This window comes from Jaculus jaculus, chromosome 1 (genome assembly GCF_020740685.1).
Source record: "Jaculus jaculus isolate mJacJac1 chromosome 1, mJacJac1.mat.Y.cur, whole genome shotgun sequence".
NCBI lineage: Eukaryota > Metazoa > Chordata > Mammalia > Rodentia > Dipodidae > Jaculus > Jaculus jaculus.
Window position 1 is genome coordinate 307,673,313 of NC_059102.1, and position 72,089 is coordinate 307,745,401.

Sequence of the window (72,089 nt, forward strand, 5' to 3'; positions counted from 1 at the left end):
GGTACGTAGAACAACTTGGACGAACCTTGGAAACATACCAGGTGAAAGAAGTCCATGATGAACAATCACATTTTGAATAATCCCACTTACCTAAAATTTCCAGAATACAGGTACAAATTTATAGAAACAGGAAGTAATGGAGTTAGAAAATTTCAGGAATTCAGCATACTACTGCTAAATGCCAAAGAAGTCTGACTAGAGACTGGCCCTGCTATCTAAATAAATCCAAGGGAGCCTGGTTCCTGGCTGGCTATCTTGGAAAAAGGGAATTCAAAGAAGTTCGCTAATCATCCTTCTCCCTCTGTCTGCAAACACAACTCCCAACTTTCTGCTATAACCCCCCTTGACAAATGGTACAGGGGCACCTTGCACTTTCTGCATTTTCCAGAGTTCCGATTGCTGAGATGTGAAGTGTCCCGTGTCCCTCCACAACTATCCTCCAATAGTCTGATTTCTTTGTTGCAGATATTTTTACTTGTCTCTGACTTTTTCTAACAAGTAGATTAGTTGTTGCTTTGGGCTGAAGAATTGAGGATAAGTGACTGATAATGAGCTTAGAATTTCTTGATAGGTGAATAAAATGTCCTAAAACTAATTATGGAGACAGTTATACAACTCTTTGATTATACTAAAAGCCATGGAATTATGTACCTTAATTGGCGAACTATGTGGTATGTGAATTTGTGGTAGTTTGAATGTATGTTCCCCAATGCATTCCGGTGTCTTATTAAAGCTTGTAACTTAGAGTTTCAGCTAAAAGAGGTGTCACTGTGGGCAGATCTTGGGGTCCAGCCCTAACGTGTTTTTGGAAATGGGTATGATTTCCATCATAAAGGTGTTCAAAGACATTTGATCTGTGCTTCTGGGTCTATGACTGTGCTTGCTTGTGGTGCTGGCTTTTTTGTAGCATCTCTGCTTGAATTTATGAATGGAAGCCAAATCCTTGCACCATTTGATGGACCTTCTCCTGCATCTATAAGCAGAAATAAATCCTTCCTTCTATAAACTGGGTCTGATTTGGATATTCATCCTAGTAACATGAAGCTGATGGCCATAGAATTATAGCTCAATGGAACTGTTGACTATGAAAAAGAAAAAAGGAGAAGGAAGAGAAAAAGAACATAAAAATTGTGCACATTTTTGAATGATGTCAGCATTCAAAGTATCTCAAGTCATCAGGAATCCAGGGAAAGGAACCCTAACTTCTACCCCAATCTTAGTTCTTACTTGAGAATTTTAGTTCAATCTAGAAATCAAATCAACATCAGGGAGATTAACAAGAGGCGGGAATCACATGAGTTTTATGAATTTTACATTCACATGGAAATTTTCCTACAGACAGTGAAGTCTGAGGAAATGTCCAAACAAGATGCTTTTATACTTAAAAAAATTTTTTTGGTTCATTTTTATTTATTTATTTGAGAGAGAGAGAAAGAGAAAGAGGCAGATAGAGAGAGAGAGAATAGGAATGCCAGGGCCTCCAGCCACTGCAAACGAACTCCAGACGCATGCGCCCCCTTGTGCATCCGGCTAACGTGGATCCTGGAGAATCGAGCCTCGAACCGGGGTCCTTAGGCTTCACAGGCAAGTGCTTAACCACTAAGCCATCTCTCCAGCCTGCTTTTATACTTTTAAGACAAAGAGTACTAAATCTTAGGGCAGTGATAAGACATAGAAGAGCAGCTTAGTGCAGGAAAAGTGTAGAAGGCAAATACATGGGGGATTTTAATGGATCAAGGTTTGTCTGAAGCTCTCACACAACACCTTGCTCTGAGCTGATAAAGCAATCTTCATAAAGAATGATTCATGCCCTGTCTTTTGGCAGAAAGCAGAAATTTCCCCTGTGTTTTAACTATCTTCAGGCCAATAGCTTCAGTCTCCTAAGGAGTAATACTTTCATTTCCTTTGACTTCTAAGAGAAGTGGTAGCATGGGCTTTGAAGTCACAGGGACTAAGTAAGGTCAGATGGGCTTCTGGACCTCTGTCTTACTCCTTCCACATGGCTTCTGGTATTTGGACAGTGTCCATAGGTATCTTCTACATTGAGGTTCTTACTCCAAGAAGCATCAGACTTCCTAGAGGGCTTCTTACAACACACTTTCATGAGTGCCATGCCTAGAGTGTCTGATTCAGTAGGACTAAGTGGGGCCAGAGAATTGTCATTTATAACAACCTCCCAAATGATGTCCACACTGCTGGTCCTAGAACCATAGTCTTAAAAGTATTGGTTCAATACCTGGTCTCAGGGGCCTGAGAACCTACTCTGTAAATCACAGCAGAGACCCATAGTGCAAATTAGTTATGTGTGTATGTAAAGTGACCTTATCATAAATATTTTCTTTGGTAATTTCTAATGTTGATTTAAAACAAGTAACTTCAGAGTCAGGCATGGTGGTGCATGCTTTTAATTCCGGCACAGGGGAGGCAGAAGTAAGAGGATCACTGTGGGTTAGAGACCACCCTGATACTACATAGTGAATTCCAGGTCAGTCTGGACTAGAGTGAGACCCTACCTTGAAAAAACCAAAACCAAAATATACTTCAAGGGGGTGAAAAGATCACAAGAGCCAATGGTGAGGAGTTAATGGAAGGCTGTCTTCTGGATATGACATGGCCATTATGCTCATGAACTCCCAGAAGCTGTGGTGTCCTGGGCAATATTGAACCAGTCATTATGGATGGAAGAAGGTTCACAAGACCCTAATCCTTCCAGAGGAGCTACTGGAAATTAATGCTTGGTAAGGAAGGGGGAACCAAGTTCTTCAGAAGTAGAGCCACTGGAGAGTTGCCCATTCACCATAAATAACTGCCCACCCATGCTCACACAAGCAAATGTAATTTAACTCAGTGGGTCACAAAAAAAGAAAATAGGAAAAGCTTTTGTTGGCATTTGTTGGGAAGAAGAAGTAGTTTAGTGGAAAAGGTAGGGAGTAATACAGGGGAAATATGATCAAAATACATTATAAGCATGTACGAAGTTAGCAGGAAAAATAAAAACAAAAATTTCAAAAATTAGTAACTTATGTTTTGATAAAATGATGAGAAGGATGGCAGGAGAAGAATTAGAAGACCTGGCCTAGAGAGATTGCTCTGTGGTTAAGGCTCTTGAGTGCAAAACCTAATTACCAAGGTTCAAATCCCTACTACCCACATAAAACCAGATGCACAAAGTGGTGTGTGCATCTGGGGTTTGTTTGCAGTGGCTGGAGGCTCTGGCATACCCATTCTCTCTCTCTCTCTTTCTCTTTCTCTGCAAATAAATAAATAAAGTATTTTGGAAAATAATTATAAGACCTAATAATATCCTCCAGCTCAAAGAATTTGGGTCAAAACATTCTCTAATCACAATTTCTTCATTTGTGAAAAAGAAATCTCGGTGGTGACTGATTAATACATATAATAATTTAATAATTATCCTTCTAAGATTTTTTATTGATAATTTTAATATATGGACATATTATAAATTGGGTTATATTCTTATTATTAGTTATGTACACAGTGTGTATACAACCATGTTGGTAGCATCATTAGCCTCCTTCCTGTCCTCCCCCTTCCAAGGGGACCCCCCTCATTGGGGAATGTGGGTCGTGCATTGTGGGGTTAGCCATCAGTTATGGGTAAGAGGCAATGTCTCTGTGAAAAATGTCCCAACATGTGGCTCTAACCATCTTTCCACCCCTTCTTCTGCAATTTTCCCTGAGCCATGTTGGGTTTGTTTCAGGTCTATTTCAGTGATGAGGTTTTGGGACCCTCTGTGTCTCTGGGTATCTGGTTTGGTAGAGTTGAGTGTTCTCTGTGTCTATATCTTTCACCCTTGTGCTGGTACCAGATTCACCAAGAAAGAGCACTCTTGCTCATTTCCCCAGTCACTTTTGGTTTCAGCTGGGGCCCTGTTGAGGTGCCAGGGGCTGATTCTCTCCTCAGGATCTGTGTCCTGAAAAAGAGAGGCAAATTCTCCAATGAAGGGTGAAGTCAGCAACAAATAAATGGGATGACCTTTATTATTTTAGAGAAAATGTAATTAATAAGTGTAGGCCCTCTTGTAGCCCACGATTGGTAGGAGCTTGGTAATGGAAAGTGGGCTTATTTTGGATATGGTTCTGACTTGTTTTCCAGAACCAGCTACGGGTTCCATTCCACTGAGCAGATCAGTCAGCCAAATCAAGAGCAGTTGGTTACCCACCATGGCTGTGTGCCACTATTGCACTTGTGTGAGCATCACAACAGGTGTTGCTGCTGAGTAGCTTGGGCCATGAGTTGCTTGGACAGATGTTGGTCATTTTCTCCCAGCTGCTCATGTAGCACCTTCTGGCACTAGATGAGCTAACTGTCTGGGACTGACTCTCTTCCAGATTCCAGCCAGGTCACTCCATGTTCTGTATCAGTGGCACATGGTTGCTTCCACAATAGGGTCTTACCACTAACTTTTGGTGGGTCATCAACCCTGTCTTCTTTTGGGAAACCTTGCAGATCTCTCGGATCAACAGTTCATTATGGATGTTAACCACATGCTGGTACCAGGAGTTATAGGCTGGTACCAAGGGAAAGAAGGAAGAAAAAGATAGGTAATATAAAAGAGACAGAAAGAAGAGAGAGAGAACGAGAGAGACAAGCAGAAGAAGGTTAAGGTTAGTATACATCATACCTTCTCCAGGGCCCTGTGATTCAGATATTCTCTCTAAGGACCTGATGAAGGTTCAACCATTTAGTCTGTCTTTTAGAATGTAGAATTTTATGGGACAATTGCCATTTGGGTCCAGTTTGGGGAGTTATTTTGGCGGGGCGACTTTTTCCATTTTTATTTATTTATTTATTTTTAAGATTTATTTAAGACACAGAGAGAGAGAGTGATAATGGGCATGCCAGGGTGTCTAGCCACCACAAATGAACTCAAGATGCATGCACCAACATGTGCATCTGGCTTATGTGTGGCCTGGGGAATCAAACCAGGGTCCTTAGGCTTCACAGGAATGTGCCTTAACAGCAAAGCCATCTCTCTAGCCCTGGGTCCAGTTTTGTGACCCCCACACCCACCTTTGCCCTCCCCTCCCACCTCACCCTGACTTTTTAATTTAATTCTTTGATTAAAAGTTGACACATACCTGGGGTTTAGGCTCAAGGACTTTCCTAAACCCCTAGCACCCCATTACATATATATAAGCAATATAAGGTACATCCATACTCAGCAATGAAAGGGAGTAAACTGCTCACACACAGCACAGACAAATTCCACAGCCAATGTTAAGTCAAAGAAAGACACTCAGGCTCCATTTGTTTGCCATTGTGGTATGGTTCCATTGGGTTGACATTCTGGAACAGGCAAAACTAGAGGGACAGAAATAGACGGATAGGTACCAGAGACTTAGGTATTGGGGAAGATTTTACTTCAAAGAAATTTAGGGAGGGATTTTGAATTATTTTAACTACTCTGTACCTTGATTTTAGTGCTAATTACTAGACTTTATGATGGACGTTTTAGAAGGTGGAATTTATTATACAAAATGTACCTTGGTAAAAAGAACTTTTAAGGTGAAGGAAAAAAATACTACCAAAAGATAAAAACTTAGTATTGGGGTGGAGAGATGGCTTAGTGGTTAAGCTCTTGCCTGTGAAGCCTAAGGACTCTGGTTCAAGGCTCAATTCCCCAGGACCCACGTTAGCTAGATGCACAAGGAGGCACATGCGTCTGGAGTTTGTTTGCAGTGACTGGAAGCCCTGGCGCACCCATTCTCTCTCTCTCTCTCTCTCTCTCTCTCTCTCTCTTGCTCTCAAATAAATAAATTAAATAAATAAATTTAAAAATTTTTTTAAATGTAGCATTATTCAGATTTAACCCACTATATATATAAGAGTAGAGCACAGAGTCTTCATGTGGGTGTGTCCAATTTCCACAGCTCATGTTTAGATATAACTAACACCCATTTCTCTCTACATGAGCCAACAGTACTTCCATATGAAACTTAGGTACTAAAACTGACATATCCATGCTTATAGCTTATAAGGTTAAAAGATGTTGGACTGAGGACTTAAAAGAAACCAAGCATCCAGGTTGTAAGAATATAAATGGCTATGTGCCTTTAAACTATTTTTGTATTTTGAAATCACCGTTCAGATCCTAGAAGGCGAAGTGAGAGTACAGATACAGGGGTTTGCTGGTGAGGGCTGGAGTGAGACAGAAAGGTGGAATGGTGAGAGAGGAGAGGCAGGTATGTCACTGAGGGTAGTTCTCAGTAAATGTTTCCAGGGGCAGAGAAGCTGCTAGCTTTTGGAGAGTGTCACTTTGATTTTTCATGTTCTTTGCATATTCCTAGAATTCCACCTTAAGACAAACTGAAAATACTTGCAGCCAATTTCTCAGCGTGGAAAAGTTTTGCTTGAACAATGACACACTGCATTTGGATCCTGTTCCCCACATCTGGAAGCCACATGTCAGCAGCAACTGTATAAAAGTCAGCCCAGAAAACCTAGCATGACATTTTTTTTTTTGCCAAAAGCCAGGCAGCATGGACCTCATTCTCCTGTGGGTGCTTCTACCACTGGTCACTGTGACCTGGGGCCAGTATGGTGATTACGGGTACCCGTACCAGCAGTACCACGACTACAGTGATGATGGCTGGGTGAATCTGAACCGCCAGGGCTTCAGCTACCAGTGTCCCCATGGGCAGGTGGTGGTGGCCATAAGGAGCATCTTCAACAAGAAGGAAGGCTCTGATAGACAGTGGAACTACGCCTGCATGCCCACACCTCCGAGCCTTGGACAGCCCACGGAGTGCTGGTGGGATGAGATCAACAGGGCTGGCATGGAATGGTAAGGAGCAGCCAGTGCACTGGGGTCGGAAACATTGCTGCATGTATTCCCCCTCTTGGGGGATGCTTGATTTTTCAGGGAATAGCCATGTCCATAGCCTTGAAAAAATGCTGCCACCAAACTTGCTATTGTATGCTATGGAGGGGCCAGGCTGCCACAGGGCGGAAGACATCACAGCACCAAAATCCAAGTCAGGGAGTGTCCGTGGCAGATGGACCACTTTGTGGTTCTGTTTCTTCCAGGGATATTCCTAGGCTGTTTGGTTCACAGGCTGGTTGTCGATCTGTAGAATGTTTATCAGAATACGGATTGTGAAGTACTTAAGTTGAAATGACTTGAGGAACTACATAGTAATTGAATGTGACTATGACAGTGGGATGAGATTTCCACCTTGTAATGATTTCACTTTACTGTTTTCCAGAAGTATTGATCCATAATAGTTTGGGGAAAATAAACAATTGCGTCCTCAGCACATAGTATGAGAGATATTGATTTAGAGAAAGTGAATGGGTAGAACAGACAAAGAAATAAATAGAAGCAAAGGGAAGTGAAAGTAAAATGATTCTCTGCTGTTCTGATTAAATGGGTTCTGTCCATTTTGAGTGCTTAGATTCTTCGCTCTGCTAGGATTAAAGTGGATTATGTGGCAGGAATGTGGTTTCTAAAGGCCTTCAGATAGGTGCTGTTCTCCCAACTGTGCTCTGTCCTAGGCAATGGAAGAGAAATGATCATAGTTTTGTGCTTCTCTGTGCAGTGGACTGACTGTCCAGGCCAAGCACGGGTATTTTATCAGAAGCCCATCCCAGAAGACCAGTAATTCCCAGCTTCCTAGATGGTGCCTGGACTGCAGGGCTGGGGTAAAAGGTGGAAGCTGACACTGAAGAAGACAAACCCAAAGGGAAGGAAGCCCAACCCATAGGCTGCCACATATACTGTCCCTACAGCAAGTCAGAAAACTGCATGCAGGTTTCCAGCCCAGTCTTGTTGCAGTGAGGGACTGGGAATGATCAACCAAAAACCTTAGGGGTTGGCTGGAGAGAAGGCTTAGCAGTTAAGCGCTTGCCTGTGAAGCCTAAGGACCCCGGTTCGAGGCTCGGTTCCCCAGGTCCCACGTTAGCCAGATGCACAAGGGGGTGCACGCGTCTGGAGTTCGTTTGCAGAGGCTGGAAGCCCTGGCGTGCCCATTCTCTCTCTCTCCCTCTATCTGTCTTTCTCTCTATGTCTGCTGCTCTCAAATAAATAAATAAAAAATGAACAAAAAAAAAAAACCTTAGGGGTTATGCCACTGGCAATGTGCAAGGAAATGACACAGGTTAGTGGAGGAGGCTAAGCAAGAAGGTGACATCTGAGCAGGCAGTAAACAAAATACTTTATATAGATTACCTCATTGAATCCTCAAAACAAATCTATAAATCATTTTACAGAGAGACAGACTGTGGCCTACAGATAAGGTGGTTTGCCTCAGCTGTGGATCGGAGGTTTGGATCCAGAAAGTATTAGCTCTGAAGAACATATGGCTCAGCCTAAGGATGAGCTCCTGGGAGCCTGCTGTCCCTACCTAATAGGTACTGTCAGTAGAGACTCGGGCTAGTTCCTCATCCTTGGGGAGAGTGGGATCTGCAAGAACCCAGAAGGAGGCAAGCTCTGTTACTATGACTGAGGAGGTGCCCAGACAGCCTGTGGAAGCAGTAGGGAAAGACAGTCATACAGAAGTCTGTGGATGGAGGAACCAGGGCTATAGAGGCTGTTGCCTAGACAGCCTTTATCAGGCCATCCTCAGTCACCACCACTGCCTCTGGCCAAGCAGATTTAGCCATGTAAAACCCTTCCAGACAGATGGCTGATTCAGAAAAATCAAGCTTGCCTTGAGAATGACCCCAGCAACTGCCTGGTATGGACGGTAGAACCTGACCTGGTTGCAACTGCCTCCCCATTTTTCCCACCTCAGGATCGTGATGGGAATGAGGGGATCTTTGACACCCCTTTGTTAGAGCTAAAGTAAAACAGCATTCAGCAAAGATTTCTACAATCCTGGAGAGCCCTGCGCTGAGTCAAAGCCTGGGGTTTGGATCTGGTGCTGAGGACAACACCGTCAGGGAGACCTTAGCTCAGGGCTTGGCTTTCATGGGCTGTTGGATGAGAAGCCTTCAGACTGCAACCACCCGAGGCTCCACAGAGCCGTGGCTTGCCTGAACGTGCACCTGGCACATTCTCCTGCATTCTGCTGATTTTCTTTCGTCTTTCTTTCTTTCTTTCTTTCTTTCTTTCTTTCTTTCTTTCTTTCTTTCTTTCTTTCTTTCTTTCCTTCCTTCCTTCCTTCCTTCCTTCCTTCCTTCCTTCCTTCCTTCCTTCCTTCTTTCTTTCTTTCTTTCTTTCTTTCTTTCTTTCTTTCTTTCTTTCTTTCTTTCTGTTTTTCTTTCTTTCTTTCTTGTGCTTATCCCACCTAGAGAGAGATGCCAAATGATGCATATGGTGAAAGTTACCAACTAGTAACTAGTTTGTGGTGACTTGGCAAACTATCTGAAGCAAAGCAAAAGAGGAAGTGAAAGAATGTGATGGGGGGAGGTGAGGGGGTGGAAATCTAGTGTAACACCGGCAGGTAAAATGTCTCTTTCCCCTCCTAGTTCTCTGCATTTTTGGTGTGCATAACCTAGGATTTTCCCATTGCTCCTTCCACTCACTGTTGCTTCCTTGAGCTGGAAATTAGTAAACATGAAAAACTGTCTTTAGGACCCAGCTGCCCCAGAACTGATACCATCACTCCCTGGGTTCTTTTCAAATGGCTATGACTTTGAGTTCAGATTCTAATCTCAGTGAAAAATTTGGAAGGAAAGAAAGCTGGGGAGGAATTACATCTTGCCACTGGCAGCAGACTCTTAATCTGTTCTGGGGGAGAAGAGTTAATGGTTTTCTGCAGTTTGGCTAATTTGTATGAGTAAATTAGCTTTCAGGTTTGTTTTTAGAGGGGGAAAGATTTTCTAGCACAAACTTGACAACAATACATAGGATTTGGTTTAAAAAACAAACAGCTTGTTAATAGGGCATCATCTCTGGAGGGTACTGTCATCTTTGCGGAGTGATATAAAACACTGCTGTTCATGATGGTTTTTCTGCTGAAACCACCTTCCACATTCTGGACTGTGAAGCCCACTGCTGGCTGCCACCACCAAACATGCCAGGAAGCTTTACATGGGTCCCCATGAGTGCATTTGCCATTGCACAAAACTCCTGTGTTCTCAAGGCACATATGGGTTCCATGCTGGAATGCCACAGTGAGACTGAGCTGTCCTGGATGGAAGGGGCTTTAACTTAGGAGTGTACACAAGTCCCAACTGAATCATCTCCAACCTCTGTAGCCTTGAGTGTTCAGTTTCTCCTTCCAAAAAAGAGAGAGGCAGTGAGGGAGGGAGCATGAGAGGAGAAATGGGGGGAAAGGATGCAAAAATGTAAGAAAATTCTAATGCAAACTTGAAACAAACACCTGGTGCTTTACATCTTACTGGTGGAAAGTTAGTAAAGATTTAGTGAATGGTTTTCCTTCTTTTTCTTCCTTTTTAAATTTAATATTTTATTTTTATTTATTAGATAGAGAAGCAAGTAGAGAGAAATAGAACACACCAGGGTTACTTTGTGCATCTGGCTTACGTGGGACATGGGAAATCAAACCTGGATCCTTTGGCTTTGTAGGCAAGCACCTTAATTGCTAAGCCATCTCTCCAGCCTGTCTTCCTTTTTTTTTAACGAGAGAGAGAGACAGAAAGAGAACTAGTGTGCCAGGGCTTCCAGCCACTGCAATCAAACTCCATACACATGCACCACCTTGTACACATATGCAGCTTTGAGTCATCTTGTGCATCTGACTTACATGGGATGTGGAGAGTGTAACTTGAGTCCTTAGGCTTTGCAGATAAGTGCTTTAACCATTAAGCAATCTCTCCAGCCTGATGAGGCTTCTTTTGAGCAAATCAGGTTTATAGAAAGTCTGAATTCAGAGGAAGAACATTTTATATGTTGGCACCATTTCCTCTGCATGCTTCAGAGAATCCCTCCTAAATGTTATATATTCAATGCATTTTTATTTTAATTTTTAAATTTTTAATTTTCTATTTTTAAGGAGAGAGAGTGTGTGAATGGGTATACCAGGGCCTCTTGCCACTGCAAACAAACTCCAGACACATGTGCCACTTTGTGCATCTGGCTTTACATGGGTACTGGAGAATTGAACCCAGGTCATTGTGCACTGTAGGTAAGCACCTTTTATCACTCAGCAATCTCTACAGCCCGTCGTTATTTTTTTGTGTATGTGTATAATGCACATGTGCTATACATGTTCGTATGTGTGGAGGCACACATGTGAGTTCCGATGCATGTGTATGTCTGTGCTAGAAGTTGGCAGAGGGGTCTTCTTCAATTGTTTTCCACCCTTCTCTTTGAGACAGGCTTTCTCACTGAACCTGAGGTTCACCTGATTTGGCCAGACTAGCTAGCTAGCAAGCCTTAAGAATTTCTCCTGACTCAACTTTTTTAGCTCTGAAATTACAGGGACACCTAATACTGTACCCAGGTGGATACATTGGCCAGGAATTCAGTTTAGCACAATCTGACTGTAATTAAGACCAAGGTTCGATATAGTAGAGGAAACACCCTAAACCCTGTCCTGAGTATCTCATATGCATGGTGATCAGTTTCTCTAAACCGATGTCTCCCATTCTATACCTTCCTCATACTCTGCTCTCTATAGTATGCACATCAATACCAGATCTATATTTGCATGTTGCCATCCTCTAAAACATAAGCTTCATGAACATAGGGACTTTTGTCATCCACCATTCCCAGTACCTAGAAGAGTGCTGGTATATAGCATGCCTTCAATAAATATGTGGTGAAAAACTATGTCGGTTAAGTATAAATTCTGGGACCCTAGCCCTAATTTGTGTGTTGATTTTTGGTTCATAATATTTTCTTCATTTGTACATTGGTCCATTCAGGGATTATCAGTGATTATTATCATGAACTTTGCCAGACTGAGATGACCCTGAGTTACTTACAGTCTAATCTTATTTCACCTTCATAATGGTCTTAGGAAAGAGGCATGAATTACTAACTTCATTTTACACCTGAGATAGGGAGCATGGTGCCAAAACATTAGAGTTGCCCATTGATGGCTAGCTAATGGTGAAGCATCCAGGTAGCTGGTTTGAAATCCTGATATTATTATTATTATCATCATTGTATTTGTTTATATGAAAAGGCTACTAACTCCATGTAAGAATAACTTCTGAGGGCAATAAGGTTGTGTGTGGGAACATGAGATTGTGGCAATCTAAGAGTCTTGCCAACTTTCCATTTAGGTCATGTTACTAAGGACTGGGAATCAATTGTCTGGAGGAACCTGAGATATGAAAAACTGCTCTTGGCTCTTCATATAAGGATGGCAAACTTCCCTCCTCCCAACCCACGATTTACCTCTGGTTCAATACCTGCTGGATATAAGCTTCTCAATTAATAATAGGCTGCCAGAAAGCTGGAAACCTTCCTACTGTGTTTATGTGCATGCATATGTGTGCATGGGTCCATTTGTGCATGCATGTGTATCTGCATGTGTCTGAAGGTTTATGAACTTCGAGAAGCCAGACAGACTGTCAAAGTGCAGGCCCTCTACACTTACACAAGTCATTCAACTTTCACATCCAAGTTCTCCTCCTACGGAAACAACTCTTTGAAGTTGTTGTGAGAATTATGTTTTCTGGATGATTGAAATAACTAATGCTGGTAGAGTTCTTAGTACAATGCATGCAAACGTAAAGTCCTTGGTTATTTGTGACTACTGTTATGAATACTCGGGGAAACTAAGTCTCACTGGGATAAATCACAAGTAAATTACAAAGCTGAAGTGGCAATGGATATTGATAGTTTACAAAATCCAGAATATGGGCCATTTTGGTTTTTAAATATATAATTCAATTCTAATCCAGAAATATTAAGTGCACATTTATAAACATCTTAACTATTTGTCACAGTATAATAGGTGGGAAGCATTAGATCAGTTTTCTAAGCATTATAATAATTGATGTTCATGTAGCCCCATGGTTGAGCCTACTACCCCCTGTATGCCTGAAATTTTCAGGACATAAATACATTTCAAAAAAAATAATCTGGGTCTCCTCAGAGGCTCTTTGGGTAGTCTGATGTTCATATATTTATAAAATGCATCTTTATACCCAGAATAACTGTTCAACTGGTCTAGCAGACCTAAAACCATGATACAGGCTTGAGCAGGGGAAGAGCAAACTATACAGCTTGGCTTTACTTACAGACAGTATTGATGTCCCCATCACTGATGTGGGATGATGAATAACAAGAGGCATGGTGTTTATCTTCATACAGCTTGCTCTGTCATACTTGGAGGTCACTGGATGAAGAGCATGTTAGATGAAATGGATGATGGTTACTTTAACATGGTACAGGGTTGACATTGAACTGAGTTGGAATGGTCAGGAAAAGAGAACTACTTAGAGGAAGGGAGGCTCTCTAAGGCTCATCTCATTGGCTCCTTGGAGGAGTTCAGCCCTGGCCATTCATAACAGAGGCCCCAGGACTTAAGGTAAATCCAGAAATACAAAAACTCATTTGATATGGCAACATTGCCCCCAACTGGGTTTGTCTCCACTTTATTGGATACCATTCTATTTCATGTTTCCAATATCTTTGCTATCATAAATTTGCTTATCAGCATCAGTTCCCTAGAAAAGATTCCAGACCAAGTATAGCACCATGCATAGATTTTAGTGAATACTTGTTGAAAGATTGAATAAATATTCTACAATTCTATGAACTATGTTGTAAATGCCTGACATTGACTCAAAAAATTATTCCAGAAACAACAGAATTAGTGCAAGCTAAAGCTTGACTCTGAAAGAATAAAACTTTTTATAATGAAGGCCTTGTCCAACTTTGAGAAATGGGGGGAAATTGGGGAGAGTTGAGAAGGTGATGACATACAGCCCCTCCTCCCCCAGTGCATGGATTATGGGCAGAGTCACTCTTAGTCCACCCCTGAAGTGGGGCTGGAGGCAAGCTAATACTAGCTCTTGAGACACATTTCTGTGGAGTAGGAAAAGAGAAACAGCACAACCAGTCCATTCATTTTATAAGATTTTGAGAGCTGCTGATCAAAATGGTACAGCGTCCCTCTACTCTGCTCTATATCAAACTCAACCGCATCCCAAGCACGCTAAGTACTGGGACTTTCAATAAGTCTGAACTGAAGCTAGCAGGTATTAGATTAGAAGAATAACTCTCCATGGAGCAGTTCATAGAAAAAGCTAGCTCTTCACACACTTCCCAGTTCTGGCTTCTGTTGTTCTTCTGGTCTAATAGCCCTAGACTTGATAGTGCACACAGACAACAGGAGAAAACCTGGCAGGAAGGCTGACAGGAGACAGCACAATGCAGTTCTGTGTTTCCCAGGAGCAAGAGCAGAAGATTTGGCCTAACATAAACCTGAACTGTGGCTCTGGTCTCTCGGTTGCTACAGTGGTCAGGGTTTTTCAGGCATGATTTTACTGACTCACCTGGTAGCTCAGGTGAGGCCTTGAAAGCATGCTCAGGTCAGAGCTGGGACTAGAACTCTGGCTTGCTGGTTGCTCAGGTGAGCTCTCTCCTGTTACTTGTTGCTTCTGTTTTACTATATACAGATATAGGGAGAGGGTTTCTGTCTTTGTTGCCAGGGTAATGGCCTTGAGTTAAGCCATTTTAGAAAGGCCATTTTCTTCAGAACATGTCTGCAGATGTCACAGGAAGATTAATCACCTCTTGATTCTCCTTCCAAAAAACCTCTAGTGTCCGGTAGATCAGGACAAACATTACTCCTGTTTGTGAATCTGAAGTTGGTTTTCAGCCTTCAAAATGATGACAAAAAAAGAAGGGGATAAGAGGGTTTAGAAGTTCTCCAGGCCCTCAGAGGCTAAGGGAGTGGTCCCCTGGAGTCTGGGGTTAATAGGCTCTTTTGCAGGCCATTCAAAAACAATAATCACGTTCTTTGAAGTGAATCAGTGCCTAGGCCTGTCTTTGGGCCACTGACTATTGCTTTTTCTTAGTTGGAATATGTTCAACAATTCAAGCTTTTCAAGCTCTCTCGGCCCTGTCAGCTGCCTCTACCTCTTCTTATCTGCCTTGCTCCTGAACCTGCCATTCTGCAGCTATGCCGAAAGTTCACATGAGCCTTGTTATGCAAGAAGCTGTTGAATAAAAAAAAATTTTTTAAGGGCTGGAGAGATAGCTTAGCAGTTAAGGCATTTGCCTGTGAAGCCAAAGGACCCAGGTTTGATTCCCCAGGACCCATGTAAGCCAGATGCACAAGGGGCACATGTGTCTGGAGTTCCTGTGCAGTGGCTAGAGGCCCTGGTGTGGACATTCTCTGTCTGTTTGTCTCCCTTCTCTCTATCTCTCTCTCTGCTTGCAAAACAATAAAAAAAAATTTAATTTTCAAAAAGCTATTTAAAAGGTGATTGAGCATGAGATAAATAGATCAAAGAAGCCTTGAAAAGGATACTCATTTTCCTCCTTCATCCTCTAATACGCTATTGTTGTGGGAGAAGAAAGAAGCAGAAAGATGGTTCACTCTACCAATTTCCATGAAAAAAATTAGAGGGAGTGTCAGTGTCTCTCATGGACTGGAGTAATAAGCTCTTACAAGTTAAGTCTGCCTCTGATTGAGGGAAACAGCTGGTCAGACATTTGTGGACTCATTCTTTTATTAGTCACTTGCTGGATGAGTATCTGATTCCATGAAGAATACAAAATAAAGATTAAATGACCTTTTCCCATAAGGACTATACTATCGGTTTGGGAGTAGTAAGACACAATAAAGCATAAGTGCTATGAAGTATGTGGCTAAGACATCCATTATCAGTGAGCTTGTGCTAGAGGACCAGTAGCTCAGGGAATGGGTATGAATTCACTGATATAAGACAGGGAGCAGCTTTCTCAAAGTAGACTCCTGTTTACTATGTAGACAAAATGAAAATGTGACAGCACTGAACAACTTATTAAACATTAAAACATCACTCTCCTAGGAACTGTATATGCATTGTCTTCATTGGTCTTTAGAAGTACTTCAGTCATGTGATGTGATTATGGCCATTTTAAAATTGTGGAAACCACTCAACAATGTGACACCTGTCCCAGGTGACACGGGAAGCGGTGGAGCCACAGTCCAGCTGCCATAGCACACGTCTGTAGCCACTCTACCATGAGGCTCTTCCCAACGTGAAAAGGCACTCCTGCCAAGATCTGGTTCTTTCACACTACCAAACTCCCAAGCACGTTCATTCTACAAAATATGAAAGCAACCTAAGTGATGCTAGAGAAAAAGATTCATATTCACTCATTTTCACCAAATGTTCTTGGACTTGGAGTCTGAAGGATCCAAATGGTGACATGTGAGAAAGTCACACAGTACATTTCCCACACAAGCCATGGGCTTGCTGCTTGGATGACAGCCAGTGAAGAATTAATGAAAGTTAGATTGCCTTCATAAGTAGGAATTTGGGAGTTGGAGAGATTGCTCAGTGGTTAAAGGCACTTGTTTGCAAAACCTGCAAACGTGGGTTCAATTCACCAGTACCACATAAAGCCAGAAGCACATGACATATTTGTCTGGAGTTTGTTTGCAGTAGAAAGAAGCCCTGGTATGCTCTCTCTTTTCTCTCCTCCTCCTCCTCCTCCTCCTTCTTCTTTCCTTATTCTCAAATAAATAAACTTTAAATAAAAGAACTATGAATCTTAGCAATAAGGCAAGAGACACACATAAAAGGGATATAAATTGGAAAGGAAGAAATCAAGTTATCATTATTTGCAGATGACATGATTCTATACATAAAGGACCCTAAAGACTCTACTAGCAAGCTGTTAGAGCTGATCAAAACCTACAGCAATGTAGCAGGATACAAAATAAATACACAGAAATCAGTAGCCTTCATATATGCTAACAACAAACACACAGAGGATGAAATCAGAGAATCACTCCCATTCACAATTGCATCAAAAAAAAAAATAAAATACCTTGGAATAAACCTAACCAAGGAAGTAAAGAATCTATACAATGAGAACTTTAAAACACTCAAGCTAGAAATTGCAGAAGACACTAGAAAGTGGAGAAACATCCCTTGTTCCTGGATTGGAAGAATCAATATCGTGAAAATGGCAATCTTACCTAAAGCAATCTACACATTTAATGCAATCCCTATCAAAATTCCAAAGGCTTTCTTCATGGAAATAGAAAAAACAATCCAAAAATTCATTTGGAATCACAAAAAACCTCGAATATCTAAAATAATACTGAGCAACAAAAAAGAGGCTGGTGGTATCACCATACCTGATTTTAACCTATACTACAGAGCCATAGTAACAAAAACAGCATGGTACTGGCACAAAAACAGACATGTAGATCAGTGGAACAGAATAGAGGACCCAGATGTAAGCCCAAGTAGCTATAGCCACCTGATATTCGATAAAAATGCCAAAAATACTCATTGGAGAAGAGACAGCCTCTTCAGCAAATGGTGTTTTGAAAACTGGATAAATATCTGCAGAAGGATGAAAATAGATTCTTCTCTCTCGCCATGCACAAGAATTAAGTCCAAATGGATTAAAGACCTTAACATCAGACCGGAAACTTTGAAACTGCTAGAGGAAAAAGTAGGGGAAACCCTTCAACATATTGGTCTTGGCAAAGACTTTCTGAATACAACCCCAATTGCTCAGGCAATAAAACCACAGATTAACCACTGGGACCTAATGAAATTACAAAGATTTTGCACCGCAAAGGACACAGTGAAAAAAGCAAAGAGGCAACCTACAGAATGGGAAAAAATCTTCGCCAGCTATATATCTGATAGAGGATTAATATCTAGGATATACAAAGAACTCAAAAAGTTAAATAATAAGGAATCAAACAAGCCAATCAAAAAATGGGCTATGGAGCTAAATAGAGAGTTCTCAAAGGAAGAAATACGAATGGCATATAAGCATCTAAAAAAATGTTCTACGTCACTAGTCATCAGGGAAATGCAGATTAAAACTACATTGAGATTCCATCTCACTCCTGTCAGATTGGCCACCATCATGAAAACAAATGATCATAAATGTTGGTGGGGATGTGGAAAAACAGGAACCCTTCTGCACTGCTGGTGGGAATGCAATCTGGTCCAGCCATTGTGGAAAACAGTGTGGAGGTTCCTAAAGCAGCTAGAGATTGATCTACCATATGACCCAGCTATAGCGCTCCTAGGCATATATCCAAAGGACTCATCTCATTTCCTTAGAAGTACATGCTCAACCATGTTTATTGCTGCTCAATTTATAATAGCTGGGAAATGGAACCAGCCTAGATGTCCCTCAACAGATGAGTGGATAATGAAGATGTGGTACATTTATACAATGGAGTTCTACTCAGCGGTAAAGAAAAATGAAGTTATGAAATTTGCAGAAAAATGGATGGACCTGGAAAGGATTATACTAAGTCAGGTAACCCAGGCCCAGAAAGCCAAGCGCCACATGTTCTCTCTCATATGTGGATCCTAGCTACAGATGACTGGGCTTCTGCGTGAGAATGAAAATACTTAGTAGCAGAGGCCAGTAAGTTGAAAAGGAGACATAAAGGGTGGAGAAAGGAAGGGAGGAGGATACTTAATAGGTTGATATTGTATATATGTAATTACAATGATTGTAATGGGGAGGTAATATGATGGAGAATGGAATTTCAAACGGGAAAGTGTGGGGGTGGGGAGGGAGGGAATTACCATGGGATATATTTTATAATCATGGAAAATGTTAATAAAAATTAAAAAAAAAATAAGAGAGACTGATTCAGAGGGGGAAGGGATATGATGGAGAGTGGAGTTGTGAAGGGTAATGTGAGAGGAGAGGGAATTACCAAGGTTTATTGTCTATAGTTATAGAAGTTGTCAATAAAAAAATTAAATAAATTAAAAAAAAAAGAACTATGAATCCATGAAATAGGTCAGCTTCTCCCTCTACAATTATTTTATTTAAGGAACTTCCATGGGAACTCTTTCTCCTAGAAGCATCTTGAGTGTACAAGACAAACCAAAACAGTGGAATAAGAGTCCTAGGGAAACTATAGTCCAGCTGGGGTATGAGAGGGATTGGTCATAGAGGAAGGCAGCCTCTTAGTGATGGCAAGACAAAAAGCCACAGTATGCTGTATCTCCTCCCTCCAGATAGAGTAGAGCTTTCTTATGATTTGCCTATGGAAGTTTTTTCTCCCCAGTATTGCTAGGAATTGAGATGAAATAGATTAACCTGTAAGATCCCTTTCCACCATACTGAAACAGTAGTAGTCCATTCCAATTGTGTGGCTTCCTGAAATATGTCAGGCAAAAGTGGACTCTTAATGAGATGCAATCAATCTGCATTATTGATCTGCTTTTACCAAGCGCTCGAGTCTTCCTATTCTTCTTGTAAGTCCTGAGAGCAAAGTTGATCAAGTATGAAGCCCTCAATTCTTCTCTTAACATAGTGCCAGCAATAAAACAGAATAGCAACAAAGTATAAGTTGTTGAATGGGTAAATGGATGAACAAATAAATGTATATGTATATGAACATGTGCATGAATAAATAGATAAATAAAAAATGAGTGAGCTAGCATGTTCATCTCCAGCAATGAGAGAGTATAAAATGAAACATAGGCATCAATAGTGTTACAGTTTGTTGTCACCCTTCAGAGGCAGCACAGGATATTTATTTCCACTTTATTATATTTTCTAGAAGTGTATCTTTACTTTGAAAACAGGTTGCTCAAGCAATCATCGGACTATGTAACATAATCACAAGAAGGGACAAACAGTGGCATAAGTGCTTAAGAAACAGATGTAGCTGAAGACCTGCTTTGGAGGACTTGTGCTATGGTCTGACTATGTCCTCCAATGTCCATGCCTTGTGAACTTAATCCACAAATTCATATGTTGGTGGCATGTGGAAGTATGTTCTTTGGGAGGTAACAGAAATAGATGAGAGGCCCCATGACAGTATTTGTGGCTCTATGAGATGAGGAAGAAAGACTCAAACTGGCACATTTGCTCTGTCTTGCCATGCAGTGCCCCACCCCCCGCTGCCCTTGTTATGATGCATCAAGCAGGTCCTCACCAGACGTGAACGCTACACGGTAGGACTCCCCTGCCTCCAGAGCTGTGATATAAATAATCCTCCATGCTTTATCTGTTATAGGAAAGTTTGGGAAAAGTCATAGTCTGCATAAGATGAGAAAAAAATAAATAAATGGAGTACTTGGCATCCAGCAGAACCTACAGACCCTTCAAGCAGTGTGGGATTTGAGGAGGGAAGCAGGAAGTATGGGAGCCGTGACAAAAGGAGAAATGACGGTTGTTCTAAGCCAACACTTAGGTCAGACCTTAAAGGTCAGAGGGGCCATTGTTCAACAATCTCTCCAACAGCAGCACAGATGGAGTGAAAATGGAACATTCTTCTGCACTGGGGACAGAGTGGAGGTGACCAGAGTTCAGGAATGAAGACAGGTCAGGAAGAGATTCCAAGAAAGGATTCAGTTAGCCTTTGGGTACTTTGGAAGGAGTTTCTCTAAACACCAGGACCATGTGCAAGCACAGGTGGTAGAATTTGGAAGCCTGCCTAATGGGTGGTCAAATGAATCCTGAATAAGCTTCCCTATGGGGTTACCCTGGACAGTCACCAATCTGAGATTTTTCTTAGGTAGGGGGACAACAAAATGTGTACTTGAAGTTCATCAGTTCACACTTCTTTTCATCTGCTATCTTAAATTCAAATAAAATCATGTATGGTATCTCCTCTTTTAAATGGCATGAGTAATATACAATCCTGAATCTGTTAAAACTCATAATCATTCTTTTACATATTCTTTCATCTAATTACATATTCATAGAAGTACATCAGGACCAGTGTGCCCAAAACTTTCTTTAATTGAAAGATTTTAAGTAATTTGAACTTTTGTGTAAGCAGATCATTTCTATAATACAACAAAATCTATTCATTGTATAAAATGGAATAACTTGGTGGGACTGTAGGTCAGTAAGAATGTGTAACTTTATATATCACCATTCTTGGGATTCTTCTCTTCAGGTACCAGACATGCTCCAACAATGGACTGGTGGCCGGGTTCCAGAGCCGCTACTTCGAGTCCGTGCTGGATCGGGAGTGGCAATTTTACTGCTGTCGCTACAGCAAGAGGTGCCCCTATTCATGCTGGTGAGTCTGGGAGCCAAACCCATCTCATAACTACTGGGGCTGGAGGGGAGCCTAGGATTCTGTGGTCCATGTTTCTGGGTTTAAATAAGCCTGAGCTTTCTGTAAAAAACCAGTTTGGAAAGTGGTAGCTAGTATATGTATGAGGGTAAGTGACAGAAGGAGAATATTCACACGGGAAAAGACCTTCTAGGTTCTCTAAGCCACTCTTAGACTCAGAATAGTGGGGTAAGGTAGTGACTGGCCAACATGCCCAGCTCTTTCCTAGGGATGCTCAGCCCTCTTTCACCCCCCTACCCCTACCCTCACCCTACCCTCACTGTAAGTGCTGTGTCCCTAACAAGTCACGTTTACTTCTCTCAAACTTCTTTTTACTTCTCAATGCAGCATTTAAAATTACAGTGAAGTTCATTATGTCTCTATAATTTTTAAAAACCTGGTGACAATGATAGAGCATGTCATCAGGGATGAATATATACATAGCATGTCTATGTAAAAGTTCACAAAAAAAATTCCAGGAGCCTTCAGATTTCCCAAGGCCACTCATGGGCACAGTGCCAAGAAGCCCTTGATTGCAGGTTAAAATCCCTAGGACTGTTAGATGTCTGATGTTGCTGTGAACCCTCACAGTGTCCTCATTCCTGATCACATTAGCAAAAGGGTGATTTAGATGCCAGAACTCCTTGTAAAGAAGAATGTTGGGTTCTCTAGAGGAATAGTACTCATAGAATGAATATGTGTTATAAAAGAGATTTATTAGATTGATTTACAGGACATGGGAATGGCAGTCCAACAATGGCTGTCTTTAAACCACAGAGTCCAAGAACCCGGTAGCTGCTCAGTTTATGTGTCTGGATGCCTCAGCATTCACAATCTTGCACTGCAGGCCTGGAGGATTCCTGGAGAGCTGCCCATCTCCAGTCCACAGTGGACGGCTGAAGAAGCTTGGCTCCTGTGTCCACGGGATGGCAGCATCAGGGTAGACACACTCACCAGCAAGTAGCAAGAGCAGCCTCAGACACCCGGAGGCCCAGGAGAGGATAACGCTCTCCCTTTGCCTTCCACAAATGCCCCTAGACCAACACTAACACCACATTTTAACTTGTGTGGTTACCTCTCCCACCTACACTTTGAGGGTCTGAAGCATCAAGAACCCATTGATCTTTGGAAACCTATGTCCTGCATAGTGCTTGTATCTTTTTATGAAGGTGGTGTGGTGGTATAGTGCTGAGGACTGAACCTGGGAAGAAGACTTTTTGTTATTTTATTTTCTTATAGTGCTGAAGATCAGACCCAGGACACTGTACTTTTTGTTTATTTGTTTCTGAGGTAGAATCTCGCTCTAGCTCAGGCTGACCTGGAATTCACTTGGTGTTCTCAGGGTGGCCTTGAACTCACAGAGATCCTCCTACCTCTGCCTCCTGAGTGCTGGGATTAAAGGTGTATGCCACCACACCCAGCCAGTATCTTCTTAACAACTGTCGCATGCAGTAAATGATTCTGGAGGGCACAAAGAGGAAGATAAGGTTGCTCAGAAACTAAGTTTTTCTTAGCTTAATAATAGGTTCTTAAATTCTCTATCCCCAACCTCCCACCTCTGCCTTAAAATAAGAGCTCTGTATAAGAAGAGATCTTTGTACTAATGTATACCAAGCCCTTTAAAAATAATGTCAGTTATATATCAGGGACTCATATTTGTTCAATAGATGCAGACTTCTAGTTGGTTGTGAGGATTAAATAAGATAGCCTGTGAGCAGCTCTGCTTCTGACTGGGATCACACAGAGCTGGCCTGGCTTACACAGAGTCCCCTTCACCCTCCCACTGCAGTCTCCTCACCAACCAACAGGCCTTTCAAGGGCAGATACTGCCAAGAAGCACCCAGGAGGGGCCAGTTCGCCTTACAAGAAGCAGAACTTGTGACCTGAGTTGGATAGGCAGAGAAACAGGAAACACATCCACTTGGACAATCTTTCATGAGCGCACTGACTCATTCTTTCCCAGGCAGAGGAGTGAGCTGGGACAGCCACATTCCCCATCACAGCAAGCAAGCCCAAGGCCTCTGCCAAGATGGAGAGAGCCTGTGGTGTCTATGGCCAGACGGTCATGGCTGCTGCCTGGGGTCCTGGACAAACAGAACAACATGAACTGGGCTGAGGGCCCAGGGCTTTCAGCAATCACGGAGATGAGAGCCTGAGGCTCACGGATTTTAGAGAAGCTGACAGACAGCAGAGGTAGAAGATAAATGCTGGATGAAAGGAGGGAGCATCTAAATCTTGCATAATTCCTATAAACTGTGGAGTTCTGAGATGTGTGTCAGCACTCTAAGCATTGACACTTGAAGTTTACCCTGTCTGTTTGGATGCTGCGGCTGAAAAAGAGAGGTCTTTATGTCTCACATTTTGGTTTTGTCCTAATGATGCCTCAAATGCCGATGTTTAGCCCAAGGCAGGCCCTAGGCTCTTTCTGCCTCCTCAAAAATGCCAGTTCTTTCCTCTCATATACTTTAGAAATTACTTCCAAAACTTTCATCAGATGCAGGTCATTGATTAGAACTAAGAATTTAATGAGGATAGAATGACGTATGCAAGAGCAGGGAATCACAGTTAACAATGGTCAAAGTGAGATGAGCAGCTTTTCTTGAGTTGACAGAGACATTCAGCTCTTGTAAAATTTGCCCCAATCCTTGGCTTTTAATGAACTCCAATCCCTATTCTCATTCCCAAACCATTCATCCTCCCTCACTCCACCTCACACCACATCCAAATACATCATCAGTGTTGGTCAGAATCACAGAGAGGGAAAAGAGAGAACTCCAAAGACATGTCAAGTTCAATTTGAATCACATCTTACAATTGTGTGCTTCAACTCGGTTAGCCTACACGCAATGCTGTGGTGTTAGAACTGAGAGTGAGCTTGGTGGCCAAAGGAAACAATACTCTTCCAGAGCGGACCTGGGAGAAGTGGCACAACAACCAGACACACTAAGCAGCGTGGCATCCAGCATAGGACTCATTGCCCCTTGGGTGTCTAGACATTTTAGTGGCATCCTTGAATTGCCTGTGCCAAGATGATTTATTATATCTTTCTAAATTAAATGACGTCCCTAGGGTACAAATTAGATCTTGCTTCTTCAGAACCATAGCATATTGCCTGGCACAAAGCAGACCCTTAGAAAATTTGCGAAATGAATAACTGCATGTTGCAGACACTTAGAAACAATAACAACAATGGTTTAACTTGACATTGTTATGGTGATTTTTTATAGCTGATAAAGACCTTTTTTGTGCACATTATTTCAACAACTTCACAGTGGGATGTGAGAGCTATATTCTCCTATTTACTCAGTGAAATAGTGATGACTCCTCTGTTTGAAACTTTCTCTTACATCACTTTAACCAGCTTGAGTTACCTCCTAGGAAACTAGACCCATGTGGCTGGGGGAGGGGGACACTTTCCCTTCCTACTTTGTTTTTATTTGTATTTGTTTCAGGACAAAGGCTTACTGGCTAGCCTGGACTCCTTATTTAGACCAGGCTGGCCTTAAATTTGTAGGACCTTTCCTGTCTCTGCCTTCCCAGTGCTCAAATTACAGGCATGTGCCACCATCGTAACTCCTCTCTTACTTGGAAGCCATTCTGCAGAACACTGTTTAAAACTAGCTAAGTGAATGTCTGGCATCTCTGTACTTGTGAGAATTTATAGCTTTAGAAATATCACCACTCCGGGCTGGAAAAAACAAATCATCGTCAGCTCCCAGAGGAGTGTGGGATTTATTTGTTTGGTGGCAACGAAGGGGCTGCTGTCACTCTGGTGCGCACAGTTGCTCGTTGGATATTACAGCATCACTGAACTCTGGCGAGGAAATGAATTCCTGGTAGATGCAGACATGTTGTTACTAAACGATTCCCACTGGACTGGATGGATATGTAAATTGTGCACATATTTATTCAGATAGGAGAATTCAAGTTCTTAGTCCAGTGGTCTGCAAACCACAAACACATGTTACTAAGGAAGCCACAGCCCTTCAGAGAACATCTACTCTCATTGTCTCTCTCCAAACAGCTGCAACTACTGCAGGACGCAGACCAGACTACACTGGCTGAGTAGAAACTGTCCCAGCGATGGATGGTTTTGAGTTGAGCAACTCTTCTTTGTTTTCCCTTCTCTCTCTATGTAATTCTTTCCCACTTCTATGATCTTTCAGGAGGATTGGTGAATAATCTATTTCTGCATGGTCATCATTGGCTTAGATGATCTTTATATCACCTACCACCCTTGGGTTTCCATGGCGATCGGACTTTGAACTCTTCACTCTTGCCTGCCTTTCCCTCTCTCTGTGCTTAGGTTGTAAGGCAGGGAGTGGCTTTCTTTTCTTGATTTTTTTTAAAATTTTTGTTTTGATTTTTATTTATTTATTTGAGAGTGACAGACAGAGAGAAAGAGGGAGAGAGAGAGAGAGAGAGAATGGGCATGCGAGAGCCACCAGCCACTGCAAATGAACTCCAGATGCATGTGCCCCCTTGTGCATCTGGCTAACGTGGGTCCTGGGGAATCGAGCCTTGAACCGGGATCCTTAGGCTTCCCAGGCAAGTGCTTAACCACTAAGCTACCTCTCCAGCCCCTCTTTTTTTGATTTTTGAACAGCTCTAGTTGACAACCATATCAGTTAAGCAGAACATTTATTTCCTAGGTCCTACTGTGAAGGATCTAGTTCATGCTAATCTAACACCTGCCCTGTGGTCCAGATTTGATTTGATTTTTTTTGCATGTATTTGTGTATTTTGCATGTTCATATGTGTGTGGGTGAAGAAGCGTGCACAGGTGTGTATGCGCACATGTGGGTGTGTGTACAACCCCGAGGACAACCTTGGTGTCATCTTCAAGTATTATCCAGGAGCTCAGCAATTAGGCTAGACTGGCTAACTAATAAACTCTAGTAATCCAATGAGTCCACCTCCCCAGTGCTGGGATCACAGGTGCATGCCACCACGCCAGCATGTGCTGCGTCCTGGGTCTTCATGCTTGTAAGGCAAACACTTTACTGACTGAGCTTCTCCCAAGCCCCTGTTGTCCAGGTATTAATACAAGATATGGTGTGTTTGCAAGATACTTTGTCTTGTTTTGCTTTGTCAGGGGCAGCATGCTTTTACAGACCCTTCCACTGGGGTGTCTGTCACCCCACTCCTGGTTGGATATTCTCCTGCAGTATGTTTCCCACAGGTCTGATAAGAAGGGCGGGTTCCACAGGGATTTCTCTGAGCTTCCTGGGAGCTGTTAGTACAGACATGCTCTTATTTTAGGGCTATCAGGCTGGATGCTTTGTTTTATAGGGACACACTGGCTTAGAGTTGGCTGTGTTTGTGCTCCACTAACATCTCCGGCCCTGCTCTGCACACTGCACTAAGCGCTCATCCTGCCAACAGCCCTTCTGAGCCTGAGAACAGCCAACCATCCCTTTCATCAGCTGGAGGGCTGTCGCAATGACCGAACCGTATTTATAACTTTGACAAGTACTTCCTGCCTGCATATGGGAGATGCTTCCCTCTCTGCTCAAACTTCAAAAGCAAACATTTCAGAGATGTGGCTGATTGCCTAAGTCTCAGCTCACCCAAGGCCCAAGCTCTATTTATTAGCTGCTTAGAACAAAGCAAACCTGCCAATTGCAGACCACACATCCATGGCTTCATTCTATCTAACCTGCCTCTCTCTTCTGAACTCCAAGGCCATCATTACTTTTACTCATTCACTAAGTCATTTAACCAGTCAGTCATTGAGTGCACATGGATATAAAATAAGTAACATTCATAGATTTGGGTTAAATTCCTATTAATGACAATGATTATAATAGTTTTATTTATTGACATCTACCCTGCACTTGTGTTAGATCACTTAATCTGATACACAGGTACAATGGTGTTATTGTACAGAGGTTGTAACTTTCTTCAGAGGGATGTACTTGATTCAAACAGGTTTGTCTGCTGCCAAATCCCACACAGTTTATGTAATCCTCAGCCATCCAGGAAGAAAACAAAAGCAACGCAGGTGGACTTCAGGCAATTGCCTCTAGAAGCAAAACAGAGGAAAAAGCAATCACTTTAGGAGGAGGGCTGATGTTGGAGCTATCCTTGCTGATGTGTAGGCCCAGGGTAGTCAGGAGCTAATGTGACTGATGAAAGTCAGCATGACTCAAAACAAATGTGATTGCTAACCAGCCCTTTGCTCGAACAGATAGCTAGAGGCTCAGTTCCAAGGGAGCCATGTGAAAAATGTTCAGGGACATTCTTCTTCTAATTTAAGTCACAGATATCCCTAGAACTGTTTTCCCTGCGTTGTGATACATATCTGAACTGTTTGAAATATAAACCCTCAAATGCCACAGAGGACAGGCACAAACATTTGATATAACTTCCCACGCTCCCAAGTTCCCAGACTGAAGGCTGTCTGTGCAGAGAAGGACACTTGGGTGACTGCAGAGTCCCTGGACATTGGGTAAACCTGGCTAATACCCTATTCTTTTGGGAGAGAAAGCAGATACTTGCTCCTTTGTGATTGCCTTTATTTTATATAATTATTTTTATTATTATGTATTTTACAATATGAACATATTACATATTGATCATTCTCTCTTTGGGTTTTATATTCTTATATTCCCTCTCTCCTGCCCCCATTCCACTGAGGGTCCTCCTCCGTGGTGTTTCTGGTGTTCACTGTGGGCTCATGAATTCACCAGTCATTCTTGGGGGGCAATGTCTCCAGACATACCTTCTTCCCAGCCTGTGATTCTTAACAATCATTCCACCTCCTCTCCCACAATGAACCCTGAGCCTTGGTGGGAGTGCCTTTCTTAACACATAACAACATTTGGATTTTACTATTCCTGTCTTAGAAAAAAATAATCCAAACGGATTCTGATGTAGTGCCTTTGAAGGATGCTAGGGCTTTGACAAAGATGTTTAATCTGAAATATTATTCTTTATTCTCTACATGGGCAGGCCTGTACAGGAGCACTCACATCACAAAAAGACTTGAGTTCACTTAAGGAAACTCTCTTGGGTTGGGGAAATTAGCTCAGTCTGTAAGTAAGGACTTGAGTTTCATCCCCAGTACCCATGTTAATGCTAGATTATGGTAGTGTGTGTTTGTAATCCTAGCACTGGGGAGACAGACAAGAATGGATCCCTGGAGCTTGCTGGCCACTTATCTACTCTTATTGATGAGCTTTAATAAGAAATTCTATCTCAAGAAGAGGTGGACAGCATTCACGAAAATAATACCCAAGGACATCCTCTGGCCTCTGCACACATGGGCACACCTATGTGTGTGCACCCACACACCTACAAATATGCACACACTCCCACATATGCATTCACATATGCACACACAGAGTTGGTTATTTTAGCTAATAAAGTTCTCTATATTGCCCCTAAGTGCTCTAAAAGCATTCATTTCTTACATAAATTGAACAAAGGGAGAGTTACCTTTCCCTTCATCTCGCGAAGCTAAAGGCTTGTTTGATTGTTTTAAGTGTCCTCAAAACTTGTGGCAATATTTGCTATAAAGGGCTTTGCCAAAAAGCTGCCTGAATTTACCTAGTAATCCATAAGAAATCTGAAACCACATTGAATCTGTCACCTCCCATCCTCAGGAAGGTCAACACAGCAATTCATGAAACTTGAGATTCTGTTTCCTTGTAGCTTCTTTCATTTCTTCACAAGTACATATACCTTGTTTCAGTGACTAGGTCTACATGTCTCAATTCCTTTTCTCTGAAGGTCAAAATTATGAAGGCTTTTCATTTATTGGAAGTTTGTGTGAATGTGCATGTGACATGTGTGCATGTATGTGCATGCATATGTGTGTGCAATGTCATAAAGAAATAAATGAGGACACATCTATCTGGCTCAAATATATGCAATCCTGGGCCTATTGAAAGAGAAATTCCTGCCACAGGTGGTATGTGGAGGTTTACTTTCTACCGATGGTTGGATCCATTTCTGCTTCCATGTTTTTAGTTTCACACCATAGGAGTGATTTTCATCAATATCCAACATTCTTCATTATCCTCCTAAAGCCAGGGTTCTGTAAGACAATCTAAACTTGATCTCATGGTTGTATAATGAAACCAAAGCACAACCAACATCATTCAAAGCTAAGCCTGGTTGGAACCAAGATGGAAATGCAGCAATGAGCATGCATCTCACCTTCTCCAGGACATTCTAGAAGTCCACAGGCACCAGCTTCTGTTCCTCCAAAGAGACTTCCTAAACGATGTGTCAGATTGAATGGGTAGGTCCCTGTCTCTTGACTACAAAAAGGCAGTAGTATGAAATCCTTGGCAAAGAAGACATTAAATAAATTGCCTTTCCCCTTTGGAGCATAAGATTTTTTGATGTTTATTTAAAATGGGAGTTTTTCTTTCCCACTCTATTCCAAATGTACTTAACTGTCTAAGTAGTCTGAATGTAATGCACAGGGTCAATAAAAATTAAAATAACCATCGATAACAAACAATCTAGCCCAATTATTTTCAAATAGTCCTGGCAATCATATGTAACCTAAAACACTATTGCTAAATAAAAAATGCTGCCCTAACAGACGTAAAAATGTTTGATAATTAACTTTTATGCATTTTATAAAAATATTTTATACTTAACTTTTATGCATTGTGTCCAACAGTGCTTTCAACATTGTAGAAAATATTTTATATTTCCTAAAAAGAAGGATACTGCCTCCTGAGCCCTTATTTACATGCATATTCTCAGCAATCTCCTCTTTGAGGGGGTAAACTTTAGTACAGCTTTTCCTAGAACTCTCATAGATCACTAACCAGTGGGATCCAAACAAGGCCTGATTAGTCCTTTTATGAAACATTTAACTCTGCTTTCATTAGAAGTAAGAAATGTTTGTTGGTCTCGTTACAACCATAAAATAGGTTTTTATTTCCTTTCATGCATAACATCCATCCACCTCCACTCAGGGTTGGCATCTGTACTAATTATTTCTCTTATGGTGATGAACAAATGCCTAACAGCTTCCAGCAAGAAGAGTTGATTTTGGCTTACAGTTCCTGGGGATATAGCTCATCATGGTGGGGAAGGCATGGTGATAGGAGCCGAGGTAGGGCTAGGCTATAAAACATCAAGGCGTAACCCCAGTGATTTTCTTCCAGTGAGACTCTGCCTCCTTAGAGGTTCCACAATCTTCCCAAACAGTGGCATCAGCTGGGGATCAAATACCCAAATACATGAGCCTATGAGGAACATTTTACATTTAAACCACAACAGCATATAAAAAGACCTAATGAAGGGCTGGAGAGATGGCTTAATGGTTAAGGAGCATCCCTACAAAGCCTAAGGACCCAGGTTCAATACTCCAGGTCCCACATAAGCCAGATGCAAATAGTGGCATATGCGTCTGGAGTTCATTTGCAGGGGCTAGAGGCCCTGGCACATCCATTCTCACTCACTCTCTATCTCTCTCTCCCTCTCACTGTCTCTAATAATAAATAAATAAATCATGAAAAGCCTAATGAAGTCTTAAAAGATAAATCATAGAAGGGCAAGTTAGTAATGTGGACAGAAGAATAATAAAGAGCCAAGAGAGTAGAATTTAAGATTCTAGCTAACTCCTGGTTACTTGGGAAAACCACTGGTCTTGCTCTGTCTAAACACTCCTGGTAAACCCTCCTAGCCGTTCTGGTTTATGAGTCTGTTAAGAGTTCATGACGACAATCTTTCCAATCTTAAAAGAAAGGGCATTATTCTACAGAGGAAGGATATTTCTATTCTTACTACACAATGACCTGGCAAACCCAAATCAAATGAAACTACTGGCTATTACATAAATAGTTCTTCCCAGAATATTCCCTGCAGATGCAGATAAAGACATTGGAAGAAAATAGGTAGGTGGCGTATGCTTAGAAAACTTGTGAGGTGGAGACAGGAGAATCAAAGCCATCCTTAGTGTCAGTGAGTTCAAGGCCAGCTTGGATTATGTTAGAATTATGACAAACAAAAAAAGATTTTGGAGGAGACAGGCATGGTGGCTCACACTTACAATCCCAGCACTCACTTGACAGCCCAAGGTGGGAAGAGCACTGTGAATTCAAAGCCAGCCTGAGCTAGAGTGAGACCCTGTCTCAAAAGAAAAGAAAAAGACTTTGTGAAATCTATTTCCTACTGAAAGACCTATTTAGGTCCTGAATATCCCAAGTGGCAAAAAGTTTGTGAGAACCAGTGGATTCTAAATTTACTCAAGGATGAATCACAATGAGGCAACTCAAAGGGAGATCCAGGATTGACTCATTCTTGGAGTAAAAGAAGAAAAAAAGGGAAAGATGAGAAGGGAGAGGAAGAGAAAGGAGAAGGGAAAAGAGGAGGAAGAAACAAATAGCTTTTGATAATTTTACACAAACCATGTACAGTTATATTACACATAATTTTATTAGTTACAATGACAAATCTATAAGGCAGTTTTCATTCTTTTATAGGTCAGGAAACAGATTAAGTGACTCTCCTAAAATCAATTGTTTGTTCAAAAAATATTTGCTATGTACCAGGAACTACTTTAACTGCCAGGGAAATACTGGTGGGCAAAAAGTTCCACATTTGTGCATCTTATACTTTGGTTAAATATTTTGAATATCATCACTGTTATTATTATTATGATTCATAATAAGAAGACATATTAAACTATTAGATAATATATAAATGCATATGTATTTGAAAGTTCTTATACACATGAATTTATCTTTAGTGCATGCAATATATTTCCTGTCCTATTTTCTTTCTTTTTTTTTTTTAAAAAAAAAGAGTAAAATCTGGGCTAGAGTGAAACCCTATCTTGGGGGAAAAAAAGCACCAATCAAAATCACTTGAATTGATTTTATGATTTAATAAAGTCATCATCCACAGTTTAAATCATTGTCCTAATTTACTTTAATCAAATGGAAACAAAATTGATATTATTTAATATTTCTCCAAAGCCTGGGCATTTGTCTATATATTTTTCAGTGTATAGATTATGAGTCAGGACAAAAGACAATGAGCAGTAAAAGAGTTCTGTCCGGAACACAGGATGGCCTGGGAGAGATCATCTAACTCCACTTTGGACCTCCCACAATATTCATGCTTCATGGTGTTCACAGTATGCCTTCTGCTTGCTCCATGAACAATAACACATTTGATCTTTTTCTCCACCCTTTGTTCTCTCCACATAGGCTAACAACAGAGTACCCAGGCCACTATGGGGAAGAGATGGACATGATTTCCTATAACTATGACTACTATATCCGAGGGGCAACAACCACTTTCTCTGCCGTGGAAAGGTGAGAAGAGTCAGGTGTCCTGCTCCATGGATCTTCCACCCATTCTTACTTGAGCCAGAGTCTTTTTGACCTTGGAACTTGCTGATTTTTGAGTCTCAACAATTCTCTGGCTTCTACTCCCCATAGAACTGGAATTACAGAAGTACATGGCCCAGCTGTTTACGTGCATTCTGGGGTTTGACCTGGAGTGATCGCTCAGTCCTCATGAGGCCTTTATGCTTGCACAGGAAGTGCTCTTAACCATTGAGCGACCTTTCCAGCCCAGTCTATACATGTTTTTAAAGACACAAAGTAGTGTTAGAAAAGTACAATGTGTTTCAGGCTCCGTGAATAAAAAAGAACGTATGTGTATCAAAGGAGAGCATCTGAGATTTCACACAGAACTTATTTTTACCTTAGATATAATTTCAATTAGCTCAGTTATCTATTTTCTAGAAGCAGCAGTTTAGAAAGAGAATAGCACTTATAATAAACTCATTTCAATGAGGAAAAATATTTGGGTGACATAATATATACAACAAATGATATTTAAGAAATGAAGAAAAAGATGCAAAAGACATGGAAATCTAGTAGCATTTATTTATCAGGGACGTGTCCCCAGAGGGTCAAACACAGTAGCAGTATGACAGTACAAAAGACGTCTCCAGATCAAAAGGGAAATTGATTCTCTGTTTTCTGGTGGAATTTTTTTCAAAAGTAAAATAAGATTTTAAAATATTGGGAGTAAAACAGTACAAAAAAAAAAAAAGAGAATGTTACACCAAATTAAGATATAATAAGTATATACATAGCAGCTAAAATGGCCATTATTGTTTTGGAAATTCTCAGGATTTTCTCAATATCTCAATTGTCAATCATGGACGATTGAGATATCAAGTCTCTGAATTGGTTTAAAGTGAATCCTGTCTTCTCCCCATCAAAATAAAATGAAATAAGCATGCACTACCCATGAAATTTTGCTATCGTCCCTAACATTTTTCAATTCTTCCGACAAAGGTATGCTCTTTGTCACTTCCCGCAGAAACACCACCAGAGCCAGAGTTTTCCCTCCATATATGATGTGTAGTGGCTCCCTTGGAAATGTTTCTTGATCTGTGAACTTTCAACATCTGGGGACAGATAACTTTATGTCACAGGTGCCTGCCCTGTGATTTCAGGTGTTTAAACTATCCATTAAATGCTACTAGCACTCCACCAAGCATTGTGACAAGCAAAACTGTTTGTAGGCATTACCACATATAACTTATGGAGGGAATGTGTCCCCTGGTTCAAAGTTATAGTTCTGAAGGGAAAACAGAGCCTGGTTGAACCTTGTGGTTCTCTTAATACCAAATTTAAATTTTCTTCAATATCAATTAGCTGGCCATTAAAAGAGTAGCATCAGGGCCTGGCCATAATATATTGCTTATTTTTGTTTCTTGGTACATAGATACATATATCTTATTTGCAATAATTAGGTCCATTTGGAAAGCACACATGCTACCACTTTGCTATTCATCTAAATTATAGGAACAAATACCAAAGAACAGCTCACTGCCCTGGGCCTCAAAGATGAATGCTGAGGAACTTCATTCTCAATGCTCAGAACAGACCACCTAAAACAGTACAGTCAGCCTTCCTTGGGCCGTTTGAACAGCATCCCTCCCAGAATGGAGTGGTCAGCCTCTCCCCTCCCCCACCTCCCATTCAGAAGCCAGCCGGATGCAGGCACATCAGCCATAGTGTTTAGAATAAACTGAATCAGAAATGGACCTGGTAGACTGAAAAGGGGGAAGAATAATGTTCAGGCTGAAGGACTCTACTATGCTTTAGAAGAAATTGCATGATTAAATATGGAGAAGCTATTTTTGCCTTTTATTAGGATTATGCAAAGGGCATGACAGTTGTGTCCTCTGGTGGCATTATGATTACCTAGCTAGAGACACCACATGGCATTAAAAAAGGCCAAGATTAGAATCCAGTAAACTTGGAATCTGACACCATCACTTATTCCTTTAAACCAAGACTCTAATTCCTGTGAGCCTGTTTCTTCACCTCCACAGTGAGTCACCGTGAGGACTACTGAGAGAACCTAGTGCAATGCTAGAACGGGGAGACACTCAGACCCGCACAGTTACAACTATAACTGTCTTTGCTAAATGACATTAGGCCACAGGAGAAGAACACAATACATTTTTTTGCTTATTTTTATTTATTTATTTGAGAGTGACTGAGAGAGAAAGAGGCAGAGAGAGAGAGAGAGAGTGAGAGAATTGGCATGTCAGGGCCTCCAGCCACTGCAAACGAACTCCAGATGCATGTGCCCCCTTGTGCATTTGGCTAACGTGGGTCGTGGGGAATCAAGCCTCGAACTGGGGTCCTTAGGCTTCACAGGCAAGCACTTAACTGCTAAGCCATCTCTCCACACCAAGAATGCAATATATTTTTAATATACCTTGTTTTTTTTTCTATTTATTGGGGAGAGAGAGAAAGAGAATGGGAACAACAGGGCCTCTAGCCACTACAAATGAACTCCAGACACATGTGCCACCATATTCATCTGGCTTACATGGGTACTGGGGAATCAAATCTGGGTCCTTAGGCATTGCAGGCAAGCACCTTAGCCACTAAGCCAACTCTGCAGCTCAACTTAACTCCTTTTAATTACATGGTTAAATAAAAAAATATGATCTTGTGTTTAGCAAGGATCATAAATCCATATCATGTATTTTTTAAAAACTAAGTAATGTTGATATCCTCCCAAACCCATCCTACCACTTAAATAAGAGATTCAATTTTTGATGTGCCAGAATGGCAGACATCTGGTTTCACTGCAGGGGGTCCAAGTTGTCCCCTTACTTCACATGTGCTTTCAGAGAACTATATAACACACCTCCTTGAGTCTAGCATCTGATGAATATTTCAGTAAAAAAAGTATTGATGAGGGCTGGAGAGATGGCTTAGCAGTTAAGGCACTTAGTTAGGTCTACGAAGCCTAAGGACCTAGATTTGATTCTCCAGGTGCCATGAAAGCCAGATGCACATGGTAGCACATGCATCTGGAGTTCATTTTCAGTGACTAGAGGCCCAGGGATGGAGAGAGAGCCTTGATGATGGGATATAGATGATGCTTATAAAGATTTCACTCTAGGCCATTCACTTATAAGTCCGAGGTACCTTGGGGGTCAACCATGGGAAGCTAGCTGACCACCAGCACAAACAGGAGCCTTCATATGACCTGTAACCTAGTTGTTCCCTTTAAAAGATGACCTGACTTCATAGATTCATAGGCCCTCTGGGGACTGCATGAAAAAGTTTTCTAAGAACAAAGTGAAGTAAAGTGTCACTTCAGTTCTGAAATCCTGTCAAAAATCCTTCATTGCTCTCCCCCAGCAGTCACCTCCTTTCACTGGGTGGCTGTTCTCACTGATGTCTCTTTCTGGCTTCCTTCCCTCAGGGATCGCCAGTGGAAGTTCATCATGTGCCGAATGACTGATTACGACTGTGAATTTGCAAATGTTTAGGTTTGCCACCTATGGAATCTGGGTGAAGGGAACAGAGGCCAAGAGTCCTGACGGTGTCACACATGTTAATATCCTTAGAACTCCTATTAAGCTCTTACTGCTGCTCTCTTTTCTTGTCCCTGAGCTGCCATGCCAGCTCCCTAGGCATTTCTGACTATCACACTCATGATGAAGCCCACAGCTAAACCAGGTTCTCACTTTCAGCACATTCCACGGCAACCATGTCAGATGCCAGGCAGTGGCTTCTTTGCGTAGCACATATACAGTGTGCATGCCCACAGCCTGCTCGGGAGCCCCTGCCGCGGCCTCACCACTGCTTTCACTATAAACTGAACTTCAAGTTCAGTGTATTGAACTTGGGAGGAAGGGAGAGAAGCAAAGAGGAGGGGGGAGGAAGAGGAAGAGCTTGAGAAGAGCTGTGATGAAAGTTTTCCACACCTAAGTTTGTCTGACACCCAGGGTCCTCACTTGGATGAGACTGCTTTCTGCCATGCACCCCATGCTACCTGTCCATAGGAGCCACACATATACTTAGAAATCTAAGCAAAGATCTCAGGGCTCCAGGAGAAAGGGGGCTTGAAGGAAAAATGGGGAGGTGGAAGGGTTTGAGGACAGAGCTGAAAGACTTCAGGTTGGAGGATTTCCTCAATTCAAAGACACATGCCAGCATACCCCCAAATCATAATGAGTGAAGGAGGCCTGGAGTAAGTGTCTCAAGTAAGATAAAACCAAAAGAAAGATCAAAGGATGGGACTCAGATTAGGGACTAGGAGAGACGAGAAATAGTGACCAACAGACGTGGAAACCGTCTTGAGTTACCAGAGGCTGATATATACCTGGAATTCTTAGCAGGCTGACATATGCCCTGAAGTTGTGGAAGATATGCTGGCAAACTCATCTGGACCAGTCCTGATGTTCTGGGTGGGAAATGCTGCCCCAAAGGTCCACTTCCTTTCTGTGGGCAGCTCAGGTGGCACTAGTTTTCTTCCTCCTGTGACGTTTCTGCCCTAGCAGTTTGTATCCTCTGCCTTACAATTCAAATAAAAGTACCAACATCACTAAGCCACAAAGAGCAAAGGTCAGTTTTTGTTCTCTGCACTCCACTTTCCTGACTATTCTTTGTTCATTATTCTGAAAATGCGATTTAATCTTGTTATTTGTGGCAGGAGATGAGGAAAACAATAATTACAATGACAGGACGTAATAGGGAAATCAGTAAGCATAAAGTGTCCACTTTACCCAAAGATTGGACAAAGGACAGAAGCACATTTCTCTGCCTTTGAATCTAGCTTGATTTTTCCTCAGCATCCTTCAGGAGTCCATGCCCCAATATGACACATGCGATTTTAACCCCAAGAAGCACACATATCTATACACGTGGCTGTTTCTTTTCTGATTAATGCACATTTCCCTCAACTTCTCTCCAGGTATGCCTGGGAGATGAACCAACCAGGCAAAACCCCAGGGGTAAATGTTACTATATACCCCACACAGGCGGTGAAGCTAATGATCTCTACAATGACTACATGTTTCACAGTAAGATTCCAGCCTTGTGAGGGGCAAGACAGAGTTAAGATACCCTCCTCCTCCTTTGTCCTAGCCCTTGAATGCTTTATAATATTGTGATTTTTGCCTATTTCTTCCATTTCATTTCTTCTGCCTCTGTGGCAAATTTAATGTACAGTGAGATGTTCCCAGTGTTATTTTTCACAGAGGGAGCCATTAATATTTTAGTAATCATGACAGTGGTTCAGGATCACAACCAGGAAATGGCCTGAGTTGGGCATGTGGAGCCCAGCTGGAAGGGAGACAAGCAATGCTGATTGGCTGACTTGGCATCCACAGTGGAAACAGGAGGCCGGTGGAGAATGGGGGATAGTGGGAGGAGGGGAGAGGGGGAGCCCTGTGGCTGGGTGTAGCTTTAAGGAGGCTGCAAAGAACACGTGTCAAAGAAAGAACACAGGCACCCCAGTATGAAAAGCCTGTGCCAAATGGAATAAAGGGAGCTCTCAAAAAGAGAAACTTCTCTTGGTATCCACGCCAAGGACAATAACAGGGAAGACACTGTCAACTTGGTCTGAATCTGAATAGCTTACACTGTATATTATCTGTCAATCAGCAATTACTGAGCACCACTGCCTCTTAAGACCCAGGTCTGACAGTTAAGTTCTTCCCTTGTTTTCTTATCACTCCAGTCTTTCTACTAACTTTCCCTCTGTCCTCAATAATGTCAACTCTCTTTTCTAGGCCAACGGTCTAAAATGAGGACATATTTATGTAGGTAACTGCTGTGCTTTCATATAATTCCAGAATTCCATTCACTCTATCATGTTCCAACTTGTTCATAAGGAGATTGCCAAGACATTTTCTTCCAGGGAAGAAGCCTATATATAACTATATAGTTAGGTACTTTCCCTGATTCTGACAGAGAATAGTTGTACAATACTAGAAAAATCCCCAAACCACCATTTTCTTGTGTTTCTTATCCTTACAGGAATCCTTCTCTCTACAACCTCACAAGACAGTGTCACATAAAATGAGAAGAGAGGAAAAACAAAAATATAATTCCTACTTCACAGGACCTGTAGTCGTTAGAGGAGATGAGACAATAGACAAAGCAGGTTAAGTGAGTGCAGGAAAGTTTCCTGAGGAAGCTGAAACCAGGCCTGGCCCTGACAGACAAGGAGGGCTTGTGTGGTGACTGTTAAACTGTGGGGTCTTGACTCAGGCTGCCTGGACACAGCTCCTGACTGGTACTTCCCAGCTTCACAACCTTGGCCATGTCACCTGCCTTTTTTCCTTTTTTAAAATTTTATTATTTGTTTTTTTGAAAGAGAGAGAGAATGAGTGCACCAGGGCCACCAAGTGATGCTGCTACAAACTCCAGTTGCATGGACCACCTTGTACATCTGGCTCATGCGGGTCCTGGGGAATAAAATCTGGGTCATTTGGCTTTGCAGGCAAGTGCCTTAACTGCTAAGCCATATCTCCAGCCCCACCTGCCTTTCTATCTCCTCACCTAGGAAGCTAATAACATAATCATCATAGAGTTATTGAGTTAATAAGATCACATAACTTACACATAGTAAGAACAAAATAAATATATTAAGATGTGTGTGTGTATTAGAAATAAATTTTCTGCCTAGTGTGGTGGCTCACATCTTTAATCCCAGCGCTCAGGAAGCAGAGGTATGAGGATTGCTGTGAGTTCAAAGCCAGGCTGAGACTACATAGTGAATTCCAGGTCAGCCTGAGCTACAGTAAGACCCTACCTCGAAAAGAAAGAAAGAAAGAAAGAAAGAAAGAAAGAAAGAAAGAAAGAAAGAAAGAAAGAAAGAAAGAAAAGAAAAGAAATTTCTTCACTAGGCTGGTTTTTAATAGAAATTTTATAAGCTTTTCCAATGATAGGAAAAATAGATGGAACTTGAGTTTGTCTCTCATTCATTCACTTGTTCAATCACTGAATCAATAAATTATTAAGTGTTTATTATACACCAATGACTGGAGAATACACAGTTCCTACCTTTCAGTGGATTATGAACTAAATGGGTCAGATAAACAAAACATTTTAGTACATGTTGACATCAAGGACAGGTGGCATATCAATGGAGAATAGTGAGGGGGTAGGGCGAGAAAGTGGAATTTCAGGTAATGGAATCAATATGATGATGGGTATAAAGTACTACATGCGTTTAAAGAAAGCTTTCTTATGAAATGGGCCTCACAAGAAAGTCTTGGAGGCCCAATATGCATCTATAACCACAAGAGTTAGTAGCTCACATCAGCACCATAGGGCAGATCACTATTTTTCATGGTATTTCAATTTATTGTATTATATCTACAACTCAGTTATAATCTGAGGCCTCTTGGCTTTAGATATCTATGGGGAGGGTAACACACACACACACACACACACACACACACACACACACACACACACGTGGGCATAATTTCCCTGGTCTGGGAAAGGATCCTTTTAGCCTGCCTCTTCACACACATAACACACACGTCTGTATGTTGCTTTTTGACCCAAACATGAATATGTCAGTGGGAACAACAGCACAGTGGAGGTATAGAGAATAAGTTAGAATGAAACATGATTATACATATATATGAAAATATAGTGAAATCCATTATATCATAGGTTAGCCTAAAAAAACTGCAAAACTTTAAAAACACATGACTATTAACACATTTTAGCATTATCACAAAAGGATTAGTGAATATAAAAGAAAGAAAGAAAAAAGAGGAAGAAAAAGGGGAAGAAAGAAAGCAAAAGAAAATTAGAAAGAAAAACCCTTGTAATTTTAGACATTTCCATCTCCTACTTTTTTTTTTTTTTTTTAATTTTCAAGGTAGGATTTCACTCTAACCCAGGCTGACCTGTAATTCACTATGTAATGTCAGGGTGGGGTCTTGAACTCAAGGCAATCTTCCTACCTTTGCCTTCCAAGTGCTGGGATTACAGGTGTAGCCCACCACACCCAGCTCTCCTATATTTTTTTCAAGGCTTCATTTGTTTGTCTGAACTCCCTCCCAGATATAAGCCTACAGAGTCTTTTCTCCTATTAGTCAGACAAAATGTTGAAGGCAGTCCACACCCAAACAGTTATGTACATCATGGAAACCAACAGAACTGAGGCCATATGGTCAATGGCATTCACCCTCCTTCTAAAGTCTCCATTAATTTTAACTACACGATGTTTGTTCAGTCCTGTTTAGTTAAACCACATTAAGGATTGGTACCTGAACCTAGTTACCTTCCTGGAATCCAGAGTCAGTGGGATTGAGTGGGTGGAGCCCTTTGCAGAACCTATGTGGTGTGCCGTCCCTTACACATTAACTTCTTACTTCTCTGCTACCCAGCTTATTCCTTTGTAAAGCAAGGATGAGAGAATACATGAAAATATACCTGCTTCAGATGTCATTGTCAGGAGTAAACACACCTGTCTTAAAAATCATCGTAAGAAATAATAGTACATTCATACACAGGTTAGATTTTCATGGAACCACAAAATGGAATATCCTTGAAAACTGAAAACCAACCAAAATATCATTTGAACAATGTATTTATGAGATAGTACTGGGTTCTTCTAAGTACTTGAACTCACCCTCGCATGACCCCCTTCCTCTCCTCACTGTAATACGGACTTACACACTCAGGGGGTACCCAGTCACCAGTGTGAGTGAATGCCTGTGTATCAGTGACAAATGCTGGATAGGAGTATGGCAAAATGCAGTTATGATATTCTCTGTGTGATAGCATTATTATGTACTGTTGCTTTATTTTTATCTATACTCTTCTGCCTTCCCCAATTAAAAAAAAATAAGATTGTGCTTATCATCAGAAGAGAAAATAATTCCAAATGTTACAGAACAAAAGCAGTAACTGGCTGCCAGCAGCTCAGCCCTAGGAAAGGATTCCAGCTAAAAGGTGACCATATGGTTACTTCACGGAAAGAATGAGATTATAAAAACCAGACCCTTTCATGTAACCGGTGCCTAGTGGGTTGTAATTTAATATGCAGCATTACCTGCTCTTTCCAACGTCTCTCACCATCCCCAGAGAGAACAGCGCAGATGTGCAGCCTGTCATATGGCCAACGAGAAACTAACTTTTAAGGCAGTCGCTGGAAATCTCTTCTTCACCCCTCCTCCTCCCCTTACTCAAGTTCAACTTTAGGGCCGAGCATAGATTCAGTTCCCTTAGAGCACTTTCCTAACCACTTCCAAATATGAAGCCCTTTCTTAGCCTCCTCGGCATTCTGTGTCTTCACTTTCCTGTCACAAGTTTCCTGTTTCTCTTACTTGCTGGTAGATTTCCAGTGCTTAAGAAGGTATGTAGTGGGCTACATAAATGCCAATATATGTATATATAATCTAGATTAATGGCTAGCTTTAAGTTTTTATTACAAAGACCTATCAGAGTTCTAAACAATCACTGAAAATTGTCAAAACACTTGGACAATGATAAGGCTATCAAGAGGCAAGGTATTGTGATGATGCTGTAGTTCTGAGAGGTTTAATGCCACCTCTGACCTTTGGCAATATCACTTAGTAATGATAGTCATTAATTTTGCCCCTTTGGAAACTAGTCACTAGTGATATGTGAGTTGGAAAACACACAGTCATAAGCTGTCACACATTCAGAAAGTATATGTTACTATCATACACAATGAATGTGAGTTTGATGGTTTTATGAACCACGAGCCCACGTTGGCATGAACAGTTGAGCAGTTAACACAGCATGAGGCACTTGGTAAAGATGACTAACTCCTAAACAGGCTAGGGACAGAGGGGCAAAGGGAATTAGTGGATAAACAGATGACATAGAATAAACAGACTTCAAAATTAATTGTGGGAGGAAATAGTGTCATCAGAACATGGACAAAGTATAGCAGGAGCCCAGAGGAAAAAAACTAGAAGGATAGGGAGAGGATTCTTGCGGAAGCTATTAACCAGTTGACCCCACCAAGGTAAAGCTTCTCATTTTGCTTGATTTTGCTGCTGTTGTTTTGGTTTGTCCAGAGGAGTCTCATTGTAAAAGTCAGACTGTTCCTGAACTTGTATTCCTCCTGCTTCCACCTCCCAAGTGCCGTGATGACAGGAGTGCCCCATGCCACCTGACTGACAGGGAGGAATTTTGTCCATGGAGAAGAAAAGAAATTCTACACTTAGATACTTCAACAAACTCATTAATAATCACACTACCATTGTATGCATTTTATGTGTCAATGCTGTTGACACAAGGGTAGATATTTTCTTTATTTCACATATCTAAAAAGTAATGCACTTGGAGTGAAGTGGCTTGGCTTGACTAGCTGAGATGGCTGGGGGAATCTCTATCTTGAAATATTGTCCTGTGACCCAACATCACTCCACATCACATCTGTGATGTGGTGCATGGATGTGAATGCCATCCCAGTACAAGAATCACATTAATCAATCCATTAACTTTTGTATCTATTGGGCTCTTTTGTTGGCAGAACCAGAGGTGAGCTCATTAGCCATTACCCCCATGGAAGTATGTTCTTGGAAGCCAGACATGCTCTGAGTCACACCTGCCTGTCCCCCTCCACAAAAGTGCATGTCATTCAGATTGGTTCTGCCTGCTGGCTTCCAGGAGGAAGGAACTGAAAATCTCTCACAGTTTAAAACAGAGAAGAACTTGACACAAATCCACAAGGGGAGAGTGGTTTCTTACATCTCCCTGAACAAAGGTAAACCTTGAGAGTCATAAGTCCATACAGAAGGACAGAAAAATTAAGAAAAGGTAAATAAACCGAACTATGAAATCAGCTCTTTCCAGAATAACACCAGTGCTGGTTGCAAATTCAGCAAGATGGTACTAATCACGTACAATGTTCTCAGTGCAAACAGAAAGAGGCAGAAAACATACAGTATCTTCCTTTTCTTATAAAGATTTTTGTTCTGGGTACAGAGACAAGAACTAATGCCTGGGAAGGTTGATTGGTAAGAGAAGGGTGCATATAATGAAGCATCCAGATAATGAAACACAGTAATTTCAGAGCTAGGAGGGGGCCAATGAACAGATGGTACCATAATAGGTAAAGGAAGAAGGTTCTTGTACACAGCAGAGGTGCCTGAGAAAACCTTCGGGATCAGAAGTGGTCCTCCAGCTCCCAAGGGAGAACTTGTGTCTCCAGCTCTCAGGTAGGAACTCAGTGAGGTACATGGCATACTCAAAACACCAACAACTAAGGGATGGAGCTAGATCTAAATGCAACACACAACATATCCACATACATAGCACATTGTCACCCCAGCACACCCAGGAGACTGAGATACAAGTCTTTAAGTCCTTGATCCCAGCATACTCAGAAGGATGAGACATAAGTCTATGATCTCAGCACACCCAGGAGTTCTGAGACAAACGTCCTTGAGGCTTTGATCCTAGCAACCCAGTAGGCTAAGATACACATCTGTATCCCAAGCATACTCAGAGGCTGAGGCAGGAAGATTGCTGAATTTGAGGCCTACTTAGGCTATGTGCCTATAGCCATTAAAAATATATATATACAAAAAATAAAAGACTCCAGGATCCTAGTTGACAAGATTTCTACCTATGGGTGTAGTGAGGTGAAGGTAGAGGAAAGGACAGGCATTGCAAGTTCTGGTAATACTCAGCTTCACCAGACAGATGAGCACACTGTAATTTTATAGTTGGGGTAGAACGTTCTGGAAGCAGTAGATAACCTGCCCAAGATTCCCACAGCTAGTGGAAATGAACTTTGCATCCACATGTAGCTGTTTCCGAAGCCCAGTTGTTTCTGCTGAGGCCAACTTGGAGTTGCGGGTTCTCTGCAAGCACAGAAGTGGCGTGCTCAAACTCTGCTTTCTGCAGCTCCATAGTTGAATACTGCACAAGAGGAAGGAGTGATTCACAGATTTATCCTAATTTTGGCCTTAAAAAGATAGATGGTGTTGTGAGGCAATCTGGAGAATGCTGTTGGAGGCTTAAAAAGCCAGGTGGGTGGTCTGACAATCACAGTGACGCTACTCTACTTATCCCTATCAGCACAGCCATGCCACCACAGTAAAAAGCAGAGCTCCAGCATTGCAGCTGCAACTCTATCCCTGTCTGCCTTCTAAAACGATTCCCGAATAGCAAACCCTCAGCTCCATAAACTCAGTTTAACCCAAGTAGGCAGAATGGCCTTGACAACAGAGACAGGAATTGTCTTTGCTTGACCCCTCAACCTCCACAATTGTTCTGGCTGTCCACACAGAGTCACGGCCTTGTTTATCTTTGCTGTGTACTCCAGGAAACTTTCTGCCTACAGAATCTGCAAGCTCAATAGTCTCCACCATTCTCCTCAGTTGACTAAGCCCCAGAACACCCAGTTCATTAGCATAAATGCAGTGGGCTGACAGTCAAACCTCTAGCCCATCTCACTGCATGATGTGTTTTCAGTCTGCAGGTTCTCTGCATCATAAACCAAATCAATCACTTGTAGTTACAACAGATTCTAGACGCCTAAATTATTGTTCATTACCTTTCATTTCAGTAAGGGAATTTGGATACCTAATTAATCAAGGGAAATATTATGCTTCTACTAGACACTATCAATATCTCCCTTAGTAAAGCTAAAAAGGTAAGGAAACTGACCATAGTGGTAGCCTTGAGGTCCTTCCACAGTAAACCATTCGCTATGGCCATTGAGCTAGTTTGACATTATAGGCATCTTTGGTGCACACTGGCCACAGTGATGTCAGAACAAGTTTCTATCTCCTAAGGTTACAGGTATTGAATTCTCCTGTGACACAAAATAAATATAACTGACAATTAGAATGACAATGATTAATGACTTTTGCACATACACTAAGTCAGGTTCTTCACTCTACAACTTATGTACACCTCATTGAATACTCACAGTAGACTTCCTAGTCTATAGTGAATACTCCTTAACACCCATTGAATTAACAACATCTAGCAGTAATATAATACTGAATAAGCATGAAAAGTACTGTGAAAGATCAAGCCTTTAATGGAGTTTAAGCTCAATGTATTCCAGAATGTTAAGGAACTTAACATGTCTCAGAAGTTTTCAACTGATGACAATGTTCCATAAATACTTTTTGGTGGAAATCAAAATCTTGTATCATAAAAGGTAATTAGAAAATAAACATGCAAAGAATCTTCATAATATAGCTAATTTCATAAGGTAAGAAGTTTTCAGTATACATTTTCAACATTAATGACACATAACATTCACACCATCACATCTATCAGTTTAATGCACAGCAGATGATCACATTCCATCACATCAGTCACCATATGATGCTTCCTGTCATTGGGCAGGGATTCAGTCAATTGGTTGGGACATTTATTAACATTTTGTGGTAAAAGCACCAAATTGGCTGCATATGGGAATAATGAAATAACAGATTTCTGATACTCCAACAGCCCACAATCTATGTAGGTAGAGCAAAGAGACACCCAAGAGTGAGAAAAGATCATCTTTAAACACAAAACTTAGAAAGTGATGGCTACAGGTCTGATGAAGGAAGGCTTAATGAAAGAAGTGGGACTTGGGCAGGGATTTGGATAGTTGCAAATTAATTTTTTGTTTTTTGTAATTGTGTGTGTGAGAGAGAGAGAGAGAGAGAGAGAGAGAGCGAATTGGTGCACTAGGGCTTCCAGCCACTGTAACTGAACTGCAGATGCATGCGCCACCTTGTGGGCATGTGTGACCTTGTGCACTTGCATCACCTTGTCAGTCTGGCTTATGTGGGACCTGGAGAGTCGAACATGGGTTCTTAGACTTTGCAGACAAGAGCCTTGACCACTGAGCCATCTCTCCAGCCCCAGATGGATGGTTTTTACTGAGTTGGTATTATAGCATTTGCTTCATTCATTTCTCACTTCATCCATTCCCCAAATATGCATTGAAATCAAGAAGAGTCCAGGGCAAATTCATCTTCCTCCCCAAGAGCCAGCTTACCACCAGTAGAAGGAGTCCTGCACAGGATTATTACCAATGAACCAAACCATAGTTCTTCCATCAACCCGTGTGACATGTATTTTTTTCCCCAGAGCAATGTAGAATAAAGCCAAGAGTTGGATGAAAGTCGTATGAAACCAAAGCCCAAGCTCCTTCCAGTGGCACAGAACAAGTCAGTGTAAATGTCAAGTTTTCCCAAAAAGGATCATTAGTCTTTCCAAACACATTACATCATAGAATTTTAAACCAGCTTTGCCAAGGCAGATATGGTTAGATACATTGGACTATACAATTCTATAATATGTTTTCTAATGCACAAGAGTATAAGCCTCTCTAGTCTGTACTGGCACCACCAATGCAGCCGCAGTGACTGAATTGTTCCAAATAGCAGCCTATCAGGGCAATGAAGGCACAAACAGTACATCTGATCTACTTAATCAGAGGACTTAAGCATGTTGGTTAGACTTCTTAAGAGTGAAACAAAACCAGAGGCTTAGCTCAGCTTAATATTACCTCACCCTTCAGGACTATCACATTTAAAATGCTGAATTCCTGTTTCTAAATCACATCATAACCTCATTAAAATTGCATTTTGCTTATCAGCATTTCTAATGAAATTTATTCAGATGACTCAGAAGCACTCATTAGTCTCTTCTAGCTCCCTTCATCCATCCATACTCTCACCCAATAGTTTCTTTCTCAGTTTTATTGAATGAGCATAGACTTTTTTCTTATGATTTGAATATCATGTACATGAAGTAGCCATAGAAGTCTCTACTTTCCTATAGCATCAAATGTATATTAAGCTATTAATCTGATCACTATGAAGAGAATGTTCAAAGTCATCTTGGAGATGTTTGAGGCAAATATTTAGTTTTCATCCAATTTCCATTTGGTGATTGCTCTTCCCCTGAGAAGACAGGGATGAAGTCTTATTTTTCTCAAATTGCTATTCATGAGGATAGTGTTGAAACATCATAGCAAGTGAAACCTATTAGGTTTAGTCCAGTGATATTATCTTCTAATTTGCACCATACCCTGTGCTGGGGTATAACTACTCCAAGGCCCACCTGAATCTGCCTTTTGCCTTGACCTGGCTTCTAAGTCTGGGCTTGTGATATAATTACCTAAATCCAAGACAAATATCATTTCTTAAGAACAAAATGGTGACTTAAAATACAAACAGACAACTGTCCCCCAATCAGGATCACAAGTCTTATGTAAATTTAATTCTTCAAAGAAAGTAAGGAAAGTCATTTCAGATCAAATAAGCAATGTGTCTCTCAGATGTATTCAATAAAGAATTTGTCCCTGGGTATTTGTTCTAAGATATACCAAGACCTAAAATCAAAACACAGTATTAGTTAACAGGGAATTGCTCTGATGTAAGCAGTAAAAACAAATTGAAAGCATTATTTCTTTATTTGTATAATTTTTTTTTTAATTTTTATTAGCATTTTCCATGATTATAAAAAAAATCCCATGGAAATTCCCTCTCTCCTGCCCCACACTTTCACCATTGAAATTTCATTCTCCATCATATTACCTCCCGATATCAATCATTGTACTTACATATAAACAATATCAAACTATTAAGTACCCTCCTCCCTTCCTTTTTCTCCCTTTATGTCTCCTTTTTAACTTACTGGCCTCTGCTACTAAGTATTTTCATTCCCATGCAGAAGCCTAGTCATCTGCAACTAGGCTCCACATATGAGAGAGAACATGTGGTGCTTGGCTTTCTGGGCCTGGGTTACCTCACTTAGTATAATCCTTTCCAGGTCCATCCATTTTTCTGCAAATTTCATAACTTCATTTTTCTTTACATTTTTCTTTAGAACTCCATTGTATAAATGTGCCTCATCTTCATTATCCACTCATCAGTTGAGGGACATCTAGGCTGGTTCCATTTCCCAGCTATTACAAATTGAGCAGCAATAAACATGGTTGAGCACGTACTTCTAAAGAAATGAGATGATTTCTTCGGATATATGCCTAGGAGTGCTATAGCTAGATCATATGGTAGATCAATCTTTAGCTGTTTTAGGAACCTCCACACTGATTTCCACAATGGCTGGACCAGATTGCATTCCCACCAGCAGTGTAGAAGGGTTCCTGTTTTTCCACATCCCCGCCAACATTTATGATCATTTGTTTTCATGATGGTGGCCAATCTGACAGGAGTGAGATGGAATCTCAATGTAGTTTTAATCTGCATTTCCCTGATGACTAGTGACGTAGAACATTTTTTTAGATGCTTATATGCCATTCATATTTCTTCCTTTGAGAATGCTCTATTTAGCTCCATAGCCCATTTTTTGATTGGCTTGTTTGATTCCTCATTTTTTTTTAAATTTTTATTTATTTATTTATTTGAGAGAGACAGACACAGAGAGAAAGACAGATAGAGGGAGAGAGAGAGAATGGGCGCACCAGGGCTTCCAGCCTCTACAAACGAACTCCAGATGCGTGCGCCCCCTTGTGCATCTGGCTAACGTGGGACCTGGGGAACCGAGCCTTGAAGCGGGGTTCTTAGGCTTGACAGGCAAGCGCTTAACTGCCAAGCCATCTTTCCAGCCCTGTTTGATTCCTTATTATTTAACTTTTTGAGTTCTTTGTATATCCTAGATATTAATCCTCTATCAGATATATAGCTGACGAAGATTTTTTCCCATTCTGTAGGTTGCCTCTTTGCTTTTTTCACTGTGTCCTTTGCAGTGAAAAATCTTTGTAATTTCATGAGGTCCCAGTGATTAATCTGTGGTTTTATTGCCTGAGAAATTGGGGTTGTATTCAGAAAGTCTTTGCCAAGACCAATATGTTGGAGGGTTTCCCCTACTTTTTCCTCTAGCAGTTTCAGAGTTTCAGGTCTGATGGTAAGGTCTTTAATCCATTTGGACTTAATTCTTGTGCATGGTGAGAGAGAATATATTTTCACCCTTCTGCAGATATATATCCAGTTTTCCCAACACCATTTGCTGAAGAGGCTGTCTTTTCTCCAATGAGTATTTTTGGCATTTTTATCGAATATCAGGTGGCTATAGCTACTTGGGCTTACATCTGGGTCCTCTATTCTGTTCCACTGATCTACATGTGTGTTTTTGTGCCAGTACCATGCTGTTTTTGTTATTATGGCTCTGTAGTATAGGTTAAAATCAGGTATGGTGATACCACCAACCTTATTTTTGTTGCTCAGTTTTATTTTAGATATTCGAGGTTTTTTGTGATTCCAACTGAATTTTTGGATTGGTTTTTCTATTTCAATGAGGAATGCTTTTGGAATTTTGATAGGGATTGCATTAAATGTGTAGGTTGCTCTTGGTAAGATTGCCATTTTCACAATATTGATTCTTCCAATCCCGGAACAGGGGATGTTTCTCCACTTTCTAGTGTCTTCTGCAATTTCTAGCTTGAGTGTTTTAAAGTTCTCATTGTAGAGATTCTTTACTTCCTTGGTTAGGTTTATTCCAAGGTACTTTTTTTTTTTTTTTTTGATGCAATTGTGAATGGGAGTGATTTTCTGATTTCATCCTCTGTGTGTTTGTTGTTAGCATATATGAAGGCTACTGATTTCTGTGTATTTATTTTGTATCCTGCTACATGGCTGTAGGTTTTGATCTGCTTTAACAGTTTGCTAGTAGAGTCTTTAGGGTCTTTTATGTATAGAATCATGTCATCTACAAATAATGATAACTTGATCTCTTCCTTTCCAATTTGTATCCCTTTTATGTGTGTCTCTTGCCTTATTGCTATGGCTAAGACTTCCAAAACTACATGAAATAAAATTGGGCACAGTGAACACCCTTGTCTTATTCCTGATTTTAGTGGAAAAGCTTACAGTTTTTCCCTATTTAGTAATCTGTTGGCTGTAGGCTTGTCATAAATAGCTTTTGTTATATTGAGATATGTTCCTTCAATTCCCAGTCTCTGTAGGACTTTTATCATGAAGGGATGTTGGATTTTGTCAAATGCTTTCTCTGCATCTAATGAGTTGATCATGTGATTTTTGTCCTTCAACCAGTTTATATAATGTATTACATTTATAGATTTGTGTATGTTGAACCATCCCTGCATCTCTGGGATAAAGCCTACTTGGCCAGGGTGAATGATCTTTTTGATATACTCTTGTATTCTGTTTGCCAATGTTTTGTTGAGAATTTTTGCATCTATGTTCATGAGGGAAATTGGTCTGTAATTTTCTCTTTTTGTTCTATCTTTGCCTGGTTTTGGTATCAGGGTGATGCTGGCCTCATAGGAGTTTGGTAGAATTCCTTATTTTTCTATTTCCTGAAAAACTTAAGAACCTATGGTGTTAGCTCTTCCTTAAAGGTCTGGTAATATTCAGCAGTGATTTCATCTGGGCCTGGGCTTTTTTTAGTTGGGAGATTATTGATAACTGTTCGGATCTCCATGTTTGTTATAGGTCTATTTAAGTGATTAATCTCATTTTGATTTAATTTAGGTAGGTCATATAAATCAAGGAAATCATCCATTTCTTTCAGATTTTCATACTTTGTGGAGTATATGCTTTTATAGTATGTCCCTATGATTTTTTGAATTGCTCTGGAATCTGTTGTGATGTTACCTTGTTCATCTCTGATTTTATTAATTTGTGTCTCTTCTCTCTTTCTTTTGGTCAGATTTGCTAAGGGTTTATCAATCTTGTTTATCCTTTCAAAGAACCAACTCTTTGTTTCATTAATTCTTTGGATTGTTCTTTTTGTTTCTATTTCATTAATTTCTGCCCTAATCTTTATTATTTCTTCCCGTCTACTGATTTTTGGTTTGCCTTGTTCTTGTTTTTCCAAGGCTTTAAGTTGAAGCATTAGGTCGTTTACTTGTGACCTTTCTAATTTCTTTTTCTTTTTTTTATTTATTTATTTGAGAGTGACAGACACAGAGAGAAAGACAGAGGGAGAGAGAGAATGGGCGCGCCAGGGCTTCCAGCCACTGCAAACGAACTCCAGACACGTGCGCCCCCTTGTGCATCTGGCTAACGTGGGACCTGGGGAACCGAGCCTCGAACCGGGGTCCTTAGGCTTCACAGGCAAGCGCTTAACCGCTAAGCCATCTCTCCAGCCCTCTAATTTCTTAATATAGGCACTTAAGGCTATAAATTTACCTCCTAGATTTGCCTTCATTGTGTCCCAGAGATTTTGATATGTTGTGTTCTCATTATTGTTTGACTCTATAAATTTTTAATTTCCTTCTTGATTTCTTCATTGATCCATTCATCATTTAGTAGTGTATTGTTTAGTTTCCATCATTTTGTGTATGCTCTATAGCCTTTCTTGCTACTGATGTGTAGTTTAATTCCATTGTGGTCAGAGAGAATGTAAGGAATTATTTCAATTTTCCTTAATTTGTTAAGATTTGCTTTGTGTCCTAATATATGGTCTATTTTAGAGAATGTTCCATGTGTTGCTGAAAATAATGTATATTCTGCAGCCTTTGGATGAAATGTCCTGTATATATCTGTTAGGTCCATTCCTTCTATGACCTCATTTAGTCCAGATGCCTCTCTGTTTATTTTTTCCCAGGATGACCTGTCAATTGATGAGAGTGGGGTGTTAAAGTCACCCACCACCACTGTGTTTGGTGTTATCTGTGACCTTAGTTCTAATAGTGTTTGTTTGATGAATTTTGGAGCCCCCATGTTAGGTGCACATATGTTTAGGATTGTAATGTCCTCCTGTTGGAGTGTGCCCTTAATCAATATAAAGTGACCTTCCTTATCTTTCTTGACTAACGTTGGACTGAAGTTTACCTTGTCAGATATTAGGATAGCAACCCCTGCTTGTTTTCTGGGCCCATTTGCTTGAAACACCGTCTTCCAACCTTTCGCCCTAAGATAATGTCTATCGTTTGTAGAAAGGTGAGTTTCTTGGAGACAACAAATTGTAGGTTCCTGCTTTTTAACCCAGTCTGCAAAGCTATGTCTTTTTGTTGGGGCATTGAGGCCATTGATATTAAGAGATATTATTGAAAGGTGTGTATTTATGTTTGCCAATTTTTTTGTGTGTGGTTCCGGTTCTACCTGTGCTCTCTTGTGTTAACTAGTATTTGAGTATTGCTTGTTTTGTCTAGGTTCCTTATATGTGTGCTTTTCCTTTTGTTCAGCATGGAGGATTCTATCAAGTATTTTCTGCAGAGCTGGTTTTGTCTTCAAATACTCCTTTAACCTGCTTTTGTCATGGAATGTCCTTATTTATCCATCTATTTGAATGGATAGCTTTGCAGGATAAAGTAACCTTGGTTGACAGTTGTTATCTTTCAGAACTTGGAATACATCACTCCAAGCCCTTCTGGCTTTTAAAGTTTGTGTTGAATAATCTGCTGTAATCCTGATGGGCTTGCCTTTGTAGGTAACTTGATTTTTCTCTCTAACTGCTTTCAATATTTTTTCTTTGGTGTGTATGTTTTGTAGTTTGATTATGATATGGTGAGGAGAGGTTTTTACCAGGTTTTGTCTGGCTGGAGTTCTAAAGGCTTCCTGTATCTGTATTGGCACCTCTTTCCCAATTTGGGGGAAATTTTCTTCTATGATTTTGTTGAAGATACCTACTATGCCGTTGGAGTGGAATTCTTCTCCTTCTACTATGCCCTAAATTCTTATATTTGATCTTTCCACAGTGTCCCGAATATCTTGAAATTCCCATTCATACTTTTCTATAAGTTTGTCGTTCCCTTTGTTGGCCTGTATTAAATCTTCCACCTGGTCTTCTAGCTTAGATATTCTGTCCTCTCCTTCATCCATTGTACTGGTGAGATTTTCTACAGAGTTTTTTATTTCATTAACTGTGTTCTTCATTGCTAGTAATTCTGACTGGTTTTCTTTATTATTTCTATTTCCTTATTTATGTCTTGTATTGCCTTCTTTATTTCATGAAATTGGTGTCTTGTATCTTCTCTGATTCTTTTGATTTCCTCTTTGAGTTCCTCTTTGACTCCTTTGGTTTGTTCTCTGACTTCTTTGAACATATTTACAATCATTCTTTTGAAATCTTTCTCAGGCATTTCCTCTAACTCATTCTCACTGGAAGTCATTTCTGATGCATTAATACTTTTAGGTGGATTTATATCGTCTTGCTTTTTAGTGTTTCTTGTGTTATAATGTATATATTTTTGCATCTTGGATTAAGTTAATGCTTGGATTTTCTAGCTAGCTGGGTATTCTTAGCTGTATCAATTGATTTGATGTTATATATTTTCAGGGTAGGAGCTTTAGGTTTAGATGTGGCTCTTAAGACTCTCAGAGCATCTACAAAGGTGCTCCTTGGGGTTGAGTTTCCCTGCTATGGGAGTATTCAAGCAGGCTGAGTGGAATAAAATACAGGTAGATTCTAAAATTTAACTAAACACTGTACACATTCAATCAAAAACAGCCCCAAGTATGTATGCAAGAGTAGTTATTATAACGACCAGATCCTCTATCAACAAAGACGTTAAGATTTCTGGTCTGTTGAGGGATCCAAGTCAGCTTGTGACCAAGGGAGACCCTTCCCTGGTTGCTGCTGCTGGTATAGCTGCCACTGCTGGAGCCACCACTGCTGTTGAAGCTGCTGCTGCTGGGTCTGCCTCTGCTGCCACTACTGGATCTGCTGCTGCTGGGGCCACTGTTACCAGTGCCGGAGCCACTGATGTTGCTGCTGGACTCTGCTCCTACTTGGGTCCCACTGTCAGCTCAAGTAGGTGTGGCCAGGTCCCGGGACCGCTGCTCTGCTCACTGGAGCTGGGCACAGGTGGTGGGGGAGGGGAGGGAGCCACAGTTGCTCTAGTTCTCTTGCTGTTCCACGTGTCCTTCTACCTCGTGGTCTGCTCCTCCGCTGCTCACTGCCGCTCTCCCTTCACATTTCTTGAGTTGCGGAGAGCGCCGGTGTGAGGGGAAGCTCCCCACACCTGGCTTTTCCTGTGGCTGGAGCATAGTTTGGTGGCTTTCTGGTGTGCTGCCACCGCTGCCGTGGTTTTCAGAGCTGCCAGGGCCGCTTTTGCTGGCCTGTGTGGGCTCTGGATGCTCTGGATCTCTTCTACTTCTCCACTGCTGCTTCAATTTCCTATACACCTCACTTTTTAGTAAAAGTGTGTATTTTGCTGAGTCTTTTTGGTCTTTTTCTCCCCTAGGCTGCTTTGGCATGGTACCTACGCCACCATCTTAATTAGAAGTGAAAGCATTATTTCCAAATCAGTTCCAGCGCATAAATTTGGCCAAATATGAATCTAATATATCATGACGAATTCCTTGCATGATCTGTTGCCTTATATTTGTTCCAATGCTTCAATATATTTGGAAGAGACACTCCCAGAGGTGCCAGGAAATGTGAACTGTGATCACTGTGCTTAACCTGAGCATGTAAGAAACCAAGGGAAGGCTGAATGTTATTGTATTATTAAATGCAGCCCTTGAGTCAGAGTGGACATGAGTAACAGAATGACTTACCCATTGTAAAAATAGGTTGCAAGACTTAGAAAGAATGACTGCCAATGATTTCCAAATAACCAGTAGTATCTTGCATACTTCAGGACACAAATTGTTAATAGCTACCACAGTGCAAACTGAAATCTCAGCAATATTAGTGCCTGCTTGCTCTAACTTCCAAGGACCATAAGACTAGATGATGAATCCACATTTGCAGGACAGTGTTGGATTTTGTAAAAGAAAGGATTCTTCCCTAAGAGAGACCCATGATGATTTTCTCAAAAGTAAACTGCTTGAAAACATAATTGAAAAATGTGACCTACAGAGATAAACTGGTTTAATTTGTCTCACATTTTCCCCTAATTGTGTGACATAATTACATGCATGAGGGTTTCGCTGAGGCAGGTCACCCCAGTATATCCTCCTCTTAGAATTTAGCACTTAGAATTTCCTTATTCAGCCTTGTAGTCAACTTCTCTTACAGTGTTTCATTTGCATTTACCAGCATATCCACCTTTTGGTATAAAGAAAGGAATGTTTTGTGCTAAGACTTAAGTTTCAGATTCCACCTTTTGGCTTCCCTTCAATTACTTTGTCATGTTATCTTGGCCTCAACTCAACTTGGTAGTGGTATGAAAGGGATGAGCTTTCCATTGACTAAATATCTCTGAATGCCTTTGTCTGTGACCAGCTCATGCCCCTCCTTGACAAAGGCCTTCCCTCATGCTGTCCCAGGCCTTAGCACCTCATACCTTCCTATATTATATATGCATCAACAGCAATGGTTTCACCTAACAGGCCCTAAGTCTACATTGCTTTTAATTTTTTTAAATATTTGTTTCTTCTGTTTGGCTAGGTCATAATGTCCTTAAAATCGAGTTCACAACATGTTTTTTTTACTTTATTTATTATTGATCCTTAAAGTTCCTAGCAGAGTATAAGCCTCATATTCGCTATTTAATGAATACTTCTTTACAACCTTCTCAGTAACACAAAGCTGAAGGAATTTAGGGAATCTGAGAAGGATTTACTCTGATAATCTAATGTGGCAAGTTTGTTGTTGTTATGTAGGAAGGGTACCAATTTTTGTATGATGATTTTGTGTCCTGTTACTTTGAAATGTTTATCAGATCTAAGAATTTTTTCTGGAGCCTCTCATCACTACAGAGAAATACGTTCAATTATGTTCATAGATGCTCAATTCACAATAGCTAAGTACTGGAATCTGTCAGACATAGGCAGGGCACTGAGTTAAAGAAAACCTAAACTGTCTGACACAAAGGCCCCAGGGGTTGCAGCAGCTTGAACTGCCTCTGGTCATATCTCGGGAACAGACCAGCAGGGTAGCTCTTCCCCCAATCCTTGGGTGTTGCAGTGAGCCAGGATCCTCCCCACATTCTTGGGGGTTGCAGTGAGCCTGGACACCCAGACAAAATCTCAGACCCTGAGATAGGCAGGAAGTAAGGCCACTCCCTCTCTAAGCACAGGATACCTGGACATTCAGATAGGACCTAGGCTTTGCCCATAACCCTGTGGCCTTTGGCCAGTTGCCCAAAAAACTTGTTAAGTGGTATCAGCCAGCACATTTGCATACCTTCCCTTTGCTATTGCCTATGTGCTGGAACAAATGTCCCCATTTTAGACATAGGCTAGCAACCTTTAAACCCACCAATCCCCTTAGGGTCCTCTTCCCATGTGCAACTGTTTATAAATACATTTCCCTGAAAATAAACTGAGGGCCGTTTAATGAAACTATCTCCTGAAAGTCTAACTTTGCACATTTACCACAGTTGCCTGGGACGCCTGTGGGGACTGTGGCTGGCCCATGGACTCAGGAACCCACAGAATCAGCCCAGATGCCCATCATTTAATGAATGGATAATGAAGATGTGGTACATATACACAATGGAATTCTATTCAGCAGTAAGGAAAAATGATATGAAATTTACAGGAAAATTGATGGCTTGGCATAGATCATAGTAAGCCAACCCACACAAGCACAGAAAGACAAATGTCACATGTTCTCTGTCCTCTGCGGTTCTTAAGCTGGAAGAGATTGAATTGCAAGCATACCTGACAGGCAACTTGAGGGGCAGATAACAAGGATAGAACAGTTTGGAAGGAAGGAAATGTAAGGTGGAGGAGATACACACAGAACTAAATCCAAAATGAATCAGAACCATAGAAACCTTCCTCCTGGATAGCAGACTAAAAGATATAACTCTCAATAGGAGTATGGAAGGATGATCTGAAACACAGGTCCTGGAGAGGGTAGGATGCAGCCTAACCCTAAAACACTTGGCTCTGGCTTGTAACTCTCAATACCACATACCTGCTACAACCCACATTGAGCTACTGATGGGAGAGATCTACAAGGTCTCCAAAACAAGACAGGTTTCTGTCAAAACCATTGATTCTAGGTCAGATGTGAAAAGTAAGACCCTCTTGCTGAAGACACCACATGTTGTCATCGCAGAACATGCAGCTGGAATCTGGAAGGAAGCAGGTTCCCAGATGGTTAGCCTATCTGGTGCTGGAAAGCACTACATGAGCTGCTGGGGAACATGGCCAACAACATTGTCAGCAGGCAGGGGACACTTACATACAAAAGTCACCAGCCTGACAAGATGCACAAACCTGTGCCATAGTGGCACACAGCCTTTGTGGGTAACCAATGGCTCTCTGATTGGTTAAGGGATCCTCTCATTCAGAAGTAACCCATAGCTGGAACTAGGAACCAAGTCAGAATCCTATGGAGACCAAGATTATGGACTCCAATGAGAAGCTCCCTCTAGTCTTTGGCCAAAAGAGGCTACAGCCATCAAAATCTCTCTAAATTAACAATGCCTTATCCCCTTTAACCTATGCTGATCTCACTGTCCACTGGAGAACCTGTTTTCCTTTTTCAGAAGGCAATGAGAACCAAGGACAACCAAAATCTATCAACAAGACAAGAAAAGATAGACGATTCCCTGGCAGGAGATGAACTACCACATCAGCTGGTGCCCAGGTGAAATCACAGAGGAATTAGAAAGATGAACAAGAGTGCTGTTTACAAGGTAAACTAGACAAACCTACACCAAGGTGATGGAGACAGACACTGAGAATACTCAAAATGTACCAAAGCAGAAATCCAGGAAGTGCTAAGAGCTCCACAATAAAGTAGACTTAAAAAGTACCCACCAAGGCTCAGGGAATTTTGTGGAAGAGGGGGCAGAAAGATTATAAGAGCCACAGGGTGGGAGGGAATATGCAAAGGCATTGCCCCTCCCTCACAACTGACTACTGTTTTCACAACTCATAACTCACAACCCCATGGTGAACACCAGCAACTCCACTGAGAAGGGACCAGTGGAACGGGGGCAGGGAGGAGGGAAATGATGGTACCAAAACGTGATGTGTCCCTACAAAGATTCTACTTAATCAAAAAGAAGAATTTTCTGGAGCCTTTAGGATCTTTCAAGTATAGGATTGCATCATCTAAGAGTAGGAATAATGTGACTTCTTCCTTTCCTGTTTGAATCACTTGTATTTATTTTTCTTGCCTCTGAAATATGTTTTTTAAAACATGATGAGCATTTTTGAAGGTCTAACGTGCACATAACTATACTAAGGTTTATACACAAATTACTTAATTTAACACAACTATTCTGTGCCCTGAGTTCTTGTATATGCTCGCTTTATAAATGATAGAGCTGAAGCAATAGATTAAATTACCCATCTAAGTGGCAGTATTAGGAGTCTAAGAAGCATACTTTCAATCACCTTAATAAATAATTCTTGATTCATGAGGTGTTTACTGAGGTGTTTAAGAAATGTAAACGCTAGTGGGAGAAACTTCTGAAATCATGAATCAATTTATTATTTAATTCTTTATTCATGCATGTTTGTTTGTGTGTATGGCCATGGCAGAATCTCTTATGCACACTGCAAATGAACACCAGATGCTTGCACCACGTTTTGTATCTGACTTTATGTGAGGGTTCAGGAATCAAATTCAGGCCACGGGCTTTGCAAGCAATCAGTTTTTAATCACAGAGCCATCTCCTCAGCCCTCAATCCATTTTGTAAGTGTGTCTTCTCTGTGAATTGAGATGAAACTTCCATTATTATATTTTAGAGATAGAACACTTTAGCATTAAACATCTTAGTGGTGAAATGTAGAACATTGCTCTGTAGGAATTTGGTTTGCAAACCACTGCTAAACAAATTAAAACCACGAATAAAGGCATATGCAAGGACCCTTGCCTGGTTCTGAGAACATCCCTGGTGGTAAACAAATTGGCTTTTTCCAACATGTCTGCAATGGCAAGGGCTGGAATCCCAGACAGCATCAGATACTATTGGGCTTCATGAGATCTAGTCACCATTAATGAACACTAAGTAAGATTTGTTTTTAACAACACCAAACATAAAAAAAAAAAAAAAAAAAACATTGCCCAGAGTTCCAGCTGGCGGTTCTGAATCTTTCTACCTCTGTCCTCTCCACCAAACTGAAGGTCTTCCAATGCCAAAGGAAAATCATTCCACCTTCCCACAGCAGCCTCCTCCTCTTTCAGAAGGTTCTGTGCACACTGCATTAGCTGATCAGCCCATATAAGACAGAACACATGGTACATGAGCCTGCTATGCAGTATTTTCTCTCTACTTAATGGGACTCTTTCCCGGAAAATGCTTCCGTGTTCTAAAAATGTACCCACAAGTCACAGCGCAACTGAGTGTGGCTCAAATACTATTCAGAAAAACATCTGCGCGTCATTCGGATTTTTTTTTTTCTTGTGGACATGTCTGAAACTTTGCAGAAACTTTTTGAATTTGCAAGTGAGCATTTTATTAAAAGAACAACATGAAAATGGGAACATTCATACAACAGCCTATTAAAGTAAAATTAACTTCCCCTGAGAGAAAGGCCAATAGAGATATTAAAAATTTTTAGATCCTAAAGAAAATTAGCATACACAGAAGTCCTCATTTAAGCTTTTTTGCTTTTTTTCTGCAAGCAAGGCTCTTCAGGTAGAGTGGGCCCCGAGAAATTGAAGTTGTTTTATGTAAAACTTAGCTTCTCACTCAAGTGGACAGAAAGACACCTGTGCCACAGTGTGTCCTGTGCACTGTGCCCCTGCAGTGAGAGGGGAGGCTCATGAGTGGAGAAGGGAAATAATCAAAAGGTAAACATCTGCAGCCAGAGACCAGGGAACAGGTGAAACGAGCTGGTAGAATGTATGCAATAGCAGTGCCCCACGTGAAAACAGTCCCACTCCATTCTGACTTTGGCCCCCAGTGGAGGGAGGATTTATAACTAATCTGTGATACAGGGATGATCAAGTGTTGAGGAGCACTTGTAGGCAGATCTTTGAAAAATGTAGAGAAGCAAACAAAGATGACGTTAGAGCTATAGCCAGGGCCTCTTAAATGATGTTAGAGATCTATCCAAATCTTCTTATATTCAATTTATTATTATTATTTTTTTGGCTTTCAGATTCTTCAGAGGGAGAGAGCTGCATTTTGGGAAAGTTTCTGTCTGATTGGCCTCAACTGGAGCATTTTAAAAACTCTTATGGATCCTAAAGACATCACCTTCCTTTGCAGGCATCTATGTGCACAGAAAGAGGCAATGATTAGCTTATTCATGTCCCACCCTTGTTTCTGTTAGATCCAAACTGACAAGAACAATGAGATCTTTTGTCTGGGCTGCTCAGATAATTACTTTAATTATTCTTCTGTGCTGGAAAGCTGGGTATCAGAAAATGCTGTTAATGTTAGCCTCTAAGGTAATGAACCAGGTTTCAGTATGCTACAGGAGGTGTGTGGTAAGGCAAAAGGAGAACCAGAGTAAAGAAAGAAAGATTTCCCTGGGAAATTTGTTGCAGAATCTCAGTGGGTAAGTATAGTTACACAAGATTGAGAAGTGAGACTGCAGAGGTGTTTCTCATACGTTCTCACTGTGGTGGATTGAATCAGATGTCCCCCATAAACTCATGTGTTATGGATGCTTGGTCCCAGCCAGTGGCAATTTGGGAAGAAGAGCCTTGCAGCAGGAGGTGTGTTTCTTTATATGGGCACAGGGGTATTATAGAACTTGGCTCACTCTCCTGCTGCCACTTGCCATCTGATGTGGCAAAGGTGATGCCCAGCCTTTGTTCATGCCATGCTTTCCCCTTGCCATCATGAAGCTTCCCCTCAAGTCTGTAATTAAAAATTAAAAATTTTCCTCCCATCAGTTGCTTTTGGTTACGTGCTTTGTCCCAGTAATGAGAAGGTTACCATAACACTTACCATCAGAAAATGGCACCAATCCTTTTGAAATAAAGGGGCCTCTTTTTAATGTTAGAAGATTAACCATCTCAATTGATTTCGGGTTATTCCAGTATGGGCACTAAAAGTTTCATCTCTCAAGACCACTTCCCTGGCATTCAGAAAGTCCCCTAACAACAGGTACAGAAAAGGTACCAAACCTTTTCAGTGGCTCATAAAATGGATTGACAATAACACTACTTTAGTGGTCAAGTTAGTGACAATGAATATTATTTTACTATTTAGTGTTTAGGTTATTTAGTAGTAGCTAGTTTAAGTTGCAGTTATTTTAGGGTCAAATGAATGTGACAAGGCTCTCTGCCCTCTGTGATGAATGTTGAGATATAATTTTCACCTCAGTATTCCTAGAATCTCCCACTCTGCCCTCCCCTTAGGTTCCTGGTCCTTATGATCTTCATCAAATGAATTCAGACATGATGTAACAGCATAGAGGACAAGCAGAGTTCATTACAGAAATAATAGGAGGCACTATCAAGGGTGACAATAAGTAATGACTAATAAGTAATGACTGAAGGGACCACACTGTGGGGGGAAACGTTCTCAAGTGCCAAGAGTGCATTGCCCAGAGAGAGCATTGTGAAAACTTACATTGTTAGGTAGGCTTTACTGTTTCTTAACGTTTCTAGAACAGACAGCTTTTCTGAGAGGAATTTTTCTAAGGTGATTAGCAGGCCTGTTTTGATTTCCTCCTACAGAAAGGGATAACAGTGTTTTTGTTCCTGGCCATAAAGTCCCTAGCTAATCAGTAACCTTTCGATACTTTAGGCAGTTTTGACTATTATATCTCCACCAGTGTCAGAGATATGACTCAGACCTCATTCTTTTGACCAATAATCACGACATGGGAAGGTTGTTTGAAACTGTCTTGCATAATAAACCCATTCTCAACTAATAACCCTGTAGTAGTTTGAATGTAAAAAGTTCCCATAGAACCATATGTCTGAATATTGGGACCCTAGTTGGAGGGAATGTTCAGGAAGGTTTTGGGATATTTAGAAGGTAGTCTAGCTGGAAGAAATATGTCACTGTGGTAGTTTGAATTGTGTCCCCCAGTACACTCAGGTATTTTTTAAGTTTGTTTCCAGTCACCCAGCTGGAGAAGGTATCACTAGGGGCAGATCTAGTTTTCTACCAAGAAAACGGATGCAGAGAACAGCCAGAGCTCTGGGTGCTTGCTGCCAGTTCCCTGTGGTGCTTGCCTTTGTGTGGTGAGGGGGGGAGGGGGCGCGGTTTTTCTGTTCCTCTGCATGGATCTGTGAAAGAGAGCCAGCTTCTACCATCAATGGAACATCCCCTGAATCTGCAAGCTCCAAATAAATTCCTTCCTCTCATAAATGGTCTGGTTTGGAGGCTCATCCCAGTCACATGGAGCTGACTGCAGCGAGTCAGGCATGAAGGTTTTATAGTCCATCCCCACTTGCTGTTCCCTCTCGAACTTTTGTGGTAGTTTGGATGGGAAATATTTCCCATAGCCTCATGTGTTTGTGATTCAGCCTCACACTCAGTCCCCAGCTGGTGGCAGTTTGAGAGTGACGCCTGAAGGGGTTGTGTCACTTTGGGGTCACATTGGGGTCGCTTTGGGGAGTTATAGCCAGGCTCGCTTTGCCAGAGCTCAGTTCACTCTTGCTGCTACTTTAGGAAAATACATAAGATGGACATAATTTTTCACAGGTCCCATGTAAGCCATCCACACAAAGGTGAGGCTCAAGGTTGCACATGCCCACTAGGTGACCCAAGCACCTGGAGTTTGAGGCAACTCTAGTAAAATGTTCCTGGCCCTAATTAGGAAAAAAGCATCATATATTTGACTTGGGACAGTTAGATGATTTATATCTCATGACAATTTTATCTCCCCCTTTTCAAAGTTTTTGCCAAACATATCACAGTTGCTTGTTTCCACATGTCAACTATGGAGTCCTCAATAAATTCTGCATATGTAGTGTTTGTAAAACCATATATACTGTAAACTGCCACAAACAATATCATCTAGCTAATAGCAAAAATACAATTTAAAATTTTCAAGCAGACCTTTATTTTCCAGATCTTTTAGGAAGAGACTGGAAAGATATACAATTGGTGATTTATTTGTACTTATGTTTGCTTTGTGTTTACATATTTTTTTCTCATACAGGCCTAAGAAATAGGTTGTTTTTGCTATAGCCATTAGATGGGAATAACATCCCAGACCCTCTAACAGGAGGGTGGGCCAAACCCTGGTCATGTCAAGCTTCATTCAGCCTTTCATGAGAAAAATTTAGTGTGCACAGAGGTAGTTAAAAAAGGTCCTTCCAATCTTATACCTTCTTTGATGTACATTCATAATCATTATACTTTTCTCCATTTGATGAAGAAAATGAAATAGAAGGATACTTTGCAAGGATCTATGCATAACAGATTAATTTGAAGAACTTGAGTTAAGATACTGTCCTCTTTATTTTTTGCTTTGTTGGGAAACTTCAGTTTCATGGGCATTTGAGGGAGACTATGTAAATATTTTGATAAAGGTACCATGGAAATGTTGTTTTTCCTTATTACTGGCTGACAATTTAGAAATTATAAATGTGCTAACATTGTATTCAATGTGTATTTTTTCAGGTGGTTACATTCAAAATCATGAATGTGTAAGAAAAGGCAACTTCTTCTTGTGGCTTCACTGTTTTCTTTGATAAGTTCCTTTGAGGTTACTTACTCCACAGCTTCAGAAATTAGGGCTATTAATAGAAATCAATGCAGAAGACAGACTGCCGGGCATAATGTCTCGGGAATGGTGCCGCCAAGTCAAGTCCTTCACCTTAGTGTCTCTGGTATCCAGCCAACTTTGGCATCATGAAAAAGACACAGCCCCTTGTTTGGCTACCTCACTGTGGCCTTGAAAGGATGAGTCAGGCATTATTTTAATTTTTGCCAGTAATTTATGCTTTAAGCATTGCTGTTTCATGGCCATATTACAAAGTTAAGGTCAGAAGGGCCAAAAGTCCTGAAAATCTTAAATTATGAGGCAAACTTGGGGAAAAAAAAACTAGCCTGTTTTCTAGCCAGCAATTAAATTGTTTCCCTGAAAAAAGAATAAATTCTTATAAGAAATACTTAATGGTAATAATGAACGCAAGTGTCTTTAACTACTGAGCAATTTCTCCAAACTCTGGATTTTTAAACACTTTTTTTTTTTGGTTCATTTTTTATTTATTTGACAGCGACAGACATAGAGAGAAAGACAGATAGAGGGAGAGAGAGAATGGGCGCGCCAGGGCTTCCAGCCTCTGCAAACGAACTCCAGACGTGTGCGCCCCCTTGTGCATCTGGCTAACGTGGGACCTGGGGAACCGAGCCTCGAACTGGGGTCCTTAGGCTTCACAGGCAAGTGCTTAACCGCTAAGCCATCTCTCCAGCCCAAACTCTGGATTTTTAATATGTGGGAATACTGTAATTTGATTATAATCCCTTCCCATTACCCTCCACATTCTGTCTTGTAACTGTTGCTGCTACAATGTAATGTCTTCCTGTCTGATACAATCATGATGATTCAAAACTTCCAATAAGAGTCTACTATATACTAGCACCGTAATGCAGGTAAAGAGAAATCAGAAAGCACTTAGTCTTTTAAGGAATTTGCAACCTGATAAGACATATATATCAGTAGTTCTACTATTCATGATGCAACTGAAGTTGTTATGGAGTTGACACATCCCACCACAGATCTACTGGACATTAGGTAAGGAAAAAGTGTGTTTCAGCATAGCAACATCTGCTCCAGAGTGGTGTCACTGCAGCTAATACTGATGATCATGGGTCGAGACCAATTCTTATCTAATGTTTATGGTCGTTCAGTGACTAAATCTCCTTTAAATAGCATCTCGGGAGGAGGCTTAGGGTATAAAATAGTAAATGTACATCAGTGTTGATTGAGTCAAACCCAACACACAATTTCTATCACTCCTAGAATATGAGATTCTGCTATAGAAACACCAAAAAACTGTGACACAAATTTTAAAATACTGACCCACAGTGAGAAAGAATATGATCAAAATAATTATAGTAAAATGAGATGTTTGGCAGATTCGGAGTAAGCATTCAGGTCTGACTGTATAAGCATATGCAGAGGGAGGAAAGGAGGTTCCATTGAGGAAGAGGCATTGAAGATAAACTGAAGGACTAACAGGACTTCCTCAAGTGAGGTGAAGGTGGGCAGGGAGGAGGGAAGGAGAAGCTACTCTCCTCCACATTTGTGAAATCCCATAATTATCCACAAGCTACTGGACTCAAGCTTTATAAGAAGAAAAATTTAATCCTAGGCTGTTTTCATGGTTGCATGTCTATCACCAATAATACAAGCAGACACATTTAATAAATACTTATTAAATAAAATAAACCATACCTGCCAAGTACCACTGACCTTTAGTGGCATGCCCTCCATCAAAGTTGTCCTTTGTGCTAACTTGTCAGATTAGAGTGGAAACTCCATGTGACTATGCACAACACAACTTTTGACCTAAAAATAAAAGACCTAACTTGAGTTTTCCCATTTTCAACTGCAGCTTCCTGTTCCTATCTGTATTTAAAATTGTGGAAGATGAAGGGGTCTCTTCCAAAAGGTAAGGCAAGTGGTCCTAGTGAAATAGACTGTCAGGCTCACCCTCAGGACAGACCTGCAGCACTTAAAGGCCTCTGATCCAGTTACAGGTTTTGATGAGACAGTGGCTTCTCTGGTGGACAGTTCAGCATAGAGAGTTATCTTATTTCTTACTCTACATGCAAAGGACAGTGGTTGGATGCCATCTTAAGAGGTAGCCTATTGTGTAAACCTGAACTAGTCTTCGGGCACGGCATGGAAGGGTAAGAACAAGTTGGGGAGCTTCAATTTAACCTACTGCTGACCCAGGTGACACACAGTGCCAGGAAGCAGTTGTGGAAAGCAGGAGGGCCAGATACAGATAAGCCAAAAAGTTCAGGTGGCAGGTCACTCAACCCAGGTAGTGAAGTGTGCAGGAGAAGGTTCTCCACCCTTGGCCAGGCAGGCCTTATCAACTGAGAATCACTCTGGAGCTTAATAGCACTAAGCATGTGTGAGTTCAGGGGCCACCTACCTGGGACCTGTGAAATTCCAGCCACATCCCTACAGCTGAGGGATCACTCCTGAGCGGAGCAGGAAAGCACAAAGACAGGCCCTCTGACCGCACAGTGCTGCTTCACAGCGCTATGATTGCTCCTCCTTCACTCTTGAGCCACCACAGGGAGGAAAATCTGGGGAGTCTTAGGAGGATGGGACAACCTGCTTAGTCATAGATGGCAAAGCTAAGTATGGTCCACAGAAAAGGGAAGCTACTAAACTGGCACAGCGCTGGAAGATACAGGGTCCTTGTCCATGATAGAAGCAGACTCAGCACCAGTGTAAGCCAAGAGAAAGTCAGGAGTCCACCAGTCCCACTGACCTTCAAGCCCACAACCCAGCTTGAACCCCCCCCACACACATACTTTAAAACTAGACCTTCTGTACTATGTTTCCATTTTTAGTCAACTAACTGTATTTTCAGTAGTATTTTTTAACTTTTTTTTTTTTTTTTTTTTTTTTTGGTTTTTCAAGATAGGGTCTCACTCTAGCCAAGGCTGACCTGGAACTCACTATGTAGTCTGAGGGTGGCCTCGAATTCATGGTTTCCTCCTACCTTTGCCTCCTGAGTGCTGGGATTAAAGGCATGCGCCACCACGCCCAGCTTCACTAGTATTTTGACTACATCTTACGGAATTATACTTTATTTATATGTAAAAGGCCCTTATATCTGATTTTATTTTTATTTCCATTGTTATATTTACCTAATTTTGTTTCAATATTTTTATCATTATTGGGAAGTAATTATTGTTTTTAATATATCCTTTTTATCATGCCTTATACTCTTTTGCTCTTTTCTACTCCGTAGAATCCTTCTCACTCCTCCTCTACTTTTTCATTTTATTTATTTAGCTTTGCCTTTCCTCTGTTTCCCTTTTCCCAGCCTCCTTATTTTATCGCATTGTTTTACTTTTCTATATTTACCCAAGAAACTTCATTGCATGTCCTACACATTTTTCTACCTTTGCTGTTATGGCCACTGGTGATCTAATCATGGGCATTTCTCTATTTTAAGTATGACTCTGTATTTTGTATGGATTGATGTTATTGCTGTTAGAGAAGTTTGTTTTCTCTTCTCTGAGAGGTACTGGGGCTGAAACTACCAAGAGTATGCTGTTCACTAACAAAAACCTCAAATAGGACTGGAAGAGATATCCAAATCAACAAATACACAAATCAAAATAGAAACATAAGAAAAAAGTAAGACAATATGACTCCTTCAAAGATTTTAACTCCTTGACTACTGAATTTAAATATACTAAAAATCCATAAAGATTTCAAAAGATTACTGGATGGGGAGAATACAGTGAATTAATTCACCAGTTATATATAAAAAAGAAGAAACAAGTTTATTTAGTACATTGTACTATTGCAATGTCAAGGATAAAAACAGAAAAGAATACCTATATACTACCTGTCCTGTAATTAATGCTGTGTAAATGAAAGCAGTTCTGATGGGTTGATGTTTGACTAGAGCACATGTTAGGCTTTAAAGAGTGATAGCTCTGTGAAATAGGATCACAGTTAATTATGATTGGTTATGCCCTGTTACCTAATTCTGACAGTTGTAGTTGGGTCCAAAATGGAGTTACTGATTTTCTTTGTGAAGATGCTTTCTAGACTGGGCTCACATTGTGAAAATTTCCTGATAAAGACCCTTTCACTCCTGGTTTTACAAACAAGCAGATGAATTCAATCCAACACCTATAGAGGGAAGTCAGTGACACAGAGGAAAAAAGTTAGTAAAATGGGTGAGAAAGTGAGCAATATGGGTGGGGGGAGTTCATCAAGAAAAATGAGATTTGGGGGGAAGACAAGGCTGGAAATTAGAAACTCAATAACATAAATAACACAGTGGAAAATATCACCAATAGACTTAACCAAGCAGAAAAATTAATATCAGGATGGAAGATATATTATCAAGTTCAGACATCAACAAAGAAATGCATAAACAGCTATGACAAAAACATCCAAGAATTCTGACATATGGTCATGAGACCAAACCTCAAATTCCATGGCATGGAAGGAGCTGAGCTAAAAGCCTAAAGGCATAAATAATCTATTCAATGTAATTACACCAGAAAATTTACCATGTCTAGAGAAAAACATGGACATCCAAATACAAGAGCATTTAGAACACCAAATAGACATGAACAGAAAAAAACACCCCATGACATATTATAATCAAGATGTCAAAAATACAAAGCAAAGAACCAATGTTAAAAGGTATGTGGCCTTTGCAGTGCAAAATCTTTGTAATTTCATGAGGTCCCAGTGATTAATCTGTGGTTTTATTGCCAGAGCAATTGGGGTTGTATTCAGAAAGTCTTTGCCAAGACCAATATGTTGAAGGGTTTCCTCTACTTTTTCCTCTAGCAGTTTCAGAGTTTCAGGTCTGATGTTAAGGTCTTTAATCCATTTGGACTTAATTCTTGTGCATGGTGAGAGAGAAGAATATATTTTCATCCTTCTGCAGATATATATCCAGTTTTCAAAACACCATTTGCTGAAGAGGCTGTCTTTTCTCCAATGAGTATTTTTGGCATTTTTATCGAATATCAGGTGGCTATAGCTACTTGGGCTTACATCTGAGTCCTCTATTCTATTTCACTGATCGACATGTCTGTTTTTGTGCCAGTACCATGCTGTTTTTGTTACTATGGCTCTGTAGTATAGGTTAAAATCACGTATGGTGATACCACCAGCCTCATTTTTTTTTAATTTAATTTATTAGTTTTCTTTTCAGTAAATACAGGCAGTTTGGTACCATTATTTAGGCTCATCTGTGATCTACCCCTTCCCATTAGACCCTCCTTGTTAATGAAAATGGGTCGTGCATTGTGGAGTTAGCCCCCAGTTATTGGTATGATAAATGTCTCTGCAAATCATGACCCAACATGTGACTCTGACATTCTTTCCACCCCCTCTTCCGCAAAATTTCCCTGAGCCATGTTGGGTTCATTTTTGGTCTGCTTCAGTGCTGAGGTGTTGGGGGCCTCGGAGGCTCTGGCTCTCTGCTTTGGTAGGAGTTGGTTTTTCTCTGTGTTGATCTCCTTCCCATTTGTGCTGGTATCCAGTTCACAGGAAAACATCACCCTTGCTTATTTCGCCAGTTGTCCTTAGTTTCAGTTGGGCCCCTTTTGAGGTATGTTGGGGCAGCTCTCTTCTTAGGATCTGCATCTATCTGGAAAAGAGAAGCAGATTCTCCAACGAAGAGTAAGTTAGCACCCGGAAAATTGAGATAAGACTTACTTTTTTGATAGACAGTATGGTAGGTTTAGGCCCTCTTATACCCCATGATTGATGGTAGCTTGATATTGTAGAGTGGGCTTGTGTTTGGGTTTGTTCTGACTTGTTTCCCAGCTCCAGCTATGTGTCTAGTACCACTGAGTGGATCAGTGAGCCAAATCAAGAGCAATTGATTCCTCACCATCCACCAGCCTCATTTTTGTTGCTCAGTATTATTTTAGATATTCGAGTTTTTTTTGTGATTCCAAATGAATTTTTGGATTGTTTTTTCTATTTCCATGAAGAAAGCCTTTGGAATTTTGATAGGGATTGCATTAAATGTGTAGATTGCTTTAGGTAAGATTGCCATTTCCACAATATTGATTCTTCCAATCCAGGAACAAGGGATGTTTCTCCACTTTCTAGTGTCTTCTGCAATTTCTCACTTGAGTGTTTTAAAGTTCTCACTGTAGAGATTCTGCAAAGGACACAGTGAAAAAAGCAAAGAGGCAACCTACAGAATGGGAAAAAATCTTCGTCAGCTATATATCTGATAGAGGATTAATATCTAGGATATACAAAGAACTCAAAAAGTTAAATAATAAGGAATCAAACAAGCCAATCAAAAAATGGGCTATGGAGCTAAATAGAGCATTTTCAAAGGAAGAAATACGAATGGCATATAAGCATCTAAAAGAATGTTCTACGTCACTAGTCATCAGAGAAATGCAGATTAAAACTACATTGAGATTCCATCTCACTCCTGTCAGATTGGCCACCATCATGAAAACAAATGATCATAAATGTTGGCGGGGATGTGGAAAAACAGGAACCCTTCTACACTGCTGGTGGGAATGCAATCTGGTCCAGCCATTGTGGAAATCAGTGTGGAGGTTCCTAAAACAGCTAAAGATTGATCTACCATATGACCCGGCTATAGCACTCCTAGGCATATATCCAAAGGACTCATCTCATTTCCTTAGAAGTACATGCTCAACCATGTTTATTGCTGCTCAATTTATAATAGCTGGGAAATGGAACCAGCCTAGATGTCCCTCAACAGATGAATGGATAATGAAGATGTGGCACATTTATACAATGGAGTTCTAACGAAAAATGTAAAGAAAAATGAAGTTATGAAATTTGCAGAAAAATGGGTGGACTTGGAAAGTATTATACTAAGTGAGGTAACCCAGGCCCAGAAAGCCAAGCGCCACATATTCTCTCTCATATGTGGATCCTAGCTACAGATGATTGGGCTTCTGCATGAGAATGAAAATACTTAGTAGCAGAGGCCAGTAAGGTAAAAAGGAGACATAAAGGGTAGAGAAAGGAAGGGAGGAGGATACTTAATAGGTTGATATTGTATATATGTAATTACAATGATTGTAATGGGGAGGTAATATGATGGAGAATGGAATTTCAAATGGGAAAGTGTGGGGGTGGGGAGGGAGGGAATTACCATGGGATATGTTTTATGATCATGGAAAATGTTAATAAAAATTTTTAATTTAAAAAAAAAAAGAATTCCACAAGTAATCACATTGACCTCCATGACTAATTGTTTAGAGACTTAATAATTTGAAGGATCTGTAGTAGAAGCTAATCATATTAGATATAAATACAATTAAAGTAGTAATTAAAATCACATATATAAGCGAAAAAAAAAAGGTATGTGGGGGGATGCAGAGATTGCTCAGTGGTTAAAGGAACTTGCTTGCAAAACCTAATAGCTCATGGTTCAAATTCCCAGTGCCCACATAAAGCTAGATGTACAAAGTGGTACATGAGTCTGGAATTTGTTTACAGTGTCAGGATGCCCTGATATGCCTATGCTCTATCTGTTTCTGACTTTGTCTCTCTCTCTCTCTCTCTCTCTCTCTCTCTCTCTCTCTCTCATTCTTAAATTAATAGATCAATAAATAAAAACTTTTTTTAAAAAATGGAAAAGTGTCAATTCATTTACAAAGGCAAGCATATCAAAATAGCTGACTAAACTAAATAAACTAGCTCCAACTACTTACAATGGTCTCCAAAACATACACCTATAAGAAATAAAGACACCTGTAGACTGAAAGTCAAAGGCTATCAAGCAAAGAAAGACAAAAAAATAAAAAAATCTGGTATAGCTAATTTGATACTTGATAAGGTAAATTTGAAACAAAATTTATCAGAAGAGATAGAAAAGATCACTACATTTTAATATAAAAAAACAGGCATGGTGATATGACTCCATACTTGAAATTTAGAGGCAGAAAGACTAGGAGTTCAATGTTATCTTTTGCTACTTATTGAATTTGAGGCCAGCCTGGGCTCCATAAGGATCTATCCAAACACACTCACACAGACATATTAAAGCAAATTAAACCAAACAAAGCAAACAATTCATCAAGAAGACACATGAGATGGCTAAGGAGATAGCTTAGCAGTTAAGGTGCATTCTTGCAAAGCCTAATGGCCATGGTTCACGTCCCCAGATTTAAAAAATGATGCATGATTCTAGCAATCATTTGCAGCAACAAGAGGCCCTGGTACACCCTCTTACCCACCAACACACACACATGCATGCCTGATTGTGTAGGCACACACACACACACACACACTCACACATGCATATATACATATGTGTGTGTATATATATACATATCTGCATACA

The 72,089-nt window shown here is 40.8% G+C and overlaps 1 protein-coding gene across 1 annotated transcript; it reads left to right on the plus strand.

Moving 5' to 3' along the window:
• The first annotated feature begins 6,476 nt into the window (after nucleotides 1–6,476).
• On the plus strand, nucleotides 6,477–36,963 carry Dpt (dermatopontin). The gene is made up of 4 exons (XM_004658811.3): nucleotides 6,477–6,808; nucleotides 20,949–21,074; nucleotides 32,291–32,398; nucleotides 35,835–36,963. Exons 1-4 carry the CDS (start codon nucleotides 6,504–6,506, stop codon nucleotides 35,899–35,901), a joined length of 606 nt encoding a protein of 201 aa, XP_004658868.2. The 5' UTR covers nucleotides 6,477–6,503; the 3' UTR covers nucleotides 35,902–36,963.
• Nucleotides 36,964–72,089: the final 35,126 nt, after the last annotated feature.

What these genes read in the sequence shown, in the direction of transcription:
- Dpt (XM_004658811.3), top strand. Translation starts at nt 6,504, where the DNA reads ATGGACCTCATTCTCCTGTGGGTGCTTCTACCACTGGTCACTGTGACC. An exon ending in AACAGGGCTGGCATGGAATG is followed by an intron (nt 6,809 to 20,948) that starts GTAAGGAGCAGC and finishes TCTTCTCTTCAG; the next exon opens with GTACCAGACATGCTCCAACA. An exon ending in AGGTGCCCCTATTCATGCTG is followed by an intron (nt 21,075 to 32,290) that starts GTGAGTCTGGGA and finishes CTCTCCACATAG; the next exon opens with GCTAACAACAGAGTACCCAG.